The sequence below is a fragment of the Herpailurus yagouaroundi genome, unplaced genomic scaffold (assembly GCF_014898765.1).
Source record: "Herpailurus yagouaroundi ecotype Mexico unplaced genomic scaffold, PumYag 29, whole genome shotgun sequence".
In the NCBI taxonomy this organism is placed as follows: Eukaryota; Metazoa; Chordata; class Mammalia; order Carnivora; family Felidae; genus Herpailurus; species Herpailurus yagouaroundi.
In genome coordinates, this window is record NW_024412377.1 from 34269797 (window position 1) to 34341885 (window position 72089).

At 38.4% G+C, this 72089-nt stretch overlaps 2 protein-coding genes across 7 annotated transcripts; one reads left to right on the forward strand and one right to left on the reverse strand.

The window, feature by feature from the left end:
- Window positions 1-9687: 9687 nt before the first annotated feature.
- CCDC152 (coiled-coil domain containing 152) lies at window positions 9688-40587 on the forward strand. 5 transcript variants are annotated; one of them, XM_040496331.1, is made up of 8 exons: window positions 9688-9946; window positions 10414-12105; window positions 14288-14393; window positions 20971-21039; window positions 33081-33145; window positions 34987-35089; window positions 37299-37426; window positions 39337-39650. In XM_040496331.1, the coding sequence occupies exons 2-8, from the start codon at window positions 12019-12021 to the stop codon at window positions 39460-39462; spliced, it is 684 nt and encodes a 227-aa protein (XP_040352265.1). In that variant the 5' UTR covers window positions 9688-9946; window positions 10414-12018; the 3' UTR covers window positions 39463-39650. The 5 variants fall into 5 exon arrangements, with proteins under 5 accessions (XP_040352265.1, XP_040352283.1, XP_040352291.1 ...); XM_040496349.1 differs by having other exon boundaries at window positions 12012-12105; XM_040496357.1 differs by having other exon boundaries at window positions 12017-12105.
- Window positions 40428-51238, reverse strand: SELENOP (selenoprotein P). Of its 2 annotated transcripts, none has more exons than XM_040496307.1 (5): window positions 51113-51238; window positions 47870-48085; window positions 47403-47615; window positions 45758-45875; window positions 40428-41906 (listed from the first exon to the last, which is right to left on the reverse strand). In XM_040496307.1, exons 2-5 carry the CDS (start codon window positions 48070-48072, stop codon window positions 41265-41267), a joined length of 1176 nt encoding a protein of 391 aa, XP_040352241.1. In that variant the 5' UTR covers window positions 48073-48085; window positions 51113-51238; the 3' UTR covers window positions 40428-41264. The 2 variants fall into 2 exon arrangements, with proteins under 2 accessions (XP_040352241.1, XP_040352252.1); XM_040496318.1 differs by having other exon boundaries at window positions 41283-41906.
- Window positions 51239-72089: the final 20851 nt, after the last annotated feature.

Below are 72089 nucleotides of genomic sequence, written 5' to 3' on the forward strand. Positions count from 1 at the left end.
AATTCCCTGGAATTTCTTGGGGAGTCTACCTCTAAAGGCCTAGAAGTATAGTATTGACCCAGCCTCATAGTTTTCATAACACTGACAGAAGACAAGTCCTATGACACTGTTAAATTAATTAAACAAGGAGGTCATTGGACTGAAGAGGCTCAAATGCCATGAGTTTTACGTCAGCAAACCAGAATCTAAGCCTGTAAATGCCTCAAGGTTATGAAATCAAAACCTAAGGACAACCAATCACAAACAGCCAATTGGGCTTTAAGCTATATTCCATCAATAATTTCCTTGCTTGGCTTCCACCTTTTCTCTATAAACAAATCTCTCCCCAGCTCCCGTTTTCAGAGGCCTCCTGACCACTTCTGGTTTGGAGGTGCCCAGTGGAATCAATTTTTGCTCAGATAAACTCTTGAAATTTTTAATATGCTTCGGTTAATTTTGTAACACGGCCAAAGTAACCTCGCGTTCATTGATCGCCTAAGGTCGCGCACACAGGACAAAGACATATCCCAATGAGATGTATTTCTGAAGGTTTCTCAAATGGGCTCAACTGAAAGATGACATTTAATAGTCTTCTGTTCTATTTCTCTGCCATTCTCTGACTAGCATTTCTAATGAGTCTAAAAGAATGGGCTATTTCCGTTTAGATCAGTTTCAGAAATATAATTCAGTGATTTGTAGATGACTGTTACAGTGAATTTGTTGTAATTGTTGAACAAGAATTAGCTAAAAAAAATTAAGCAAACAGGAATTTGGGCAATTAAGGAGACACAGATTCAGGTCAAAACCTGAATCCATATCCAAGTTAGACAACGAGGGTGCAGGATTATAAAGGCAAAAGATTACAAGTGTGGTTCTTAATCAGGTCCCTGACGCAAAACAGGGATAGAAAGTAAGCGAGCCAAGGATTGCTTGAGTTAATACGCAGATGAGGGATTGAGACTCGTCAATCACTTTGACGCCTTTCAAACTGAAGACCGTAAATGATACAGGTGTCCTGGTGAAGAGAGAGTTAAACCCAGGCTGAAGGTTTGCAGCAGGCAAAAAGTTCATGGTTCCTCCAATGAGGACATGCATAAATTCCCCCAACCTTACAGCTTCCGACCTGACCTCATTTTAAAAGAGACTCTCTTAGCTAGGCTTGCTTATTCCATTTTGAAATCTCCTTTTACATAATAAATAAGGTAACTTAGCTAGAGTCAGAAAATCCATTCTTGAACTGTTAATATTGTCGAGGTGGAAAAATTCTCCCTTCTACTCTTCAAGGTTATGTGGTCTGGTCTAAGAGTTAAACTGACATGAGACAGATTAACAGGAGAAGAAAATTTATTTAAATTATGTTCAAACATACAGGAGCCCTGCAAAAGGCAGCCAGACAATTGAGGATTATATACCTTCTGGAACTAAAGAAAGGGCTAGGGGTCCGGAGCTTCAAAGTGGGGGGAAGGCAATTTATGGGAAAGTGAAAAGAGGAAAATGTTTGTTCAACAAGGATTGCCCTACTGGGTAGATAAGTCTCTCAGATGAAATTATCTCTGGTAATAGCTCTCTTCCTGGTACAGGTCCCCTTTCTAATGTAAAATTACCCTTAGAAAAGGGCAACTTCTACTCTGTTGTCACAGCTTCTCCTGTGTCTGCTGTTTCCCAAAGTAATCAGCTCAATATGATCCTCATGCCAAAGAGCACTATGCATAGCATAATGCCTTACTTTATTAAAACTTTTATCAGAACTTTTTAGTAGACATCTGTCTCAGCTATATTCTAATTATTTGGCCTTATTTAAAAGGAGTTTATTGGACAATAGCTGTTTGCTTTTGCTCAATAATTTCAAAAGTTATAATGAACTAAATCTCTAAAGATGAGGTTGCAAATGGTAGAAGTCAAAAGATAAATCTCTTGGTTTGTTATTATCTTACTCCATAGGATGGAGGCCCCCCTACACTTGCCCCCAGACAGGAATTTTACTGACTTGTTATTCCTCTGGTACTCCCTATATCCAATAATGCATCAGCATTTATGATGATCTAAGTTACAAAATATCTAAGCCCTAACTATCCACTCTCTGATCTCCAAACACCCATTCCATCACCAGGATTTAACCCCTACATATCCCTTGAATTTTCTCTTTTAAAAGTTCAGACTTTTGGGGTGCCTGGGTGGCGCAGTCAGTTAAGCGTCCGACTTCAGCCAGGTCACGATCTCGCGGTCCGCGAGTTCGAGCCCCGCGTCGGGCTCTGCGCTGATGGCTCAGAGCCTGGAACCTGTTTCCGATTCTGTGTCTCCCTCTCTCTCTGCCCCTCCCCCGTTCATGCTCTGTCTCTCTCTGTCCCAAAAAAAAAAAAAAAAAAAAAAAAAAAAGTTGAAAAAAAAAATTAAAAAAAAATAAAAATAAAAAAAAGTTCAGACTTTTATTGTCTGATTTCCCAAATTTCTCTTCCATAAGCTCTGGTCTCACCAGAACTGTCTTTCTAAAATATAGATGGGATCATGCCAATCCTTTGGTTAAAATATGTTGATGAGCTCCCACTATGATAGGGAAAGATAGGATAAAATAGACAGAGAGGGAAAGGTTAGGGCCTGAGGTCCCTGGGTGGGGAAAAACACATATTTTTGGAACACTGCTGGGAGCATCTGACCACAGCAAAGCCCCTTGGGCTTAAGTTTCCTCTTAAGAATGTAACAGACACCCACTACTCTCCCTGGGGTTCCCCTCAGGAATTTGACAATCAAAATACCTAACTACAGAAAGTAAACCATGAAACCTATGTTATACGAGGGAGGGACAGTAGTATGACCAGTCAGACTCCTCACACAATGGAGTCGAGACAATCAGAAAGGGACAACCCAGCACCTAGAGTTGTCCAGCCAGTAAGGGTAGGACCTGAGAAGGAATGAGGGGAAGGGGGGGGGGGGGGTTGACCAGAACCTTACGAAATAAGGACCCTCTCCTATAGTCATGGGTATTCACCTTTGAATACCCTCTCTATAAAGAGAGCTTTCATACTACTTACTTTCTTATTCTCTAATAAACTTTTGTCTGCTGCTCATTTTGTGTCCACCTCTTCATTCTCCAAAATGGTGAGACCATGAATCTCAGGTATTGAGGTAAAAAAAAAAAAAATCCTGCAACACCACGGCCATCAAGGTTAAGTTTATGCTCCTTAGCCTCATCTTTAAGACTCATCACAAACTTGGCCTGCAGCACCAGCCTTCTGTAGGCACTTCTAACTCCTATCTCAATCTAGAGCCAATCCTTAAAACTCTGAGCTTTCGCTTTGGCCTGAAGATGTTGATGGCCTGTGTGGATTCTATTTTTAATGAAACGACTTAGTGACCTTAACCTTGCCTTGTGTCCTGTATCCCCCTGACTCCACCAAATCTGACCTACTGAAAGAGCAGTGTTTCCTCCCCCCGATCATAACAAAGAAACTTTGGGAATAAACAAATACACCTGTAACCTTTTGAATAGCTCACTGACACCATAGTTTCTGAGGTCACTTTAAAGAATTCTTTGCACTGGTTCACGGCTATAAAACAGTGACTGTTAGCGATAACGCACACGAGGGAACCTAGGAGGAGCCTGCATTCCTGGCAGGGGGTTATGCAATGCTTCGAGGCGTCAACAGAGGGAGCTGTATCCCTCCTCCTCTGCATCCCAAACATTCTCTGCCCACCCGCCGCACACAGACAAGTCCTAAACATCTAAGCAAAAAATATATAAATAACAGAGGAACTCGAAAAAAGTAAAAAGGGGCGCCTGGGTGGCTCAGTCGGTTGGGCATCCGACTTCAGCTCGGGTCATGATCTCGAAGTTTGTGAGTTCAAGCCCCACATAGGGATCTGTGCTGCCAGCTCGGAGCCTGGAGCCTGCTTCAGATTCTGTGCCTCATTCTCTCTCTGCCCCTCCCCCACTTGTGCTCTGTCTATCAAAAATAAATGAATTAAAAAAATTTTTTTAAAGAAAAAAGGAAAAAGCTGTGGGATGAGAGTGCAGGAGTCAAAGGCAGGGCCAGCTGCACGGATGTGTGACCAGTGTAGTAGCACAGAGCCGAGCCTCATGTATAGAAGGGCCTATTCCTGGTTTCATGTTCTGCTCTTCTGTCGCAAAATTCTTAATATTATTTTAACAGGAGCCGCACGCTTTCATTTCGCACAAGGCCCCACAAATTTTGTAGCCAGTTCTGGTCAAAAGATTTGAAGCCTGGCACTTTCAGCCACACTAAGCCTTTCCTAGGGAAATCTTTGATGTGTTGGATTTTCTTCATTAAGGTTTTTTTTTTAATTTTTTTAAATCCAAGTCCAGCCATAAAGTCTTTCGATTTAAAATTGGTTAGAAGACATTCTGCCAGTGTTTGTTTCATTTTACCACTTGCTAACCCTGGGCATCTGATTTTCTCTGATTCTTTCAGTAAGCAAGAGGATCCAGGTGGAATCTAATTATCTTCATTTGTTTCCTGTGTGCCTATTTTCACTTTCTTCTTCCTGTTTTTGGCAATATTATTTTCCAGTATTTACAACAGCTGTGATGGAATCAGCTTCACTGTTGGGAGCTGGTTTTGAGTGTTTGGCCTAAAGATCCAGGGGGAGAGGTTGGCACTTTCAGCCCAACCACTTAGAGGTGCCTAATCCTTCAGCTGAGCCCGTGAGGTGACTGTAACTTAGATTTCTGTGGTAATTCAGGTTCCTGGAGCCGAAATTAGTCTTGTTGGTTCTCAGCAGTATTTTATTTCCCATTGTTGTTTTGTTTGTTCCCGTCCAAGGCTTTGAGAGAGTTCAAAGTACTTTGGCAAATAAACAACATTGCTCCTGATGGAGACCCAACTGCAAGGGGAAATCACCCAGGGGGCCCCAGAGTAGCTGATGAAGGTGTTGAAGAGACAGGTTATCACTTCTTTCTGTTTGACCCAGATTCTCTCTTTAAAATCCTAACATAAATCCTTTAGGGATTACTAGGTCAACTTAAATGGAACTGGAAATTGCCTTTTAACAGCAACATCAATTAAGAAATGGACATGAAGTCTTCATAATGCATGCCATGGAGCTGGGGAGACATTACACTAAGCAATTTGAGAATCATGCTAGCATATGAAGCCCATGGATAAATTGTTTCGTAGGAGTTGTAAATGATATTTCAAGTACGATTTATCTCCGTAAATCTCTTCAAACTATGCACACAATTGGTGTACAGTTGTTATTGATGCTTCTTGGTAAAGATGGGAGATAATAAACAAATCACAGAATCCCATCACCCTATAACCTAGCAAGATAAACAAAAAATAGATGAAACCATAAAAAAGTTCAACAACAAGAACCAGACAACCCCATATCATACATTTAAAAAGATGACAGCCTTAGGTGCCAGTTAAGCGACTGACTCTTGATTTTGGCTCAGGTCATGATCTCCCAGTGAGATTGAACCTCACGGTGAGACTGAGCCCCACGTCCGGCTGTGCACTCACAGCACAGAGCCTGCTTAGGACTCTCTCTCTCTCCCTCTCTCTCTCTGCCCCTCCCCTGCTCACACATTCTCTCAAAATATATAAATACACATTTTTTAAAAAGATGACAGCAAAGAGAGTAACACAGGCAGGTTAGTGAGGGCTCCTCTACCCACTGTCACCCCTTACAAACATTACTGTTGAGTCAGAAAAGTCCCAAGACTTCCATTTATGCCTCCTAACTATGTAGAGAAGTAGACTAAACAAATACTTCCTTATAATGGGGAAGGGTGGAGTGGAGAAGTAGAAAATCTCCCAGGTGAAATGGACGGAGGGAAAAACTTGGGCTGAGTCTCGGCTGGAACACAGGCTTCAGACCTCCATGAGCAGCCTAAGAAACAATCGGTGACATGAAGATATTATCCCATGCAGTAGAATAAGCTCTTATTACAAGGTAAATTCCATTAGTGAAGATTGAACACAGCCGCAGAGGAGATTGCTAAGCCCATTTTTCAACAAAGGCTGCAAACAGCTTTATCAAAGTTGTTCCACAATCAAAATACTGGAAAGTGGTTAGAACTCAATTCCCAGTCTTCAACTATAAGTCAGAGACAAGATAGATTAATGAATGAACTTAACATGAAATAGGACATTTATATTTGATTGTATAATGGATATTACTAGAAATTGCATCCCTTCAATCTCCATCAAGCTGAAAGCCTCTCTCTTACCTGGTCGTGAGATTCAAAGAGTGAAAAGTGCCTGTTGAGGAAGGTCATCAAAAAGATGTGACTGCCAGTTGACCTATGAGCTGGACCTGGGCACTCAGAGGCTCTTCATCCCTTCTGCTGTCCTTGAAATGTGCATTCCACTTGCCTTTCCCACTTCTAGAGGCTCCCGGGCCTTGAGATAGTGATGTGGTGTTAAGAACCACCTGCATAGTATACATGACTGAACCTAGTTACAGCCTCTATGTAAACTTATGGTTTGACAGGTGGGTTTGGGGATCCATTCACCTTGCTGCCACCCAAGACAAACCTCATAAGTTCCCTTCGTTTATTAAAACTGCCACCTATCTATCTGGAGTGGCAAGTCTCTTGCTTTGGTCTCTTCCTGCCCTCACAGTAAGGGGGGACTGGTTTCAGATTAGACCAGTGAAGCTTCCTGGAAGGTTACCAACCAACAGTGCCCTAAAACTCAGGAGGACAAGAACCAATTCCCTTGTAAGTAGTGCCATGAAGAATTCCCATAGGAGATCTAGAGGCCACTAAAACAGATTAGTGAAAAGTAAGAATAAGAAAATCGATCAGGGAAAGTGAGCATTAAGAAGAAACTGAGGGGTACCTGGGTGGCTTAGTCGGTTAAGCATCAGACTTCAGCTCAGGGCACGATCTCATGGTTCGTGAGTTTGATCCCTGTATCAGGCTCTGTACTGACAGTGAAGAGCCTGCTTGATTCTCTCTCCCTCTCTCTCTGCCCCACCCTCAACAGTGCTTTCTTTTTCTCTCTCAAAATAAATAAATAAACTTAAAAAGGAGGAGAAGAAGAAGAAGAAGAAGAAGAAGAAGAAGAAGAAGAAGAAGAAAAAGAGGAGGAAGTCTCCTCAGACTTTCCTTGATCACTATATCTAAAGCTGCTCCCATTCACTTTTTGAGTCAATATCCTGGATTTGTATTTCTTTCTTTGCTCTTATTTCAGTTTTTATTTATCAGTTGTTTACTTATTTATTATGTATTTCTCTCTCAAAACTGTAAGCCTTCTGAGGTCCAGGACCATGTCTGATTTATTCATTCCTATTCTTATAGATCCCAGAACAGGTTTGGTGCCCAGCAAGTATTTCTTGATTGAACAGATGGGTAATTGCTCATGGTCTTAAAAAGGCAATCCTATGAGATGTGAGGTCCAAATTAAGATAGCACCTTACTTGTCTTTCTCTCCATAGTGCCTAAACACTCAGTAGCTGATACCTTGCAAGGACTTAACAAATATTTTTGAATGAATTAATAACTGAAGCTGTTTGTAACCTAAAAAAAAAAAATCGACGTATCACTCATCTTAAGATCATTATATGAATTAATCAGTAGCCTCTGATTTTTTTGCAGTTGGGTAGGCTCATATGTTTATTTTCTATATCATGGTATTTTTTTTTAATTTTTTTTTCAACGTTTTTATTTATTTTTGGGACAGAGAGAGACAGAGCATGAACGGGGGAGGGGCAGAGAGACAGGGAGACACAGAATCGGAAACAGGCTCCAGGCTCTGAGCCATCAGCCCAGAGCCTGACGCGGGGCTCGAACTCACGGACCGCGAGATCGTGACCTGGCTGAAGTCGGACGTTTAACCGACTGCGCCACCCAGGCGCCCCTATCATGGTATTTTTTAATGGACTTGCACATTACTTTCTTTATACTCCCTTTGTTAATATGGCACAATAATATAATTTATTCCTCTTAGGTTTTTCAGGCAGTTTCTGAGCAAATACTCAATGAATCCTTTCTGTTTCTCAATTGGATGAGACTTGATGAATAAAACTGTGAATACAACTGTGAAAGGCATTCCCTTTTTAAAAATGAAATCATGGGAAGTTTATATAGTTTCTCATTGACAGAGATATTTTGAACTCACTAGACTCTTTGGGAAAAAAAAACTAGTATCTATGAACTGGAAGAGAAGCTTATGACTCATTTCAAACTAGAAAAATCAAGCTAAATTTTTCTGATTTATTTCTGGTGTGTTGGTTCATTTCTATTTATTCTCATTAGCTAGGCACTATGGAGAAATATATATATAAAATAGAGATTCTTCCCCCAAGGAGCTGATCAAACAGCAGGAAAAAAATTCCAACAGCCCTAACAAAGGCCAGCCTGGTCCGAAGTGTATAATAGGAGCATAGAGTAAGGGAAGGCATATCACAACTGATCGATATGATCAGTGAATGCCTTATGGAGAAGGTAGCATCTCAGGTGGGTCTTAAAATGGGCTTATTTCAATAACCATTATGATATGGGTTACATGGAACATTTTATATGTGCTAATTGGATAGAACCAGCAATTCAAAAGGCCATTTTTAATATCCCTATGTGTTGTTACATCAAGGAAAGCTTATTGGGTAGCCAGAAGTTTAAAAATTAAACATAAGGGGTGCCTAGGCAGCTCAGTCGGTTAAGCATCCAACTTTGGCTCAGGACATGATCTCATGATTTGTGGATTCGAGCCCCATGTCAGGCTCTCTGCTGTCAGCGTGGAGCCTGCTTCAGATCCTCTGCATCCCCTCTCTCTGTCCCTCCCCAGTTTGCGTATTCTCTCTCACTCTCAAAAAACAGATAAACTTTAATAAATAAATAAATAAAAATTAAACAAAAATGCACACAGACATATATGCATAAATAATATACACAAATTTTGTGAAATTAATGAGCTCAAGAACATGAAAAAAACATTTTTCAAAATATTTGATAAGACCAGTTTAAAATCCTAAAATTTTAGCTTTTTTTATCTAGTCCACTTCTCTTATTTTAAAATTAGGGGGGCAAAAAAAAGTCTTGGGAAGATGAATCAACCTTCCCAGCTGACTAACGGCAGAGAGGGCTCCACCCTACATTTCCCACTTTGACCAGATTATCTTGCCATCATGCTCTACTACCTTCCCAATAATCAAGTATGAATTATCCTATTACAGTATACATGTATTTGCTGGCCACATCTTGGATTTCATAGAAAACAAAATTCATAAAAAATATCTCTCTTCTCCCACTCAAAAAAAAAAAAAAAAAAAAAAAAGTAGGCCAGAGTTGGCAGTGGATACAGTTTCAAACTGTTATTGACCAAAATTCTAATCCTTTAGTCATCACAACAGGCCTATGAAGTAGGCATCATTATCAATGTCAATTTTACAAATAAAGAAGCCGAGGCTGGTATACTTGAAAACTTGCCCGGGATCACCCAGTTGGGATATAAAAGAGTTGGGGGCTTGAATTCATGCGGAGGGAGCCTAAGCCTTTACCATTAGTTACCAAAACCGTTTTGTAGATGGGAGATCATCTCCATCAGCTGACTCTGGACTGCACAGACTGATTATATTCATGCTTTCATCTCCATCACCTAGCACAGTCTCTTCGTACATTATAAGCCTATTTCATAAGTTACTCAAATAAATATGGATTATTAATTCAATGATGCTGACTCACTGCTCCAAACGTAAAACCAATGTGATTTATTCTTTGGTTAGGGAAATAATTAGGAATCTGGCAGGCACTGGATGTTGGGTCATGTCCCAGAAACCAGAAAAAAATATCTAAGAAGCACCAGATGCTGAGGCGAGCAAAGGCCAAGGAGGAAGGGACCACCGGAGGTGGAAAACTGGCGGCCCAGGTCGGGGCCGGGAGAAGGGCGGGCCTATTGTTGGGGGAACTTGCTTCCGGGGAGGGGACAGCAGTGCGGGGCGGACCAGCACCCGGAAGTGGTGACGCGGGAGACTGTGGGGAACTGTGAGGATCTGTGAGCGGCGTCAGGTACGCTCCAGGCTTTTTGTCCCCGGGTTCGAAATTCCCACTTTAGCCTTGGAAATTCTTTTCTTCACACCTCCTCACGTCTCCTAAGCCATCCACTCCCGTCAGGCCTGGTGCGCCGAGTCCTGCAGTAGAGTTGGGTCCCTCTGGTCCCCGGCACGCGGGGGGAGGGAGCGGGAGCCCCGGGCCTCGGGACCGAGCGTGCGTTCACCGAGCGCAGCAGGGAGGGGAGAGGAGGAGCCCCACCCCCACCCCCAGTCTGTCCTCGGGCCCCGCACGGGCCCCGCCGAACCGGGGAGGGGGAGAGACGGAGCTGAGGCCCAGATGCTGGTTGGCATAAGAGCCAGGGAGAAAACGGCGCTGTCACCCACCTGAGGGGGGTGGTTGCTGCTGGGCCGGAAGGTCACAAGTCAGTGCCTGCTTCTCACCGATGAACTTGACCGGCACTGAATCACCAGCTTGTTTCCTAGTTTCACGGGCAAGAAGGCCACAGCCACTGAAGAGATGTTGATGGAGGAAATTGGGGGGTACCGTGAAGACACCTAGAAATGGATTGGATGGCTTTTCAGCCTGTGTGACAAACTCCTACACCGGGCGGAACGGCATGCGATAACAGCCAGTGGAGTATTAGCGATGGTTTTAAAAAGAAAAACACTCCCAGAGTCTCATTAGAACAGAGGCGTTTGGGAGGAAAATCAAGCTGAAATTAAAATGAATTTAATTCAAGAGCTGGGATCTGAGAACTGTAGTAAAACCTTTTTATTTAAAATATTAGGAACTAAAAAGAAAAATGTTGGGGGGGGGAAACGGGGGAAAGTTTTGCATTAACTACCTCAGATTATCCTATAGTTCTATTAAAGAGTAACAGTTATCAAATACTGATGATTGTTAAGCTTTACCCCAAAAAAGAATTTTGCTGTATTTATTATGGGGTGCTAATTACAATTATTTTCCTGCCTTAAAGATCAAGTTATAATTTTTAAAGGGATTTTTATATAGTTTTACTTGAATAATAATTCAGTAAGCTGAAAATGCACAGCTAAAATTCTTTCATTTAAAAACCACTAATAGTTGTCAGATGTCATATATTTGATTTAACGTCCAATCAAAAAGAGGAAGGAAACGAGATTTGTGAAGTAACAAATTGTCAAAGCAATGTCTGTTGTGTTGTACTTCATTTGAAACAATAATATGACCCGTAAAATTACTTTAGGAATTTTATTTACCTTTTACTTTGGACTAGTTTCCATTACCACTTTCACATACCAGGCATTGGCATATGCTCTTTCCTTAATCCAGAATGCCTAAATTTCAAATTTGTATTTTCTCCTTGCACTTTGCTTGTGAAAAGTCTAAAGTGTCTCATATTTTTAGATTGTATTAATCCTAATTCTTCTAAACACTCTCCCATCCCCAAGTGTAAATGCTAGCCGTTTTGTGAAAGTCCATTTCTTCATCCTAACTGGATGAGTGTACCTCTGGCATAATGTAGAATTTCTTATGATTGGTTCCATAGGACTAAAACTAAAACTCATTCTTTGCAGTTAGCTGGTTATACCCAAAGGAATTTGAGGGGCAGGGGGACACAATTCAGTCCATGGCAATAAGCACACTACCAGGAAATACAGCAAAAAATACTCATAGCATGATAGTTATGAAATATTTTAAACACCGTACATTGAGAATACCTATATTTAAAAGTCACACATCAGATTTAGCAGTACACCAGATTTTGAGTCCTGTCATACTGATGGCAGGAAGATGAGTTGAACAATGGAATAGTTTTTTGTGTAACAGGGACAAATAATTTCTACATATGCACATAACATTGCACTAATTTTAGATTTGTTTAGAGAAAACTTGGGTGGCATGCAGAAGAATGGAGAAGCCTTAATGCTTTTGACTATTATTAATAATGTGTATAGCAAAAATTTTCCACATGCTGTGGAGCTCAAGTAGGTGCTCTATGCGTGGAGTATAGAAACGTTAGTATTTGACTTATTGTCACTATTGTACAGGTTTTGTTTACTTCTTCATCTATTTTTTAACCCTATTTACTCTTTACTAGTTTAGACATGAGTCAAAGCAGCGAAGGATGTATGAAAAAGATTAGCGGTGTGAATCTTGACAAGCTTATAAGTGATTTCTCACAGATAGAAAAGGTATGTAAAGATATAAAACAGTTGTAGTAGAAAAACTATATATAGTATAAAAGCATATAGTATAAAATTTATAGTATAAAAGGGAAATAGATTTTGCCAGTGGAAGAATTCGGGAAGCAAAGAAAAATGTACCAAAAAATAAGCAAAGTAAAGACAATGGAAATATATTTTTGCTAAGTCCTTTCTCATTTTTAAAATCCATATTTAAAATATATTTCATTTTGGATCATTTGTACTAATACATCAAAATGTTTCTGGGACAAGGAAATAGTTGATATACTTTGGCTAAAGTTAAAAGGAAAATACATACTTAAATGTTCAAAATGTCCATAAACTCAGGAATGGTTTAATAAGAATTGAAATAAAATAAACTCAATCCTCAGTCTCTTACCATTATGACTAACTCTAATTTTTTTTTTTTTTACTCTTTTCCTCTGCTGTTCCTTTTTCCTTCTCTGTTGCCTAAAAACAGATGTATTTGAAGTTCCTCTCCCCAAATCTAGACAAATTACATGATAGACCAAACCCACAAGTATATATTGGGTTTTTTTCCCCCTTGTCTGCCTTGGAGAGGAGTAAGAATAGTTGTTGAGAAGATATAGGTGAATAAATGAAAGATTTGGGGAGTGGATTTTTGAAGCAAGGGTGGGAAAGAGAATAATGCCTACCTCTATTTTCTCTCTTTATCATTCTTCTCTATTCCTTCTTTTCCTCTGCACAGTCTGGTATGTCCATAATAAAGGAATTTTCATGACAATGGGTATTTTGAGATAGCATTATGAGCTTTTTTTTAAGTAGGCTTCACACCCCTGCAGACCCCAATGCAGGACTTGAACTCATGATCCAGAGATCAAGACCTGAGCTGGGGTCAAGAGTCAGACATTTAACTGACTGAGCCACCCAGGTGCCCCACGTTATGAACTTCTTTAAACAATGAACTTGAGTTTTCTTAACCAAGTGATTCTTACTAAAACAAGAGAGAATAGAGAAAGAAAGAAGAAGCACTGTTCGTGGGAGAGGAATTGGTGCAAAATTTTTGGAGATTATTTAGAAATATCTGTCATATCCTTAAATATTTTAAATAAGAAATATTGATTTTTTGATGTGATAAAGTATTGTGATTGTATTTTTAAGAATCTTACCTGTTAGAGATACGTATAGATGGTGATATTTGTGGATGAAATAATATAATGTCAGGGAGTTGCTTTAAGATAAATTCAGAGGCAGAGAGAATGGGGAAGTGGGTAGAGATATAGATGATACAATGAATTGAGGATTTTTGAAGCTGTCTGAAGGGTATATGTCAGCTATTACACTGTACACAAAGATACCAAAAAGGTATGTTGAAGGTTTATTCATTATTTGTAATAGCAAAAAAAAAGTGAAAACAACACAAATTATCCTCAGTAAGGGGACTAGTTAAATAAATTACAGTATATTCATAAGTGAAACTCAATGCAGGTCTTAAAAAGAACGAAGTAGACCTAAATGTGCTTGTATGGACATCATCTCCAAGATAATAGTTCTAAGTGGAACATCCAAGGTGCAGAACAGAGTATAATATGATCCTTTCCTATAGTTGTATAGTTAATCATAAAATATTTTGGAAATATGTATAAGGAATTGTTAACCATAGGACTGAGGGTTGAATAGTTGGAAAGAAGGGGATTCCAAGTTAGCTCATATTCTTACTTTTCATAACTTTTTATAACTGTTAGTCTGTTTTAATTTTTTGCCATGTTACTTTTAAAATTAGATAAATGATGGGACGCCTGGGTGGCGCAGTCGGTTAAGCGTCCGACTTCAGCCAGGTCACGATCTCGCGGTCCGTTGAGTTCGAGCCCCGCGTCAGGCTCTGGGCTGATGGCTCGGAGCCTGGAGTCTGCTTCTGATTCTGTGTCTCCGTCTCTCTCTGCCCCTCCCCCGTTCATGCTCTGTCTCTGTCTGTCCCAAAAATAAAAAAATAAATAAATAAACTTTAAAAAAATAAAAAATAAAAAATAAATAAAATTAGATAAATGAGGAAGTTGGCTTACATAAAACATATGCCAGACTTAATTATTAGACTTTCAGGTATTAAGTGGTTTGTATTTTCGTTAGTCTTCATATCATTAGGTAAAAAAAAATAAAATAAAAATAGCGACATTCCTTGCTTTGGTAATATATATTGTTTCTTCTACAGAAAATGATAGAAACCAGTGGAAAGAATAATATACTGGATATGCAGTTGGAAAAAACTAACTATTTGTTAAAAGTAACGCAAACAAAGGAGGTTTCAATTAAAAAAGGTTAGTTCTTTACTGCCTGAAGAAATACAAAATCTCATAAGGGTATTTTTTGGTACCACAACAATTAATATTATACCATACATTTGTAAAATATTTTAAATTCACATAGAACTTTCCGAGCTATCATTTCATTTTATCTTTTATAGCCCTGATACATAGGATTGGTATTACTAAGCCACCTCAATAATGAAGAAACATAGGATGAGAAAAATTAAATAATCTGTTGGAGACCACTAAACCAAGAAATGGCAAGTCCAAGCCTTCAAAACCATGGGAAAAAATAACAGTTGAATTCCTGTCTCACAATTACACCAAAAGAAATTTCAGATGGGTCAAAAATTTTAGTGCCAAAAATGGGCTGTTCTAGTCCAAAGCTCTCCCCTTACTTCTGGGACAACCAGGCCATGTGTGCCTCTCAGCTCCCAGCAACCAATTGTCCTCCCGGCTGTGTCCCTGGTCTTGGTCCATCCTTTGCAGGCCCACTAGCCTGCAGGGAACCTGAAAACCCAGGCTCTTTGCAGGGCAAGGTGCTGCTCTTTGAGAATGCCAACTTGCTTTGAGGCACAGTGGTCTGGGATTACACCCAGGTAAGTGAGCTTCAGCTGCACCTGCAGCCCTCAAGGCCCAGTAGTGCTTGGCTTCACTGTGCAACCAGTTCAGGGTATCTGGAGAACTCAAGAGAGCCAGAATTCCCTCATGTTCACATGGAACTATGAGAAGTTCCTGGTATGCCCCCAACAGTCTGTGCCTGACATTGAAGCCCTGCTGTACTGGAGCCCATCTGTGCCTTGGGTGCCCTTTGTACCACTGCTGGCAGGGCCGGGTGGTCACAGTGCTGTCCTCTGGGGAGGTTTCATCCATGATGGAGTTTTCTCTAAATTTTCGTGGAGGAATGCTTGATGTTTAGGAATGTTCCCCAGGATAGTTGCTGATCCTGTTCATCCCAACACCCTTTTCCCAGACCAACACTCCTCACTAATAAAGTGCCCTGTGTCAGGAGGGAAAGGAGAGAAAGCCATATGTATGTGCCCTTGACGTGGTGTGATGAAAATGGCACTTCACCTCTATGATCTTCCTCCTAAAGACCCATAACCCCATCTAACCATGAGATAAGCGTCAGACAAATCCCCAAAAAGGGCTTTTCCACAAAATACCTGACCAGCACTCTGCAAAACTGTCAAGGTCATCAAACACAAGAAAACGCTGAGAAACTAGCACAGCCAAGAGGACATTAAGAAGACATGATGAGTAAATGCAATATGGTATTGTGGATGGGATCCTAGAACAGAAAAAACATAAGGTAAAAACTAAGAAAATCTGAATAAAGTATAGATCTTAGTTAATAATAATGCATCAACATTGGTTCATTAATTGTAACAAACATCTCATACTAATGTTAGGTATTAATAACAGGGGAAACTGGGTGTAGGATATTTGGCAACTCTAATACCTTCCTGATTTTTCTGTACATCTAAAACTATGCCAACAAATAAAGTTAATTAAAGGTGAAAAAAATGAAACCACCCCAAAAAATAGAATAGAATATGGGTTTTTGTGGGGGTTTTTGTGTGTTTGTTTTTTAGTACGGAGAAGGCCTTTCCGCGTGTGACATCCATCAGTAGGCTTCTGGTTAAATTATGGCAGCTGATAAAAAGTAGTTCTATATGATACAGAATAATCTCCAAGATACCATAAATGAAAACAACAGTGTTCACAACCATCTATCATTTTTATAAAAATATCTTTGTACACACAGAAAACCCTCTCCCTGATACATTTGTATATCTCTGGAAAGATAAACAGCCTCAGTATCCTGGTAACAGTGCTTGCTTTGGGGGAAGGGAAACTGGTTAGTCTAGAGGCTGAAACTGGAGAGATAATCATTTTTTACTATACTAGTATTTCGTGTGTATTTATCATTTGAAAAAATAATTAAATACTTTTTTAAAATCCAGCTCTACTTATTCTAAATCTAATGGCCTTTTTACTGGATAATACGCAGCAGAAGTAAAAGAACTAGTAGGAATAAGTTTGTAGAGTCAAGTGTGTACCAACTGACCTAGAGAGGAATAGCAAACTACATATATGATTCGATTTGTTCAACAATAAAGAATGAGGTCATGACATTATATTTTCTACATTGGATACCAGATAAAGAATTTCTGTGCCAGTTGAAGATGATAATGTTAGTATTAATGGCCAAGTACTTTTCATACATAATTGTATTCAACATTTCCAAGTGCTTTGTGAAATAGATATTAATGTTCAAATTGCTAGTTAATGGCAGAGCCTAAATTGAGCTCAAAACCACCATTTATTTACTAAATTATACAGTATTAAGAAGTAGCTTAGGGGCACCTGGATGGCTCAGTCGGTTGAGCCGTCAACTTTGGCTCAGGTCATGATCTCGTAGTTTGTGAGTTCGAGCCCCACGTCAGGCTCTGTGCTGACAGCTTGGAGCCTGGAGCCTGCTTCGAATTCTGTGTCTCCCTCTCTCTGCCCCTCCCCTGCTCATGCTCTGTCTCTCTAAAATAAATAAATGTTAAAAAAAATTTTTTTTAAAGAAGTAGCTTAATATTCTGAGCTCTAGCTTTTAAGAAGCATTGGATAGGATAGTATTCATTCTAAAATCCAACAGAAATGATAATGTGGATAAAGGTTTGCAAAGAAAATTAAAAGCCATTATTCTAAAATAAGGAATGGTATTCTACCTTATGAACAATTTTTTTATTGAGCCATTTTCCTTTGGGAAAAAAAAAAGTGTTGAGACAGCCACCTTGTGTTCATATTTTGAAAATACACATTTTTTAAAAAATTCAGTATACTTTCAGTTTCAGGGCTCTGTTTTCAATTTGCTGATTACAGTTGACCCTTGAACAACACGAGTTTGAACTGCATGAATTCACTTACATGTGCATGTTTTTTTTGATAAAGACAGTACAATACTATAAATGTGTTTGCTCTTCCTTGTGATTTTCCTAATAACATTTTCTTTTCTCTAGCTTACTTTATTATAGGAATATAGGCTATAATACATAAAACACAAAATATGTGTTAATGACTTCATGTTATCAGTAAGGTTCTGGCCAATAGTAGGCTATTAGTAGTTAAGTTTTGGAACTTTTTTTTTGTTTAAAGTAAACTCTACATTCAATGTGAGGCTCGAACTCACAATCCCAAGATCAAGAGTCACATGCTCTACCAACTGAGTCAGCCAGATGCCCCAGTAATTCACTTTTTGAAGTCAAACGTCACACTCAGATTTTTTTTTCAATTTTTTTAATGTTTATTCATTTTTGAGAAACAGAGAGAGACAGAATGCGAACAGGGGAGGGGCAGAGAGAGAGGGAGACATAGAATCTGAAGCAGTCTCCAGGCTCTGAGCTGTCAGCACAGAGCCCCACGCGGGGCTCGAACTCACAAACCGCGAGATTATGACCTGAGCCGAAATTGGACATTTAACCGACTGAGCCATCCAAGCACATCCACACTCAGATTTTCAACTGCACAGGAATCAGCACCTCTAAACACCCATGTTGTTCAAGAGTCAACTGTACTGAAATAGCTTCAGCTATCTATTTATTCCTCTAAAAGGCACAAAGAGAAGTGATGGCAGAGTCTATGTCTCCTTAATTTTTTTAAGATTTTATTTTTAAGTAAGCTCTACACCCAATGTGGGGCTCAAACTCACAACCTTAAGATCAAGAGTCGCACACTCCACCGACTGTGCCAGCTACGTGCCCCCTTAATTTTTTAATTATAGCAGCTAACACAGTAACATATATGAAGTAGGCAATGTCAAGTGTGATTTAACCATCAATCTATTACTAGGAAATAGTAAAAGAGAAAAAATGGAGGATGGTGGGAACTTTGAGTGGGTGGTGGGAGGTGGTAGAGGGGGTACAAGGAAGAGTGAAAAACCACAACAGAAGAACCTTATATCTGCATAAAGCTTTTAACTTCTGCAAAGTACTTTCATTTCTATTAGCATAGTTGAAGAAAGTACTGGAGACTGAGTGTAGGACCTCTAACCGAAAGGCAAAATTTTGCTTTTTCCCTTCACAGTATGGGTTCTTTCCTTTAGTCAATAAATAGAAATACTATTGAATACCTATGAAATAGCCACCATATTAGAAGCAATAAATATCAAAATTGATAAGATATGATCTTTACCTGAAAGAGTTCACCATCTAGTAGGAGGAACCACAAATAAATGAAATGTGATAAAAGGAGAAAAGAGATATATACAAATTGTTGAGAGACAGAGGAGAGAAATAACAACAATAACAATATTGAACATTTGTGAGTAAATTTAGAGAGTACTATTTTCTCATTTGGTTGTCAGATTAGTCTTATATATGAGAATAGTCTTATATGTGAAGGAGGATAGGTATTACCCATACTTTTATTTTGCATATGGAGAATCTAAAGCTCAAAAAGCTTGTCCAGGGTGTCATAGCTAGAGAGTGGAGAGGAAACTCTATTCTATTTCCTTGGACTCCAAGTTTCATGGTTTCATCACTATATCCTATAATTCCCCAGGAGGTATTAAATAGCAGATTAAGAGCAGGATTTGAAATGAGAAAAACATATGCTCAAGTCCATACCTTCCACTTATTAACTCTAAAATCCTGGGCAAGTAACCAAACCTCTATGGATGACCATCTCTTTGTAAAATCAGGATAATACCAACTTCTCAGTATCATTTTGAAAACTAATTGGGGTAATGTTTATAATGCACTTAGTGTAATACCTGGCAGAGTAAACAATCAATGGTATTATTATACACAGGTAACTTTTTATTAGATGCAAATATGGTATTTAATATTTAACCATCAAAACAGATGCCCAACTAGAATGGAAGTTAGTATGTCATACCAGTGCATACTGGCTGAATATTGGTCTTGGGCCTCTAAAACCTAATGAAAGAGAATAAGGCGCAATATTTATTAGTTGTTAAGTCAACTACATAAAGGTGAAATTGTCCTATTGAAAAAAAAAGGTGAAATTTTCCTTAAACTTTAGGAGTTTTAATATTTGAAAAATATTGTTATTCTTTTATGAAGCCTTCATCACTGTATATTTAGCTAGTATAATTGTAAACTTAAACTAGTGCAACCTGTTCTCCCTAACCTTATAGTAAAAATGTGATAGCAATAACGATCAGAGTCTCTGATTCTGTTCTTGTCCTCTTTCCAGGGCGTCCAACCTACTCATATTACTCTAAAGGACCGCTCCTGGACTGGTCTTTGTGGTAGTAAAGTAGCTAAATCACAGACGTGTTGTTGGACTGCTGGGGTTCAAGCTGTAGCTCTACCACTTACTAAGTAGTGGTAATTAGTGGCAATTCACTAAACTTCTATGTGTCAGCTTCCTCATATTTAAATGAGACAAATACTAGGACCTACCTCATAGGGTTAAGAGGGCTAAATTATTCAATATTTGCAAAGCACTTAGAATAGCAATATAATATATATTATTTTCAGACAGTTTTTCCACTTACCCCTTTCTTGCTTCAGTTTACTATTATATTACCTGTCTATCAATCAATCAATCAATCAGCAAATATTTATGGAGTGCCTGCTATGGATCACAACTGCTCTAGAGAAATGGTGAACAAAACAAAATAGTCCCTGATCTCCTACAGCTTACAGCCAAGTGGACTGCTTGAAATTACAGAAGTGTCCATGTCTGTTGCTACCCATAAAAGGTTTAGCTTTTTCTAGTTATAACCAGCTTATATTCACATGTCAGGGTATGAATGCTTGCAATGAACACTCCATCTCCCATTGTGGCAGAAGTCATTAGTACCAAAGTTGCTAATTCCTTGTAACTCAGCACATTGAGTTTTTACCTCTTTGCCCCGGGACTTAGGCATGAGTACTAAGAGGACAGGTTGGAGGACAGTGAGGAAGAAAAACATTATCTTCTCCCAAATGACACCTCACCAACTCTGGCTCTCGATCTTAACAAAATTTAGGGTACCTTGACTCTCTTTCCTTGAGATGTTCTTTCATGGAAAACTCACATGGATACACCACACATAGTTCCCCAGGCATGTCCAAGTATGCCTTAACTTTAGGGTAGATATTGCTAAAGCACATGGGGTAGGGAATCCCTACTATACTAAATTTATTGTGGTGTGGAAAACTCATTACTAAATCCCAGAATGCATTTGGTTTAAAGGGTAATTAAAAACTACTTATTATATTATTTACTTTGAGATACCTGGCTGCTCCATAAAGATCTCATAATTGTCAGGGCGCCTGGGTGGCTCGGTCGGTTGGGTGTCCGACTTCGGCTCAGGTCATGATCTTACGGTTGGTGAGTTTGAGCCCAGCGTCAGGCTCTGTACTGACAACTCAGAGCCTAGAGCCTGCTTCAGATTCTGTGTCTCCCTCTCTCTCTTTGCCCCTCCCCTGCTCATGCGCTCGCTCTCTCTCTCTCTCTCTCCTCTCAAAAATAAACATTTTTAGAAATCTCATATTGTCAATTATTTTAAGTCTTTCAACTTTGAGAGAATATTTCCAAAATGAAAGAGAATAATTTTCAAATAAATGTGTCTTTCATATTTTAGAATGTTCTGCTCTTCATAATATGATAAAAGGGCTACAGCAGACCATTGAACATCAACATAATTTGAAAGGTAAGTTAGAAAAAAATCTTTGAAAATATGATATATTTGAGTGCCTTTAAAAATAGAGTTTTTACATCACTGACAGTAAGTTTCTTTTAATCTGGTCTTGTTAAACTCATCAGCTAATGCCAAGACTTCTCATTACAAAATAATACGTTCCTAAATTGTTATGAAATAAGAAATACCATGCTGAACAGAATAATTCAGTCATATTCTGACAGGAACATCAGAGGATGTTTTATAATCAGTTATAATAATTCTCTTTATTATTTTCAAAAGTTTAGAAATATATTTGTCTTCAGAAGTACTCTTGGTTTTTCATGATCCTGTGTTCAGTTTTGAAGGGTAGGTATTTCATAGTAGTTACATGATGAATATACTATTCAAACAGCAGTGATAGTTCATTATTTAGTGTTTTATCAGAGACTAAAGGTATGTTTGTGTAAATGAAGCCAGTATATTCAGCTTATTTTATTTTTACTAGTCATGCTAACCCAATAGGCCTATTCATTGACAAAACAGATGAAGCAACCAAGTGTTTGTCCTGAGTTAGCTACAGTGCAGTGTTACTGGGATTTTCCTTTCATATAGGAGACTAGATGAAAATCCCTAGTTCAGAGTCTCTTCCAACATAAAACTCTCATCAAACAAGAATGTTTTTACCTTAGTCTTCTATTGTTATCATAAAGTACTTTTTATATGTAGGTGAAGTATGATAATGATCTTACACACCATTTATTTGCTGTGGCATGTTACTCCTTATTGTCTTTATAATGTTCTGGTATTTATCTTTAAGAATTACTATTCTTCCTTTTCTCCCCATTGTTTTACCTTAAAATATCTCCTCAAGGGTTGATGAAACAAATATAGAAATTGTATTAAAAGACTTTACACTTACATTGTCAAGCAGCATCTGCAGTACAGAAAGGATTCAGCTCTTCTGGAGAGCAAAAGAGTAATATAGAGAACTACACCTTCTCCAGTGCCTTTTCTTTTCTGTGTTTTTACTGTTTGTTTATTTTGAGAGAGAGTGCGAGCAGGGTGGGGACAGAAAGAGGGAGAGAGAGAATCCCAAGCAGGGTCCAATACAGGGCTCCATCCCACAAATGATGAGATCATGACCTGAGCCGAAATCAAGTCGGATACCTAACTGACTGAGCCACCCAGGTGCCTCTCCAATGCCTTTTCTTTTGGCTTAGTCCTGCAGACTTCTGATTCCCTTATGTCCAATAGATGTTCCTTTTTCTTGACTCTAGCTGTCTGCTCACTTTTTTTCAGGGTTTGATCCCCATCCCACACCTGGTCTGGGCTTTCATTTTCCCATCTCAATGCTAATGGTTCAGAACAACTTTTCCCTTCTCTGTGACTAAATACAACACCCAGCTGCATTTAAAAAATTGTGAATGTTCATAATCCTTACAGTCCTCTTATTCTAGGATTCAAATGGTACTTTGATTGAACTCTTCCTAGGATTTTGTTCAAATAAAACATCTACCAGAAATTAAAGTTACTTTGAAGTCTCAGAAAGTTAATGTTTAACATATTCATTACTGAATTATAATTAATTTTTTGTACAAAAGATATTAAATATTGACCAATGGTCAAGAATACAATATTTTCATAGTCATAATATCCTGTCTTTGAAGTAATGTGTGTTTGGAGTTTAGAGTATGGACATGGGTCCTTAGTAGAGTAACTCATCACAGTATATCAAATGATAGGGATTTTTCCTATATCATATTACTATATATTATATACTGGTTTAGGAGAACCCCTATAATACATTGTATTAAAGATAGTTATATTATGCCATCTAACTTATGGTTAGTTACTACCAGGGCAAAGAAAACAAGATTCAGAGATTTTTGTCCATTAGAGGAGAATTCAGGAATTTAATTTAGAAATTCAAACACGTTGGCAGGGTGTCATATGAAGAAAAGAGGGAGACACATGAAATCAACTGCAAACACAGAGCACCTTCAAAATCAGTAGAATTCAAACTCATTTTTTCCAATTATCTCTAAATGATTTCTTGCAATTTCGTATTGCTTTTTTTTCCCTGTTTGAACTGAACTTGAATAATTTGAATTTATTTCGGCCCTTAGACTCTATCAGGGTAGGTTTCCAGGAAGACATCATTATGCATAGTACAACTTTACAAAATTGTAGTAAGCAGAGTGATTTAATCAGAATTGATCACTGACAAGAATGTTTTAAAAAGGACAATAGCACATAGTTGAGTGCTATTTTGTAAAAGAATTATCTGAGAAAGTAAACTAATCAATGACAAGTTACTCCTAAAGAAAAAAGTATTGCTCAAATTAAAAGTAGTTTGAAAAATGTAGAAAAACTTCTTTCAACATGCAGTAATTTGAGATGTTAGCTTCTAGTACATCCTTGGGAAAATGCTATATGTATATAAGTATATTCTGTATGGAGAAATGATCTGCTATGAGAATATACTTCAGAATCTTCATTATTTAAAACTTGCCTCCTTCCAAAAGAGATTTGCTAATGGCACGTTAAAAGGAAGCTAAAGAGCAAAACATATAAACAAGGCCAACTACATAATTTGCAGGGCCCCATGCCAAATGAAAATGTGGGGCCTAATGTGCAAAAGGCAGGAAAAAAGTAACATTAGAAGTTCTAAAATATAGAGCTTTTTTTCTTTCTTCTGTGGTCTCTCTCAACTTGACAGGGTTTTGTATTTGCTGTTAATGTTGCTGTAAGTAAAAAAGAATGAAAAATTTTAATTAGGAACATAAATGTTACCATTCATCTTTATATTGTGCAAATGAATTTTAAATCCAAAGACGTGAGCATTTAACTCCTATGCAGAATCACGAAAGTACATAATTAATACTTCCTAGCTTGCACATGCATATTTGTTTCATTCTTACTAGAATAGTGTAAATGCTACGCAAAACTACCTAAACCATTTATTATTCATTTTACTTCTTTTTTTTTTAATTTTATTTATTTTTGAGAGAGAGAGAGAGAGAGAGAGAGAGAGAGAGAGAGAAACAGAGGATCCAGGCAGGCTCCACGCTGATAGCAGCAAGCCAGGACGCAGAGCTCAAACTCACAAACCTGTGAAATCATGACCTGACCTGAACTCAAACTTTCAACCAACTGAACCACCCAAAAGCCCCTCATTTTACTTCTTGATACCTGCCCTTGCTACCAATACTCTCTACCTACACTTACTAAAGATGGGCTAAAAGGAAAAGGAACTGTGAATTTTCCTATCCTTCTCTTTCCTTTTATGTCTTCATTTTTAGCATAATTATTGGGTTAATAGAGGGAAATAACAGAATTAAGAAAGGACATGGTAGAGTTCCTTGGTCATTCATATTTCTTAGAATGCTACTGCTTTCTTTCTGCATTTGAAGCGAGTTCTAGTGAAAAAGAAAATGAGGCCCCTTGCTTACTTAGTTGCAGATGGAACATGTTTACCTTGTACTTGTATTTTTGAGTCTTGCTGAACTCCCAAGTATCATGAGTCCACCAGAATTCTGTGTTCATGGGGCATTGCAAGTGCCGTGTATGAATGTAGTGGCAAGAAGCAGTAGACACAGATGTTGCTCTTATCTTCTCTGCTCACATGCATGCTCCATTGTCCCACTGGAATTTACTTAAAAATATAAGTTCGAAGACAAAAAGAACTTCAAGACGTTAATGGCAGAATGTTAAAGCAAGCGTTGCACCCTTCCGAGTGCAGGGCCCAACACGGACACACAGATTGCACACTCATAATGCTGGCCCTGCCTGTAATGAATAGGAAGAGAGTTAGGAAAATACTTGGATCAGAAACCTCACTTAAGGAGTAGGTGCTTCAGTATTGCACAAAAGTTAGCTCTAAATTTTCTAGAAACCAAGGCAAAACAAAATAAGAAAAAAAAAATGGTTATATAACTATAAATTTCCCATTTAAAATAAAATAAAATAAAAACATTCAGTTAGTTAAAAGACAAAAACTTTCCCGGGATCTGAGTAAATGCCACTGGAGGACAATCTTAATTTAGGTCAACATAGCATTTCTTTTAAATTTTTTGTAATGTTTATTTTATTTTTGAGAAAGGCAGAGTATGAGCAGAGGAGGCACAGAAAGAGAGAGGGATACACAGAATCTGACACAGGCTCCAGGCTCTGAGCTGTCAGCACAGAGCCCAACGCGGGGCTCGAATCTGTGAACCACGAGATCATGGTCTGAGCCGAAGTCAGACACCTAACCGACTGACCCACCCAGGCGCCCCTAGATCAACATAGCCTTTATTCAGGCAACCAATCAAGTAAGAACTTTGAATGTAAAAATGTCTAGTTCATTATGGAATGAAATTATTAGAAAGCTAAGCAATCTAATCATAAATGATATTTTAAAAACTGGCTGTAAGTGAACAATGAGTATAAAGACAATGTACACTTAAGGACTTCCTCCCAGTTCAGTACTAAAGGAGAATAGCTAATTTTAGAAAAATATACTGCAAAATTATTAGAGTCCAAGAGAATAAGTTGAATTTTGGCTGGGCCAGAGAAGGATTACTTGCCAAATATAAGGACCAGGTGGACTCTACACTGATACAAAATACTATTTGAATTTACAGATACTCTAGCCAGAGCATCAAGAGCCTTACCACCTGAAGAAGTAGCCAGAGTAGGAACCTGTGTCTGAAAATCTAATGTAGAATCTGGTAGGATGACGAAAAAGTAATGGCGCCAACAATAATCCTATGTTGTTTGTATTACAAATGAAAGGCAACATAGAGCCAACTGAAGTGTAACATAAAGTATTAAGGAAGGTTTGTTATTTCTTCGTAGGTGGCTTTAGTTCACAGATAAGTTATATGGTTCTATTTAGCATTTAGCATAATTATAGATGTGCCAAAACCAGATAACATGCAAACAGTATAACGTTTGGATGGGTTGATCAGTTATTCTGGCAGAGGGAAGACTTATCATCATTAAAATGTCAGTTTCCTGAAGTTAATATACACATTTAATGCCATTTTAAGTAAAATTCTAAGTGGGGGTTGGAGGAGATTGTATAAAATAATCTTGAAGCTATTTGATGGAAAAAACAAATAAACAAGAGAACTGTAAAAAACTAAGAAGAATGAAGAGAAAAGGGAGTTTTATTACCAGATAACAACATGCCCTGAAGCTGTTGTAATGAAATCATTATGGTATTGGCATAAAAATGGAAAAATACATCCACAGAAAAAATAGAGAACTGGATTCTAGAAACAGGCCTCAGTATTTTTTAATGTAATAGATGACACAAGAAATATGTCAATTTATTGGGAAAAGAATGGCATCTTAACATATGGTACTGGCACAACTAACTTTCCATCTGGAAGAAAAGAAAGTTGGACTCTTTTCTACCACATTAAAAATAAATTCCAGATGGAGAAAAGACTTCAGTATGAAAAAGAACAATAAAAACTTAAAAGAAAAGTCAGGATATATCATCAGCTGTATCCAGGATGCAACCTAGAGCTAGCTGCAGGGTGTCTTCTTGACCAATCTGGAAACTTCAGATACTATATAAAGAAAAAAAGACCTAACAGACTTTTTTAACAACAACACAACAAAAGTACCACACAACAGCAACAACAACAACAAAACTTTGCATGTTATTTTGTCATGCAAAAGTGAAAAAAAAAACAAGTAATTTATTTCAAAAAGTGTTTTCAAATGCAAATGTAGTTTATATCTACAATCTACAAAGAGCTCTCCATATACAAAGAGATCTACAAATTGACCAGCAGGGATAAATAGAAGTTTTTAAATGAACAAAAGATATGAATAAAATTATGGAAATGTGTATGTGTATACATACATGTGATCCAGAGTTTAATAAGTTCAAGGGAAAAACTGAGAAGGAAACACAATTACGCCAGGGGTGTGGGGTGAGGGGTGAGGAAAAAGGAGAAAAAAAAAAGGGAGAGAAAGAAAGCAGAAAGAAAATGAAAGAGAGAGAAGGGAAGAGTGTCCTAAGGGTAGCTCAGCATCCATGATATGACCCTATGTATATAAAATTATAAAAATGTATTTACATATATGCATAAAAAAATTACAGATTTGAAGGAACATCAATTTTTAGGAAACAAATTTTTTGCAAAGTAATGTATGTAGTACAATTTTATATTGGTAAAAATAAATAAAACCAGTACAAATGTGTGATATGTTTATATATGATTATATAAGCTGGAAGAAAAGTAGGAAAGAAATACAGACCATGCTGCTAACATTGATAACTTTGGTGAGGTAAGTGGAAGGGAAGGTGTGTAGAGATGATTAGCTTCCCCTTACAGATGCTTCACTTGCTAAGACAACCATGTATACTTTTATAAATTAGAAAACATCGGGGTCACCTGAGTGGCCCAGTCAGTTAAGTGTCTGACTTTGGCTTAGGTCACGTTCTTGTGGTTTGTGAGTTTGAGCTCCACGTCAGGCCCTGTGCTGACAGCTCAGAGCCTGCTTCGAATTCTGTGTCTCTCTCTCTCTGCCCTCCCCGACTTGTGCTGTCTCCCTCTCTCTCTGTCCCCCTCTCTCTCAGAAATAAATATTAAAAAACTTTTGAAAAAAGAAAGCATCAAATACCTTTTCTTTCATCTTTCAGTGATGGATGCTTCAGCATTTCCAATAGGTACAAGAGGTATTAGTTGCCTAGTTAGCACAATGTTTTTTTTTTTTACACAGTTCCCAGCCCTTAATTATTGTGACAAAAACAAAACAAAACAAAACAAAACAAAACAAAAACAAAAAAAACAGAAAATCTTAAACTTGAAAATCATACAAAACTGAATGAATGATACTGGAAAGTATAACTCCTTTATTATAGAGTTCAAAATCCTCCAAAATCTCCAGTTTCCTAATTCTAGAATACATATATTCTATTAACAAGTCACATTTCATCTTGGAAACTTTCAGGTTACATGGTTATTAATGTACTGTGTCCCTATGGTTTGAAAATCCCATTAGAATGGGAGTGAGTGGGAGAAACATATCTGAAGTATTTGTTCTAAAGGCAGTAGTATATTTTATAAGTAAGTATTTTAGTTGGAAATATTTTCAAATTATTGGTGCTTTTCATTCAAGGAAATATCAATTTTCCAGCAAAATTTTTATAAACTAAAGCCACCATTCAGATTAAGCTCTTCATTTTAAAATATGACCCTTTAAAATATAACACTTTCTTATCTGTCTGATTACAGCCTTTGAAAGCAAACTGATTTTAGATTTCTACTCTCACTGTAATGTTGTGATTTAATGGATATTTATGCTACTCATCATCTTCCCCTGTAAACATAGTTCTGGATTTTCTCTTTCTGCTCCAAATACTTCTATTCTCCTAATAACCAGGACTCTAAAAGTTTGCAGTTACTATGTACTCTTCCTCTCCAACAATATCAATTTTACATATTCATAACCTCTTACCCATGCTTCTGCGACAGTTTCATATGTAGACTCCATTTCCAAAGTTCCTCTTAACAGTACTATATTGCAAGACAAGCCTTCCTAAAGCATTGTTCATATAACATCTAAAATCTTTAGGGGTGCCTGGGTGGCTCAGTCAGTTAAGCATCTGACTTCGGCTCAGGTCATGATCTCACAGTTTGTGAGTTGGAGCTCCACATTGGGCTCGCTGCTGTCAACATGGAGCCTGCTTTGGATCCTCTGTCCCCCTCTCTCTCTGCCCCTCTCCTGCTCACTCTCTTTTTTTTTTTTCTCTCTCTCTGTCAAAAAAATAAACATTAAAAAAATCTTTAATGGGGCTCCTGGGTGACTCAGTCAGGTAAGCGTCCAACTTCGGCTCAGGTCATGATCTCGCAGTCCATGGGTTCGAGCCCCGCGTCGTGCTCTGTGCTGACAGCTCAGAGCCTGGAGCCTGTTTCAGATTCTGTGTCTCCCTCTCTCTCTGACCCTCCCCCATTCGTGCTCTGTCTCTCTCTGTCTCAAAAATAAACGTTAAAAAAAATTTTTTTTTAATCTTTAATGATTCATTATTGCTGTGACTAGTTATTGATTATGTTATGTTAAGATTGTAGGAGGAAAAGTGTAATAGGATGTTGAGTGGGACTTGTGCTATTAACCTGAAATTACTAACTAGACCACAAGATTTAAAAATAGATATTTCTAAGCTAAATATTTCCGTATTCTAAAGAGAGCTGCTAATATGTTACCAAAAGTTAGGGTGAACCTAGACTCTCTATTATATTAACCCAACTAAAAGGCAAAAAAAATCACACAATTTGCAGAGACAGAGCAGAATCAAACATGGCAGAGATGTTGGAACTATCAGACTGGGAATTTCAAAACTGCTATGATTACTATGTTAAGGACTGTAAGGGATCAAGTAGATAACATGTAAGAGCAAATTGGCAATGTAAGCAGAGAGATGAAATCCTAAGAAAGAAGCAAAAAGGAATGCTAGAGATCAAAAACTCCATAACAGAAAGGAAAAATGCTTTGGGAGGCCTATACACTACAACAAAGTAGAATTTATCTTAAGTATACAAGACTGAGTCAACATTCAAAGCTTCATTAATTTAATCCAGAACACCAACAGATTGAAAAGATGATCATATTAGTAGATGCAGAAAAAGTATTTGACAAAATCCAGCACCCATTCATGATTGAAAATAAAACATCTCAGTAAACTAGGAGTAGAGGGAATGTACTCAACTTGATTTAAAAAGAAAATCTATAAAAGCCTACAACTAACACCATATTTCATGGTGAGAAATTAGAGACTTCCCACTAAGATCAGGAATAAGGCAAGGATATTCCTCTCTCACCACTCCTTTTCAGCATTGTACTAGAAGTTCTAGTACAATAAGACAGTAAGACAAGACAATAAGACAAGAAAAAGAAATAAAAGGTATGCAGATTCAGAAGTAAGAAATAAAACTGTCCTTGTTCATAGATGACATGACTGTCTAGGTAGAAAATTCAGAAGATTTGGGAGGAAAATTACTTGTAATTAATAAGCAATTATAGCGAGGTTGCATGCATTATACAAATTAATACATAAAAGTCAACTGTTTTCCTATATAACAGCAATGAACAAGTGAAATTTGAGAGTAAAAACACAATAACCTCCAAAATTCAATATTTAACTATATGTATAACAAAATATGTTCTAGATCTATATAAGGAAAACTACAAAACTCTGATGAAGTAAATCAAAAAGAACTAAATAAATGAAGAAATAGTCCATGTTTATGGATAGGAAGACCCAATATTGTCAAGATGTCAGTTCTTCCCAACTTGATCTATAAATTCAGTGTGATCCCAATCAAAATCCTAGCATGTTTTTTTGTCTATATTGACAGACAAACTGATTCTAAACAATACAAAGCTATAATTACTGTTATCCAAGTCTAGTGTCTCATTCATCCTTGTCACTGGTCCCCAGTAGTCCCTGAACTTAAGCCCCGGCCTCTATTTCACACTGGTTTTGAATTACAAGTCTTGATGCCAAGTCTACTCCTGGCCTATATTTTAGCTTTGAGCCTTTTATGTCTGGCTTAGGTACAGAGTCTGGCTCTGTTTCAAACCCTCATCACACACTATATCAGGATGGACTCTTTCCTGATCTAATCTAGAGATTACCAAGGTGAGTATAGAAAACTCAAGCACTGCTCCTTCTTAATCATCCCAAGTCAGAAGATAGCTTTGGTTATATACAAAAGATGTCAATTATGGTAGGTCTGAAACAATATGGCAAATTAACGATGCAAAACCATATTTTAATATGTTTCTCTTTTTTTCTTATTTACATTTTACATGAAAAGACATTAAGTAAATATAACAATGCTCTCAATAATGTTGCTGTAAGATAAAACCTTCCTCCCTTTATAGCTTATATATCTAGCTTAGAATATTACTTATCTTCTCTTTTGGCAGTGGTTTTATTTCCATTACCCATCCTGTAATACCAACTATAGTAATTTTCAAATATGGATCAATCCAACCATACACCTGCTTTACTTACAAGGCTGCAATTACTGAAGACTAATGGTAAAAAAAAAACAAACAAAACAAAACATACATTGCAGACCTATGTTAATTTATGAATCTCAGTTTCAATTATACCTTTAATTTATCCTGACTTTTCAAACTTTGCAATCTTCTAGCCCCCAACTTTAAACCTGTTCTTTTCTTTCAACTTACTTTACTTTCTATTTCACAGAAAAAGTGAAAGCTGTCAGACATAAATTATCTCATTTCTTACCACCTAGTACCTCTTCTTCCCACTATACCTCTTCCAAATATATACATACCTGGACATATCCTTACTACCTTCCTCTTTAGCTTAAAAAAAAGAGAGAGAGAAAATCCTTCTTCCTATCCAAAGTTAATTCCTCCACTTGGGTTTAACTCTTGTCTCTCTTCTGGGGTATTGCATCTTCAATTGTCCCTTCTTTTCTGTCTTTCATTTATTTCTACTGTCCATTCCTCTCAGCATTTAAACAACTCACATCTTTCCCATATTTTAAATAAACAAGAAAATAAAGTTTCCTTAACTTTAGGTTGATTCCCTCCAAATGCCCTCACTCTTTCCTTTTACAATCAAACCTCAAGGGAATGGTCTGGTGTACTCACTCTATCCATTGCCTTACCTTTGCCTAGTCTTCAACTTACAACAATTGAGCATTTCCCAAAGTTTTCAGATTCAAAGTTCTTTTACTTGATCTTCTTACTGCTTTTATTGCTACTTATTATGATCCCTTTAACCTCTCTTTTCTCAGTACCACTCTCTCCTGCATCTCTGGACACTTCTCAGCCTCCTTTACAGAATACTCTCCTTTGGCCACCTCTAAATATTTCTCAGCCTACCAGAAATGTTTTCTGGATATCTCAAGCAATCAAATTTAGCAGGTAAAAATCTATAGTCTTCATTTCACTCCTAAAAGTCTTCCTCTTCTAATCTTTCCCAAACTGATGAATATTTTTTTCTTTTTTTTTTTTTTTAATTTTGCTTTGTTTTTTGAGAGAGAGGGATGGGGCGCAAGTGAGTGAGAGGCTCACCTGAAGTGGGTCTCCGGTTTTACCAGAGCTTGAACTCACTGGATATGGGACTCAACTCATGAACCTTGAGGTCGTGTTCTGAACCAAAGTCAGATGTTTAACAACTGAGCCCACCCAGGCACCCAAACATTTTTCAATTACCCAAACCAGAAACCTAGAAAGCAAAAGTTCCCCTTTCCTTTTTGCCTCTGCTATCCAGTCAGTCATAAGTCTCCTGGTAATCTTACCATCTAAATAATTATCTTCATTTTCTTTTATGTCCTGCTGCCACTGACCTAATTGAGGCTCCTGTTATTTCTTACTTGATCTATTTTTACTGATACCCATTCATCTAGGGTCAAAACCTGCCCATTCGTCATCTACACTGCCAGATCATTTTTTCAACATGTAACTAATCATTTCCCTTCACTGTTCAAAGTTCTTTGACTGTAACCTATAAGATAAAATTTAAAGCCATTCATATGCAATATGTCCATCTCCTATTAGGATATGGCTTCAACCTATGTAGCACATCCTCCTCAGAGTTTACATTCCAACAATACTGTATTTGAATTGTAACTTGCCCAAATGTGCTATAGTCACTCAAGCCCAAAGTCTTCTGTGCAGTTTTATGTATGTGAAATGCGTTCCTGCCACCTGGGGTAACCCTTATCATGGAAGTCTTAGTGCAAATGGTTTCTCTTCTGTAAATCCTTTCCTGACTTCAGGCTGAATAAGACTTTTTTTCCACAAGTCCCCATGGTATTTCAGACACACTGCCATTCCAGAGCAATTATCATAGCATATCATAACCACTTACACATCTGTTTTACCGTTTGGCCGTAAGTTCTTTGAAGAGCAATAATTTTGTTTGTTTCAATATTTCCAGCGCCATGCATGCAACCTCGTGTGTAGAAGATGCTGTATGTATGTGTTGAATGCATATATGAAAGGAAACTCAAAATGTTAAATGTATTCCCATGTTAGTTAAAATGTTTTGTGTATTAGGATGCCCTCTGGTTATTTTTACACAGGTGAAAATGAACAACTAAAAAGAAATGCTGATCTTATGAGAGAAAAGCTGAAGTCTCATGAACAAGTGAGTTTATGTATTTTTGTATTCAATCAAATTCCTGTAGAGCATTTGTCTTCTCAAATTAGAAAAAAAGGAGGGTGGTTTTCATTAATAAGGACAGCCAAAATTTGGAAAGGAAATATATATATGTGTATGTGTGTGCCAGAATTTTTAATGAATAAAATTTCTTAAAGAAATAACAGTTTTAAGGACTCTAGTCTCTTTGCAGACTATAACGCACTAAGGTATCACTTATATTACTTTGTCTTCCCACCAAAAAGAGATACAACTATTTTGCTACATATTTTTAAATTATGTTAATAAAACTTTTACTATAGAGTATACTCTGTTCTATTAATTAGCACTTTTAAACTTTTTACCATAAAATAAATGAGTCTTGATCTTTCTGATTTAAGTAACCTTTTGCAATTTTATTGCATCATCCAAACGAAGGGAAGACTTTATGTGGATAACCAATTATTTCTCTCCCCAGGGCTACCATACCCTCTGCTACTTTTTCTTTTCTCCTATAGGAACAGCATACGGCAGCAATTATAGAACAAATAACACAGTGCTTAGAACATAAAAAGTGCTCAGTAAATGTCAGCTCCCACCACCCTTTGGGAGGCTTATTATCATAATTTTTTTCTCCTTTCCCAAGAGCCAACATGTCAAACCTTGGCAGACCTAAGATTTCCAAAACTCAAACTGGATCTGTATCAAGCTTAGAACTTCAAGTTGAAGGATCATTTCCATATTCAATCTGGTTCCTCACTTGAGTTAATTTAAATATGTGTGGAATATATCCCACCCTTTATTTTTCCTTTCCTTTATCCCTTTCCTTTCTTCTTTCCCATTCTTTCCATACCTTTCCTATAAAGCTCAATGATAGATGGTACAGTTAGGGTATCATTGGGGCAGAGAAAAGGGGGAGAAATTTTTACCTTCTTTCTCTTCTAAAATGTCAAGCCATAGAATATTGCTTAGCCTAAGATACTATAGGAATTGGAGACATCATGATGAGTAAAAATAAAGTCCCTGCTTTTATGATGTTTAGAAGCTTTTCTTGAACCTCTTGCCTTCATTAATGTACCTTTCTTAGTATCCTATTTTATTTTTATTCTTGCTGCTTTCCTTTTCTCCTGCCTACATCTTAGGACTGTAAGTGGTTTATGTAGGAACATCCCTCTGGAAAAATTGTAAATTTTATCTTTGGGGGCTTTCTCTTCCAACACCTCTCTGAATGCGACTGTCCACATTAACACAATGATCATTTCTATGCTGCAGCAACCTAAGAAACTAATCTCAGGCACTTGTCAAGCACTTCTCAACTCCCAAATTCATTCTTCTCTAGCCTCCTCCTCATAACACTAACCTTTACCATGGGTAGTGCTTAACTTCCTTCTGGGAATTAGGGCTGTTTATATAATTTTCAGAAACAGAACATCAGGTCACATTCAAAGGAGTCATCCTATGTTAGGTTAAGCTTGCCAGCTATCGAACAGAATGTACTATTAGCTCTAAAGTATAACTTTGGCTTTAATTGACATGTTTTAATGCTATCATGGCATTTATTTATACAGTTACCAAAATACTTTGAGATTATATGATATGTTAAACACTGGTGATGAGTATTCAGGAAGCAAAGATAAGAATACATTGTCTCTGGATGGGCTGTATCTACTTGGACCAGAAATTGTTCCTTCTCAAAGCTGATTATTCAAGCGATAAACAATATCTTTCCTCTCTAGATATGGTTAAATATTAACAATTAATATAAAGTATGAGAATTTCACCTTTCTAATTAGTGGAAAGTTGTGTACATATATTTAAACTGAAGAATTAATATGTATTTTAATCTTTAGGAATATAAGAATAATATTGCCAAACTTATGAGTGAAATGAAAATCAAAGAGGAGGGACATAAAATAGAAATAAGGAAACTTTATCAGGATATGCAGGAAAAAAGTAAGTTTTTATTTTTGACCTACTGAATTCTAAGACATCATAAAATAATTTAAATGCATGTATAAACTTTTTTCAGTAATTGCCCGTATTCTTGAATGAACATTGCCTTGATGCATTTTAATTTGGGTTTTGTACCTTTCAATTTATTTATGTGATATAAATTACAACATTTCTAAGCTGGATTTATGGTTTTTGTACTTAACATTATTTAATATGAAGCAGCTAATGTCCTTATATAAAAATTAATGTGAAATGTATAATACCTTTAATATTTATATACTTGGCATATAGGATATAATTTCAATAATAAAATTTCTTCCTTTATTAAAGCAGGTCTCATGATCTTATGCTGAGAGTTATATGGTTTCATAAAAGTAATAAAAACTTTTCCAAATGAGCCCATACTTATGTACAACATATGTAAAAATTTGCTGAAAATGAATGTCAGAATATAAACCTACATCTACAAAACTGCTAGAAGAAAGCATAGAAGATAATCTTTGTGAACTTGAGTTAGCTACAACTCCTTGGAAAGAATTAAAAAGCACAAACAATGAAGGAAAACATTCTAACTTGAACTTTATCAAAGTTACTAACTTTTGTCCTTCAGCACTGTTAAGTACAAGGCCCTGATCCTGAAGACTGAATATGGCTAAAGTTCACTGGAGAGGATGGAAAAAAAAGAGTCTCTCAGTAGAAAGAAAATAGAAGCCAAGACGTAGAGAGGGGAAGACATAGCACATTCTAGGGAATAATAGTCTATTTCTTACCTCTTCTTTGCACCACACAGAAAGGTTAGCAAGAAAAAAGCCAGCAGCCATGGCTAGGGCTGGATTCTTTGACCCCTTGAATCTTAGGATAAAAAAAAAAAGGGAGGGATTAAAGGTTTCTGAGAAAGTGATGCCCATACTTAGAGGTATGCTTTAGGAAGACTAACCTGGCAACAGTGTATAGGGTGTAGAGACTTGTGATTAAGAGCCTGGACATAGAGTCCAACTGAGGCAAAAATGAGGCTTGAAACTAAGTAAGTAGTGGATTAATCATGGATGGAGACCCCTTATTTGTGGGGCTTGTGGATGAGTTGACTCCTTCTTTTCCCCCTGAAGTCAGAAATGTCCTTGAGACTCCCATACTGGATAATATGGTATCACTAGTAGGAATAGGAAAGATAAGAGCAGAGGAAATTTGATGAAGCATAGAGACATGGTGTGAACATGACAGAGGCCCAATCACGTGGAACAGAGTATAGCGGGGGGTTGATGTAGCTCTAGAATCATCCAGTAATTTGGGACCCCCTGTACCTAGGAACCCAGGCCTTGTGTCCCTGTTTAACCACTAAGTCTCCTATTTATTGTCTCTCATATATATATATACATATATATATAATATTATATGTATTATATATTATTAATATGTTATATTAATAATTAATTATTAATTTTATTATTACTATATTATTTATATATTATATAATTATATATAATTCATGTTTTTTTTAATTTTTTAAATGTTTGTTTATTTTTGAGAGAGAGCACGAGCAGGGGAGAAGCAGAGAGAGGGAGACACAGAATCTGAAGCAGGCTCCAAGCTCTGAGCTGTCAGCACAGAGCCTGATGCAGAGCTCGAACTCACAAACTGCAAGATCATGACCCAAGTCAAAGTCGGACACTTAACTGATTGAGCCACCCAGACACCCCTATATATAATTCATGTTTAAGAATACAAATCAGTGAGGGGCGCCTGGGTGGCGCAGTCGGTTAAGCGTCTGACTTCAGCCAGGTCACGATCTCACTGTCTGTGAGTTCGAGCCCCGCGTCAGGCTCTGGGCTGATGGCTCGGAGCCTGGAGCCTGTTTCCGATTCTGTGTCTCCCTCTCTCTCTGCCCCTCCCCTGTTCATGCTCTGTCTCTCTCTGTCTCAAAAATAAATAAACGTTGAAAAAAAAAATTAAAAAAAAAAAAAAAGAATACAAATCAGCATATTTGTTCAGAAGCAGTTAATGGGTGATCTTTGTGTTTCAAGCATTTTGTAGGGGCTTATTCAAAATATATAAAACCTACCCTGCATATAAAGTTTCTAAAATATGTTTACTTATTACCAAAATGTACTTGCTTATGGATTGTTTAAAATGCTATGAAATACAAGCTTATAAAATGTTTGAAATGTTAAGATGAATTAACTAGTTATTTATTTATTTTCGTTTTCTTCAGTTGAGTCAAATGAAGAAAAGCATAAAGAACTGATAGAGAAAAAGGAGGTGGAAATTTCAGAGTTAAATGCAAAGTTAAAAACTCAGGAAAAGGAAAAACAAAGTGAAATAATCAAATTACAGCTCGAGGTAAGTGTTTAAGGGTCTGCTAAATTTGAAGATGCATCCCTTAAGTCTAGATTGAATTTTGGTTATTTTTCATCACAGTGAGATAAACTTCAGGTATAGAAACAACCCCGACACACTCATTCTCCGTCACGTGCAGTTCTCAAACACCAGACCACGCTAGCTACGCTATCTTGCAGCACTTGGCTGGAAGGTGGGATTCTTCAGTCGTTCAAAAGGTCCTGGTTTCCAGAGAGGGTACTGTTTACTCTGAGACTGGAGATCGATAATTCAAGGATTACCCACACTTTGTAGCTGAGTCTATGCAAGCTTCATAGGACTACCATTCCAGCAGTGGGGAGAGTGTATCTAATCGTTAACATTTTTCTCTCCTCAGCAGAAATTGTGGAACCCTGGTAAACCAATAGAAATTCCTTCAACTTTTATTAAAAAGAGGCAGGTTGCTCCCTAATAAATGTGTGGACAATACATATCAGAAGGGCAGACAAACTAGATGTTTAAAAAAATGTTAAAGGTGTTGTATGGAAACCAATTTGACAATAAATTGTATTTAAAAAATAATAATAATAAAAATAAATTTAAAAAATAAATAAATGTTAAAGGGACCTTACATAGGGCATCTCAAAGGCTGCAGTTCTAGTTCTAGGCTCTAAAGCCTTTTCAGTAGGTTGTTTAACCAGATGTCAGAATCTCAGAGACATTGATGTTTTGACAATATATTTGTTCTTTAAAATTTTTTTCTAGATTCTACCCATCTCCATTTCCATCATTCTTCCATTGCTTTTCCCCAGTCTGACTCCCACCTTACTTTATGTTGTCAGAATTCCCCAGTTTAGTTATTAAAGATAACTTACTATTCACGTTCATGGATGTTTGGTATCTCTGGGGTGTTTGGTGAGGTTCAGTGTTGAAATCTGTATAATCTTTGAGCAAAAGGGAACTGATGTTGACTTGAGAGGCATTTTGCTGCTGCTACTGTCTCTGGTCAAGTGTGCCCACAACCCACAGAGAGGTCTGGATAGCCAACTGAGAAACAATAAGCCATGTTTCAGGTTCTACCATCAACTTCTAATCCATTGATTGCAAATGTGCATTTTGTTTGCCATCTGTGCCCTGTCTCTGGTGGAGCCCAAATCTGTGGTTTACACTGATGCACACAACTCTTTTTGTTCCTTGTCTTCATTGTAGCTATCCATTTTCCTCCTCAAACCAGAACACAATCTCACAGAGTTTGTTTTTAGACCACAGAGAGGCTACACTGAACTCAACCCAAAGGGAAGAATTATAATGAACGATTTTGCAAAAAATATATGTATATATGACCTGTAAGAATGACTTATGAGAATTTTTTAAACCTGATTCATTTAATGTCAAAAGAGTTCAGACTGAATCAACAAAATTATATCCAGATTCTATCACTTAGTCTCAAAGTTTTTACAGTAGAGTATATGAGTTTTTATCCCATGACTGTTGACTATACTACATTTCTTTACAAAAGGATACTCACAGTAATGTGAAAATATTTTTATCCATCTTTAACTAGATTCTCAACCCTAGTTATCTAGATTCTTTGCCTTGCATGATAGAATCATCTATCATCTATCTTTTTAATGTCTTAAAAAGATAATGCTGACTCCATCCCAGAATCTCTAAGGTAGTGCCCAGGTATTTGGTACTTTTAAAAAGCTCCCCAGGAAATTTTAACATGGAGCAAGGTTAATCTTGTTTGGGTGTTCCTTGCTCTTTCTTAAAAACTGTTTCTTAAAGAAAAACTTCTCTATATTGTATTGTACAGAGAATATACTTAAATTAGAGATTACATGTTAAAAGATATAATGGATTATACTTATATTTATAGAAGCAATTGTTTAACTAGAATGTTCTCAATGACTTTCTTTTTAAACTTGATTCAGTTTGATGCCAAACTAGCAAGAGTTCAAACTAAATCAAAATCCTATGCAGATTCTACTGTTTTGCCACAGAGTATCTACAGAAGGGTATGTGAGATTTTTTTCCATAGCCATTGTGTAAGAAAATAAATGTTCTCAGTGTGTTTCTATAAAAGCTATCTAGTATTTACTAACAATATACTTAACAGTTTTTCTTAAAATATATCACACAACCAGAAAGATACTAGGTCTTGAATAATATTTAAAAGTCACTTTCAATTTAAAATAGTAAATCTTAGGGGTGCCCGGGTGGCTCAGTCAGTTAAGTGTCCAACTTCAGCTCAGGTCATGATCTCGTAGTTCACGAGTATGAGCCTCTCTCTCCTCCTCTCTCCCTCTCTCTCTCAAAAATAAATAAAACTTTAAAAAATTTAAAGACATAGTAAAGCTTAGCAGTAAATTAAAACGTTAGAGAAGTCCTCTGATCTTTGGTCATGTAAGGAATTCCATGATCTGTTCTGAACTAAGGCTGACCTACTATTCTGAAGTTATTTAGGCACTTAGGTAATATATTTTTTTTATTGTTCAACTCCTACTTTATGATTCAGAACTTCAAGCTATATACAAAAAAGAGAATAAACTAAAACAAATGGTGCTAAAACGTGTTTTAATATCCTTATTCCAGTTGTACTCCATAAGCCTCATAAAAATAAAATCATAAACCTTTCAAAACAAGCTTTTTTAATCTACTTAAACCAGAAATGTAGTTTTTGTTGTTTTATTGCTTCTTGTATTTAATCTTACTATTTCTGAATTGCAATAACAAATGTTTTGCTGCTTTATTTAGAAGCTTCAACATCTTCAAGAAGAAAAAAACAAGGAGATTGCAGTTCTTCGTAATACCATTCGCAGTTTAGAGCAACGTCTCTCTGTTGACAAAGATTCTCAACTTAAACCTTTTGACAAAGGTTCTTGCCCTAAGCGTAGAAGGTTTTGAGTATGACAGTAAATTCATTAGTTGCTACTTAATTTCTTTAAAAGCAGTTGAAAATGCCACTTCTGTCATTAATATAACATACTACCTAAATAATAACAGTGAAAAAAAGATCGCTTTAAACATTTTAAATTGAGTTTATTTAAACAAATACACATTTGGCCAACTGTGTGTACCACATTCTTGCTTAATAGTATTAACCATAGAGGAGTTCAGGTTTATAGCACGTAGTTTACCTATTGAACCATCATTGACTATGGAAATACTTTCTAAGCAATCAAGAGACAGACAACATTCATTTACCTTCTCCATTACATCTTTCAAGACAGACTATCTCAAATTTTAAACAGTATGATATAATGCTAGATAAAGAAAATAAGAGTTTCATTCATATGTGATAATAAAAATCAAGACTATGACTCTTAGACATACAAAGTATAAATGGATATTTAAAATGTAGTCACAGCAAAATATTCCTGTGTCAGTATTTCTGGAACCTGAAAGAATTATAAAGGCAGTTCTTTATAAGATTTAATCAGTTAAAAATGTAAGATTAAAAAGACAAGTATTTTTTTGAGAAATAAGTAAAGAAAAAAATGGAAAACATGTCTTTGTTGTTCTTTCTCCATTCTAAATTGCTAACTATCCAACAGAAACCCCTAGGTCATAGTTTATGTCTCTGTTCTCATTAATACAAGTAGAATGCTGGAAAAAGAAAAAGAAAAACATATTAACCAAGTGCTGCAATCACCTTTATAATAAAATAATAAAAATTTGGTTTAAGTCAAAATTTCTTTGACTTAAATTTTAAAATTTGGGAGCCAATATAATAGATTTCCCCGTGTTTTGTACAAATCCAATTCTTAGTTTTAGATCATTGTTAATTAGGTAGCATATAAAAATGCTGGAAAAGAAATTGTCTAGACTGACTTGGGGAGTAAAATCCTATTTAAAATATTTAGTATGAAGGTCATTTTCACATTTTGGCCTTATTTTCTCAGCTTCAATTGGTGCTGGCCTCTGTGGGCTTGGGCTGCTGAATTGCGTGTCAGGCAGCAGGAGGTAAACGTCACTGTCAAGATTCAATGACGTTCTCCTCCGCCCAGAGTCCCTGTCAGCTACATAAAGAGGGGAGGTTTTCTTTACATTGTCAGGTGATTGCAGACCCTGTTTTTTCAAATATCAGATGTCGTCAGTGTCAGCATCAGCTGCTAGGAGCCAACTCTGAATCTTTGGGCAATTTGCAGTGTAATTGATTTATACATCCCTTTCGTCAGAGCTTCTTTGGTGGGACAGAAAGTTGTAAACTTTCACTGCCTGCTGGCATATCTCAGTCCTCTGGATGGCCCTGTCTTTGGTGGTCCTTGTGCTTGTGGTGGTTATGAGGGACTTGAGAAGGGGGGTGCCCAGGGACATCTGGTGTTTCTGGTTGCTGGTTCTCTGCAAGTTCACCATTCCCATGATGCTGATGCCCATGCTCATGATTATGATGGTGATGATGGTGGTGATGGTCGTGGTGGTGATGTGGCTGTGGAGCCTCAGTTGTATTTCCCACGGTAGCTGAAGATACAGTTTTACAGAAGTCCTCATCTTCCGGTGTCTAGAACAAATTTATGAATCATTTTCAACAAATTTGTAGATTTAGGAGCTGTGCACAAAAAATTATTTGTAAAGCTAACATATATAAAATTCAAAGTAATTAGGATTAAACTGGCTTTGTTTTTCTAGCATCATGTTAATGAGATAAAATTTTGATGTTTCAACACCCAGACTTTTTATTAAAATTTGGTTCCAATCATACATAATTATAAAGTTCTTCTTGTGCAAAGTTTGCATTTAATCAGAGAATCCTCAAGCATCTTCCAAAGGAATTAACATTAATGTTTTGCAAATAGATAAAACAAAGCACAAGACAATTAAAATTCAGCAGTTCAGGGGCGCCTGGGTGGCTCAGTCCGTTAAGCGGCCGACTTCGGCTCAGGTCATGATCTCACAGTCCGTGAGTTCGAGCCCCGCGTCGGGCTCTGTGCTGACAGCTCAGAGCCTGAAGCCTGTTTCAGATTCTGTGTCTCCCTCTCTCTGACCCTCCCCTGTTCATGCTCTGTCTCTCCCTGTCTCAAAAATAAATGAAAATGTTTAAAAAAAATTTTTTTTAATAAATAAATAAATAAATAAAATTCAGTAGTTCGCCTAAGCTTCTATACTGGTTAAATCAATAGCAGAATTCAAATTTTCCTTTTCTTATCAAGAGCGTTTCCCTGATTTTTAAGAACCCTGAAGAAGAATTTAAGAGATACAGAAGGCTTAAAAAGAAAGCCAAACCACTATATTTACATCTGCAGAATCAAAACTAAATAAACTGGTTAAAAGAACTTACATCGATTGCAGTAAAGTCAAACAAATATCAAATCCTAAAAGCAGCTGAACTACATGGATACTTCTAATATTATATTCATACTTAATGTTCTATTCTGAAGCAAACTAATTTCTGCTAATTCAAAAATGCCAATAAACTCTGCTGAAAATCAGTTTTTCACGCCTCAGCTTATGCCAGGAAATGTTTTGAACTTCACCATTCACCAGTCTTGTTATTGTGTCCCTACTGTTGAGCTGGCAGCTGCCAAGTAGCAAATTACCGCCCATCTTCCATTGGGCATACAATCCCATTCTGCCTCAATCTAGTTAATTTGCTGCCAAGTCTTTATTGTCTTGTGTGCCTACGAATATAAGCTCAAAGCTTATAGATATCCCAATATCATATGAAACTTTTACCCTAAAGTGATTTATAAATTTAGTGAGTCTTTTTCATCTCTCAAACTGATTTTCTAAGTGGTATGGTTCCGTGTTTTGAAAGGTTAAAAATTCCATGGATTTTTGCATACAACTATTAAGTGGTACAGTTTTTGGTTATTTCTGAATTACTTTTGAGAATTTCATGCTATTTTTTAGGCTTTTCTTCAAATTCCTATTAATTAACATACAGTGTAATATTAGTTTCAGGTGTACACTATAGTGATTCAACACTTCTGCACATCATCTGATGCTCATGACAAGTGCACTCCTCAATCCCCATCACCTATTTACCCTAGTCCCCTTGCCCGCCTCCCCTCCCGCAACCCTCAGTTTGTTGTCTGTAATTAAGAATCTGTTTTTTGGTTTGCCTCTCTTTTTTATCCCTGTGAGTTCATTTGTTTTTTTCTTAAATTTCACATATGAGTGAAATCATATGGCATTTGTCTTTCTCGGACTTATTTCACTTAGCATAATACTCTTTAGCTCTATCCACATCCATAGCAAATGGCAAGATCTCATTATTTTTTATGGCTGAGTAATATTCCATTGTATATGCACCACATCTTCATCCATTCACCAATCAGCGGACACTTGGGCCGTTCCCATAATTTGGCTATTGCGTACAATGCTGCTATAAACATCAGGGTGCACGTATCCTCTTGAATTAGTACTAATACTAGTACTACCTAGTAGCACAATTGCTGGGTCATAGGGTAGTTCTAGCTTTAACTTTCCGAGGAACTTCCATACTGTTTTCCAGAGTGGCCGCACCAGTTTGCCTTCCCACCAACAGTATAAGATGGTTCCCCTTTGTTCACATCTTCACCAAGACCTGTTATTTCTTGTGTTGTTGATTTTAGCCCTTCTGACAGGTGTGAGGTGACATCTCATTGTAGTTTTGGTTTGTGTGTCCCTGATGATGAGTGATGCTGAGCATCTTTTCATGTGTCCGTTGACTATCTGTATGTCTTCTTTGGAAAAGTGTCTATTCATGTCTTCTGCCAATTTTTTAATTGAATTATTCTTTTTTTTTTTTTTTTGGTGATGAGTTTTAGACGTCCTTTATATATTTTGAATACTAACCCTTTATCGGATATGTCATTTGCAACTATTTTCTCCCATTCCACAGGATGCCTTTTAGTTTTGTCGCCTGTTTCCTTTTGAGTATTTAATGTTATTTGATTAAAAGCTTATAAACAACTTGACAAATGTTTAAAATATACTATGTAATGTTCTAAATGTTCAAAAGTTGACAGTAGCGGTCTCATTAGTTTCTGAAACGGATTACTAGGTTTTATTGATCCTACAAGGTATTTTTTTCACATTTTAATATCTTTAAAATCAGAATGCATCCTATTATTGATGGTGTTGTAATAACAGTGTCCTACCTTAGCTGACAGCATTTTTAAAATAGTACATAAAATAATGTGTCCTACAATTGATGGCATCTAGGATACTATGAAAAAGGAAAACTCCAATTTGATTTGGCACATCAGATATATATGGTATATCCTATTTACAAGAGGTTCATAAATTTTAAGCATGTTATTGGACTGTTTCTGCCTTTGTTTCAATATAACAGGGTATATTTATAACTATTAGGCATTTGCAAAAATGCAAAATAGTCCCAGAATATGAGGAATCAATATAACTAGCATTTATTACATACTTAGTAGAAGTCAGACATTGAGTTAATACTTTATTTGCATTACTTCAGTCTCCCCATCTTTAGAAAGAGTAGACGAAGCTTCATAGGATTATAATGAAGATTAAAATGTGAAAAATTATGTAAGTAGAGTAATTAACCTGTTGTGCTCCACAACAACTAAATTAATTAATTAATTAATTCATTACAAATCGAGATGGCTTCTTTACAACTGGAAAAATCTGAAGGATGTATAGCTCTCAAATAAAATTCAGAACTATTTTTAAACCTGAGTTCAAATTTTGCCAATTTTCCCTATTAAGGAAACATTGTTTGTAATTGTTTTCCTTTTCAATATGGGGAGGGGGGAGTCTAGTTAATATAAATTAAAATCAATTCCTTGAGTATCTTTTTATAAACAATACTTAAATGTAGAGCTTCTCATAAAAAGGAGGAAATATTCTCATGGTTGTTAGGAGAAAAATATCAGTAACAAGTAGAAAACTTATTCCACTGTGAAATAAATGCAGTAATTCTGACTGCAGAGTGGGCAGTGTAAGGGCTTCATGGGAAAGCTGCAGTCTTAGGTCTTTGATATCGTAACTATCTGGGCCTCAATTCCATTTCAGGTAATGCCGTGAATAAGCTTTGCCATCACTATGCTCTCGTGTGAACACATTCAGGGTACTACAATAATATTTTATGTTAGCTGAATTCTTTAGGCATTTTGAACACACCCAACATCATTCGGTGGTATTTGAAATATGCCATCTATGTTGGTTTTTGTTTTATAAACTCCTTCTAGATAAAAGCAGCAATACGGATCTGGAAAAAATGTCTTACAGTGTATGCTACATAATAGGAAGTAATTATAAAAATCACTGTTGTTTATTTTTAGTATACCAATAGAAACATTGCTTAGCTAATTGGTCATGAAATATTAACTTATTTAGAGAACGCTTAAAAGACTTTCTCTTTTCTCCCAGGAGAAATAATTGAGAAAAATAAAATACCATGAGAGAGCAGTTTCCACATTTCTTTTCACAGTAAGCGATCTTAATGGCTTCTTCTACATATGGGAAAGTTAGGAAGGAGTAAGGCAAACCAAGATGGTATACAAGACGGCCACATCTAAAAAAAAAGGGCAAACATTACATTTATCATTACATATCATTACAATATTTTCTGTATCATGATCATACTCAAGCAGTTTGGGATAGGTGCTATTGGTTTAATGGTCTTATAACTAAGACCCATTCACACCTCCAATAAACTTCCTTGAATGGGGTCTCACATGAGCTCCCTGGCACCACATACCAGGTTAGGTCAGAGCAAGACTACCAGGAGTCTCATACCAGCGTTTTGAAATCTTCTAGATATGCCACTATAAATGATATCAAAATACATAGTCAAGTCACTGTGACTTGGCCGAATACAATTTGGTATAGACTTATAAATTCTATGAATGCACAAACCACTACCTTACCATAAATCAGGCTCTGCAAATCACATGAGGTTTTCATAACTGCTATGGCAGCACAAATTCCACACAACAAAAAATTATAGTATCCTCAAGTCTTGGCCAATAGCCATTTAAAAATATGTCTGATTGGGGCACCTGGGTGGCTCAGTCGGTTAAACATCCGACTTTGGCCAGGTTATGATCTCGCGGTTCGTGAGTTCAAGCCCCACGTCAGGCTCTGTGCTGATGGCTCAGAGCCTGGAGCCTGTTTCAGATTCTGTGTCTCCCTCTCTCTCTGACCCTCCCCCATTCATGCTCTGTCTCTCTCTGTCTCAAAAATAAATAAACGTTAAAAAAAATTTTTTAAATAAAAATAAAAAATAAAAATAAAAATGTCTGATGCAACAAAAATTTCAGCATAATGAAAGAAATGGAATTATAATACTCAGCATTCTCAGAAATAGTGGAGTTGAAATGTCCTTCTTTCCCACATTTTTCCCAGGATATATAATATTATGTGACTATCAAAGAGCTACATTTTGCAACTGTCTAAATTAGAAATCTGCAGTCCTAAAAGAGTATGTAATATTAAAAATATTTAGAGTAAGATGAAGTAGGGCTTAGGTCTAAGCAGAGTATGCCTCACCATTTCTGAAGAGTCAAAAGAAAACAGCACCAACTAAAAATGTTGGTAATATCAAATAATGTAAGCATGGAGGTTCCCTTAAGATACAAATGTTTTATTCATTCATGGAATCAAAAGCAGATTCATGCAGATTAGATCTAAATGATTAACACTTTATAGTTCAGAAATTCAGGTGTGTACCCTTTAAATTATTAATCAGATTAAAGATAAAAAAGTGGTCTGCAAAGTGTAGTTATTCTGCAAATTCTCAGGTTTGAATTGTACTTGATACACAAATTGATTCTTTTATTGAGGCAGAATGCTAATTTATTGGGGGGGGGGGGGGAATTAGAGTCAATTTTCTGTATTTCCCTACTAGAATGGTGAGTTCTTTTGCACAAAAGAAAGTCAGTTTGTGAGATAAAACATTAAAACCATTTTAATAGCTCACTCTGAGTACTTGGTAATAAAACAAAAGAAGATGTCTTATTTTAAATCACTATTAAATTAAATGCTAAGAAGGCATCTTTTAATTTGGGGTGTGTGTGTGCATGTGTGTGTGTATACACACCTGTCATATACGAAGAAGTCATCTTTCTTCCCATTTAAGAGAGTCCAGACATCTGTTTCGTTTTCTTCTTGTTGATAAACAGGAATATGTTCTGAAACCTTATTTTTAAGATGCATGTATTTTAATCGAGAAGAGAGTCCTTGATGATTAACAACAACATACGAGATGTTCAAATATCCTGCTTGCTCCAGTTTTACTCTCAGGTCTTCCAATCTAAAATATTTGGGAAAAATACAAAAAAAAAAAAAAAAGGAAAAATCTCATTGAATTTATTAGTGACTTTTCTCTCCTCACTCTTTTTTTACATGAAACTCTCTTACTTTTTTTTTACTTACTCATATCTCTTCTTTATAAAATGTGATTTAATAAATACATCTTTTCCATTTCTATTTTATTTTATGTATGTATGTATTATGTATTTAATAGCTTTCCCCTTGAGAAATCCTAGACCACTGAAACCAGCTCACCTGGATGCCTGCAGGATGCACAGGTATCAGCTGGCTTGAAGAAGAGCAACCACGGTCACGGAACCACTTGAGTTTAGCATTGGATTTTGATCCCTTATGCTCCAGGCTGGAGGCTGCTTACAAAAAGAGCTTTGTCCCTGGCTCTCTGTTCTTCCCCATGGGAGAAGACAGAGAGCCAGGGCAAGCCCCAGGCTTTTCCACATTGCTGGGGTTGTCCTGTAAAAGAGGAAACCTTGCTGTCATCTTCACAGGTGACTTCACAGTCATAGCCAGGAATTTCTAGAAATACAGCCAGTACAGTCCCCCTTTCTATCACTATCTAGCCCATTGATTCTATCCCAGTGTTGCTGGGCTCATTCATCATGTTGGGCCTTCCTGCACCAAATCTTCCCAAAAGGAGTAAAAAATCAGCCAGAGGCAAGGGAGTTGTCAAAGCACCTCTTAACTATCTGACCTGACAAGATACTTTAGTAAGCATGCTATGGAAATCTGCCTGAACAGGCAGCCCAGTATTTCTCTAGGAGAATATACATGTTTAGAAAAATTTTGAGACTGTGCCCTCTATAACCCAATAACATTCTGCAGACGTGATTTTGTTTTTATTTAAAATGCACCAAGTTCTGATTGCTGCTTTCTGTCCTCCACCAATCTAAGAAAGGAAAGGGTAAGTAGAGGATTCTGCACAGAAATGAAAAGAGCCAGCATGGAAAGAGAACCCCGGAAGAAAGAGGAGGCTGTAAGGGCAGTTTACCAACATGAAGGTGGCCCATATGGGGCCCTTAGTTCTTCATGTTCAAGCCTTCTGTATTTATAATTCTCTTGGGTCCGGCTCCCTTTTGTTCTTCTTATTCTTTAAAGTCTAGCTGTATGTGAATATTAAAGGATTTGAATCTTTTCAGGTATAAAACTGCCTGCCAAAATGTTGCTACCACATCCAAGATAGATAGGAACCAAAGGAAAAAGCCTGACTGACCAAGGAGAAATGTCACAAATCACGACCCCTTCAACCATTTAAGACCCACTGCAATTCACACTCAGTCTATTTATTGGTTACCATTACTTTCAAGAAATTTCTGTGACTAGATGGCACGTTCTTGGTTAAGTACCTCTAAGTAGAAAAGTTAAATATCTGACTAGAAATATTCCCCAGACTAGGGCTAACTCTCAGCAGGGAGGTACACATGAAACAGGTGAACTATAGGCAGGTAGTGAAAACAAGGAACACATTCAGCAGAGAAGAGCAGAAAGAGAAAAACCCAGGAACAGGCTTATTCTGATGTAAGAATCTGTGGAGAGAGATCAGGGCAACATTCCAGAACTAGGAAGTTGACACATTTTCAGGCACTGATCTGGGATAAGAAAGTAAAGGTACTTTGGGGGGGGGGGGGGGGCGGGGGAGGAGGGAGCTAATGATAGCTGCTAGTAGGCAGCTAATGATAAGTTAGAGTGAGCCCAGAATTAAGATGGGTGTAGAAAGGTTAGAATCAGATTGATTTGGGATCTGGTGCACTGATTAAGTATAGAATTTTTAAAACTTGATTATCTTTCATATCATTTAATATCACAAAATCCAAGAGCCTAACTTAAAGAGAGACATAAATCAAATGATTAAGGCCATCCCAACTATTCTAATGTTTTTTAAAATTCTAATATTTAAAAAAAGAGAGGATATACCTGGACTAAATCTAGGGAATTTCTTTAGGATAGTATTTATACTGGTGACACAATTATCCTTATTATGGCTACTGCTCATTGAGCATTTAAAGAACTCTATGCAGGTGGTGCTAAGCAGTTGTTGTTTTTTTTTTTATCATGTCAGTTAATCCTTACAACTATATGACCATTACCCACCTTTTGCAGCTGAAGAAACATGGCCAAGAGAGTTTAGGCATCTTGCCCAAGTCCACACAGATATTAAGTCACCAAAGAAACTAGATTCAAACCAGTTCTGCTAAATCCAAAACATGACCTCTTAGCTATGAGGTAGATCACCTTTAATAACTATAGTAGCCAGGGTTTTGTTTGTTTATGCCCTGGGATGGCAAGGAGAACATCAAAATAATTCAATTCAATCTGTTTGGTTTTTTACTAGGATGGAGCGATTTCCCCTACTTTCTAGAATAGAATTTCAGTAACTATAGAAGCTTCAGCATAAATTCAGCGCTTGGTTTCCTCACTTTGCCATACCCTTTCACTTTTGTATACCCTTTCTAGTAGCTAAGTAGCGAATATAAATGAAAAGGCTTTTTCCCTTATTCCTTTCATTTAGTTTTTTTGATGAAAAAAGACATAAAGGGTAGTGGGTTACAGTGTTCACACTTGCAAATTTTCCTCTTCTGTTATATTCAATAGGCCGTTCAACTTTGTCTTAAGATCATTTTTTTTGCATAATAAACATTTGACTATAGTTATATCTATCTATAAATAACTAAATAGGATTTATTAGAAGCTGTTGAAAGTATTTGTAAATTTCACTAATCTCACCACTTTTCAATCACAGAACTAGATTTCTGGCCACATACAGACTAACATTTGTTTAAAACTCCCCCATTAAAAGGCAGAATATGCAGAAACTTTCTCCCTTAACTTCAAACTGGCATCTGAAGGTCCTTCCTCATTCACCTAAAAGTACCCACTCACCTTGTAAACTGCAAAACTTTGCACTTAATCACAGGCCACCTGATTTGACATGGGTTTGAACTCTTTTAAGGGCAACCACTTCTGCCCAGTGGACCCAACCTGCTCTCCCTGCCGCCAGGGATTTTTTTTGTTTGTTTGTTTGTTTGTTTGTTTCCTGAAACTCCTCACAGTATCCCTGGACGTTTCTACAGCACTGTAGAATGGCCGTATTTCAGTCTCTGCTCTTCAAACCCACGGGCTGATTTCTCCTTAGAGTTCTCACTCTGCATTGCAGTGGGAGACATTTAAGCTTAAACAAGCAAAACTGCCTCTATAACATCACAACTCTTTGCAGAGTAACTGATTTTTCCAGCCTCCTCTGCTCCCATCTCTATCCTCCCGGGGCACAAGACAGGGCAGAAGTCAGCAAAGGGCTGCGGACCTCCACCCACCACACCCAAGTCCAGACCCTTTTGTTCTTTCTTTTGTATTATTTTTATCTCTTTACCCATCTCTCTTTTTTAAAAAATCTATTCTAAGGACAGAAACATTTTATCAGACTCAAAATCAAATTATTTACCAGACTCTAAAAGAAATACTGGAGAACACAAAGTTCCTACTTACACAACCCCTTCGGATCAGCCTGCTTCCTTTCTCTTTGCTCAGCTCGCAGCTCCACAGCCAGAAGCCCTGATATTTATAGTCCTGTTGTTTACCTCTCTCCCGGGCTGTAGTCCAAAGTTCACTGCCCCCCTCTGGCTGTGACCTTGCAAGCAGAGCAAACCCCTGAACTGGGTGTTACAATCAACTTAAAGAAAGCAGCAAGTGCTGCCAGGCATAAAATGGGGGGAAACTTTTTTGTGATTATTGATTTATTCCCTATCCTTTTTAGTCACCCCAGTATCTAGGATTTAATGGTACAGTCGGGGCGGGAGGAAGGACTAAGGGTAAAAGGGCCTCCAAGTAATGTTCTTTTTCAAACTATAATAGGGAAAAACATTTGCTGAGCCAGCAAGTTAAGCTGCTGCTTTAAAAAAAAAAAAAAAAAAAAATCTGTTTTTTCCTTCTGCTCTGTTGTGGCCAGGTTAGCCTAACCCAGACTGTGTGAGCTTTGTTACAAAAGTCACCTGCTTTTTCAAATCTTTCCCTCTCCTGCTGTTACAGAGTTGCTTGGATTATTTTAGTATGTTTAAAACTTGGATCTGTGTGGGATCTCACAGGATCTCTGCTCTCTTCTTTTTCATTTAAGGAAAGGAACAAGAAACTAAGCCTCCTAGCAGAGGGAAACCAAGCCTCAGTTTATTGTAACAGATGTTGTACTCCCTGTAAGACCTGTGGATCCCACAGAAGCATTTAAGAATTGAATGGGAAATATTTACAAATATAAGTACCATACAGATAAAAAATTTTAGTGGTAAAAGTTGAGCATGGAAAAGGATATAGAAAGTTCACATTTTTCACAAATTAAATGGAAAGTTCTTACTCTTTCAGAAGGGGGTAAACGCTTTCCAATAACTGCTACACGTGAGCACACCATGGGGTATAAGGTAAGGAGCAACGTCAAATGTCATCCCTGGGTAGCCCTGGTTTTCAAGTAAGCCTTGCTTATACTATTAATGTATTTTTCCCAAACAAACCCCTATTGATTGTTGTGTACTGAGTACTATTGTACCACACAGGGTGAATACAAAGAGGCTCAGATATCAGCCTTCCCACAAAGAAATTTATCAAATCAGAAGCTTGATTTTGAAAGCCAAACTGTTTACTCAAACTAAGCAGTAGTACTATTTTGGGTCCCAGATCCCTTTGAGAAATGCCTAGTTTTTCCAGGGAATAAAAATGCAAATATACAGACTTATTTTTTTGAAAGACTTTTGTCAAAAATCTTTGTTTAAAGCCGATTGTCCCCCCTGTACCTCATTTCCCTGACAGATTATTTGAGTAGTCATCTTGGGTCGGTCTGCAGCAGGAAATTTTACCAGCCCCTCCCTCCTTTACAAGTGGCTTAGCAGCTGCCTCCTGCTCCAAAAGGATTCCCTCCAGATGTGCCTCTAGCTACACAGCAAAGTACCCAGGATTGTGAGTGCAAGTCAGCGTGTGTCTAAAACCCCAGATGGCAAAAGGAGAAGACTGGGGGTGGGGGGCGGGGATGTTTGCAGGGAACCAATCCATCCTTAAGAGCCTCAGCCTCTTCTGTGCAAAGCAAACTGGGACCAGTCAGCATTGTTAAGAGAACAGAATTTTGGGGACCATGGGTGGCTGTCAGTTAAGTGTCCAACTCTTCGTGTCAACTCAGGTCGTGATCTCATCAAGCCCTGCGTGGGCTCTGCACTGACCGTGCAGAGCCTGCTTGGGATCCTGTCTCTCAAACTCTCTCTCAAAATAGATAAACAAACTTTAAAAAGAAAAAGAAAACAGAATTTTCAAACAAACCTTTCTGTGATGTTAAATTACATTAAATCAAATGAAATTAAACATTTAATTAGGTGCTTACGCAAGGCACAATGCTAAGTTCCCATGCAATGCTACTAAGTTCTCTTATACTCAAGGATCTCAAAATCTAATAGGGTAGACATACAAGCAAACAGAAAAAAACAAAAACAAAACAAAACCGTAAAGTATGACAATGCCCTAATGGCTGCATGCGCAAGGTTCTGTCGGAAACTTGGAAATGAAAAAAGCAGCATTAAACCCAGCCTACAGATAGGCCAGCATGCTAGATTAGTACACTTCAAGCAAGTTCAACAGGCCCTTTTTATTTTACCCTCTACTTCAGAGCACCCAGCAGACCTGGCCACAGCACCGTCTAGAAAGTTTTTTTGTTCCAATTTGTATGCGTGATTAAAATCTGACCATTTGCTCCAGCCACCAGCACACAATCGAACATTAAGTTCATCGACTGCATTCTATCAAGTTCAACTTTATCCTAATGATCTCTCTGCATACTATCTCATTCTTCCCCATCCTTATTATTTGGCCCCAGAATGTTGATGCATTTATTTAGGTCCAAGTTTTAAGAAGCATGCTCACCCTTTTATTGGTAGTAGGTAGTTTCCATGGAGAATAGGACCCTACGAATCTGAGTCCAATATACACTTAAAAGAGAGAAGAGCTATGAGCTGTGACTCTATAAATGAGTTTATTAGCTACAGCAGGTGATAATACAGCATGGATCCATTAGCATTTGTAAAACACTGATGTCTCAATATATGAGAAAGTGAAAGTATTATTGCTACATGAAGAGCCTATGTAAAGCACTAACCCCCTTAGCTTGAGTGTTAGGTGGGGGTTTTACATGCAAAGGGAAATATCTTGGGAAATAGCACCAATTGACCTGTATGATTCTTCCTTTCCCTTGCATTTACTAAAAGGTCCTTTCCCTTGCATATACTAGAAGGTGCTTTAGACTTCACCCTATGCATTGTTCCAAATCTAATATTGTTTGAGCATCCATGTTGAAAGATAAGCCACTGATATGGAAGGGATGCTTAGGAAAACTCAAGATGTTTTCAAAGTAGATAAATAAGAACAGTAGTCAGAGGAAGGCATGGAAACAGCAGCTTTGATTAGATAAGGACTAATTTGATCCTTTGCGATTCATGAGACTGAGATCTGCTTTGATGGGAGCTTTTCTTCAAGCTCACAAGTTTACAGATCTGAGAACTGTTTGCTGTATCAAACATAAATGCAGGTATGGAGGTAACTATATGGTGACAAATTTCACGTGGGACTGAGCACATCCAAAGGTAACAAACAAGAGACACATTTTGCTTGAAATAGGATGCTATTAATTAAAACAAACAAACTTGTCAAAGCCAGAGCTGATGCCCACAGCTCCTCACGGGACACGGTGTTGGCACAAACATGCAAGAAGCATGTAGGGGCACCAGATGGCCCCCAAGTGACATAATCCCCTGAATTAAGGAAACACCACATTCATAGAGTATGACGTTTGTGTTTTGACCAATGAAAAACCAGCTATGTATTTAAGTATTATTAACGCATTTGCTAATTGGTAGAAGAATTTTTAGTTTTTTTTAAAGCATAGTTGTTGGGGGGGTTGGGGGGAACAATGAGGTTAGTATTCATGATTTTTAAAACATTTGTTGTTTGAAAAATAGGGAATAATATATTAGCTAATTTTTTAAAGTATTTAACATGGAATTTTAACATTATTGTGACCTATTAAGAATCACATACTCTGAAAAATCAATGTTCTATTCACTTTAGCTTATCTTTAAAAATATCAGTAGTGTTTCTCATTAGGTTTTTTTTAAGCCTTGAAGAAGTATTTTTGTGTTTTTAGAGAGGTGTCCACCTAACTATAGCTGCACTGGGGCTCTAACACACACAGCTGTTGAGCTTAGAGAAGCACTAAGGAGATTCTTGAGTCAACTGCAGCCACACTAGACAGAGATCATGTGGGAAAGTGGTGTTCTGATTCACACCATCTGCCCTGTACTATAGGTAGGTATGCCCCCAGTCCTCAGGGAAGAAAAAGCACACTGATATCGTAGTTAACCAGCACTCCAACTAAATGTGTGGCTTTGATCAAGGACTTCTTCTGTGAGTCTATTAACTTTTAGAAAACTGTTTTTATAAAAAGAATATTCTTGCCAAGAATATTCTTGCAAAGAATATTCTTGCAAATCTGGCAATTATTTTTCATTATAATAATATTGATCAGGGCACCCAGCTGGCTCATTCAGTGGAACATGTGACTCTTGATCTTAGGGTTGTGAGTTCGAGCCCCACGTTGCGTGTAGAGATTACTTAAAAATAAAAAATCTTAAAAAAATAATATTGATCAGCCCTTATACGATTGTCTAGATTGGTGTCTGGAGTAAATTTTATGGAATTTCTTCCTAAGTGTGCGATCTAGTTTTCCCAAAATCTGAAATTAAATGCAACTCTGGGTCTTATTCTTATATTTTCTCATAATTGACGCTTAACCTTTATAATTTTCCCACTAGCCCAGCAGATGAGAGTTCTTGAACGTAGGGCTGACTGGACTATCTTCAACTCAAAGCTTCAGGAAACACTAAAGTCGAAGGAGCCTATAAAGATAAAATCTTGAGTCAGAAGCTGAGGTTTGTAAGGGCTCTAATAGGTCAACAAACTAAGGGGAGCTAGTGTCAGTGCTCAAAAAATCAGGTATGGAACTAGGAAAAAGGAGCAGAGAGAAAAAAAATCAGGGAGTTTGGAATCAAAAGAGTAATCTGGAAGCCATGGCTGGACAGACACCTGTACAGGCAATGTTGACAGTACTTGGCTCTTACATACTTGATAAGGCAATATGACAAGGACCAGAGACGGGTGTCCCAGACAAGCACTAGGAACATGCCACATTTTCTCATGGCCCTTGGGGCTTCTGAATCACAACAGTAGAGATTCACTGGGCAGCTTGATAAATTACTGATTCACAATAAATATTTGCTGAAGGGATGTGTAAATTAATGGTGAATTTTTCCCTGAGACGTATGAACTAAGTCTGAATTCTGGAATTATGAGATTCCATTGAAATCCCTGTGAAATCCTTTGTAGCCCAAAGAGCATTCAAACATAATGAAGTAAATCATTTCCTTCATTCTTATCCAGAATATTTGCCATGATCAGAGCTGCAGTATTCCCAGTAAAACTCAAGTGAATATTCATTTTTCACATCCCAGATTAAAAAGAAAGACCCAAAACATAGTTGTATTTGATGAATTCCTTTCCAAAACTAACAATGCCTTAGACTGACTATCAAAAACCATTTATACCCACTTTCCTTAAAACCTGGAGAGCTTTTGGGGCACCTGGGTGGGTCAGTCAGTTAAGCATCCAACTCTTCGTTTTGGCTCAGGTCATCATCTCACAGTTCATGGGTTTGAGCCCCACATCAGGCTCTGCACTGACAGCACAGAGCCTTCTTGGGATTCTGTCTCCCTCTCTCTCTTCCCTTCCCCCATTTGCTCTTTATCTCTCTCTCAAAATAAATAAAAATCAACTTAAAAAAAAAAACTTGGAGAGCTGTCTCCAAGAGCATGTCTAACATGCTATCCAGTTTGCAAAGAAGCCAGGTTCATATAGGAGAACCACACCTCTCATCTCAGTTAAATGGATATTTCAAGACAACATACATTAATTTATGGTGGTCTTAATTTGCCACTTTCCATTTTACATATGTTTGTACTACCAAAAAGTCTCCTAGGACTTGTGTTTGATGATTTCTCAAATCTAAAGAGTTTCTGATAAAATTTTAAAGCAGATCTCATGAATTTTCTGACAGAATAACTAAGTATAATAATATCAGACCAGGTGGGTTTATATAGTGTTCATTAAAAATACTTCAACTTTTCAAAAAAGGAAATGCGGTCTTAATTTATATCCTAAAAGGGTGAAAAAGTATATACTGGGTATAAATAAACATAGTCATTTTCTACTTACTGTTTCACAGCTATTTTTTTTCAATGTCTATTAATTTATTTTGAGAGAAAGAAAGGCAGAAACTGAGAGGGAGGGAGAGAAGCCCGAGCAGGCTCCATGCTTAGCACCGAGCCCCATACAGGCCTTGATCCCACGGCTGTGAGATCATGACCTGAGGCAAAATCAGGAGTTAGATACCTCACAGACTGAGCCACCCAAGCACCCCCACAGCTATTTTTAATTTAATAATTTATCATGGACATCTTTTCAAACCGTAGACATCTTTCTACGTCAATGTGTATAGCATTACCTCATTCTTTTAAAAAAAATTGCACAAAATTTCATTCTATGAACGAATGACCATATTTATACAATATATGCACTTGTGAATGACGTATAATTTCTGCCTGAAGTAAAATTGTTGATCAAAGGAGTGCATCTTTCCAATTTGATCGTTATTACCAAATTGCACCGCAAAGTGTATCAAATTATACTCCCACCTAAAAGTACATGGTAGTACTTGCTTCCACCATCAAATTGTTGTGTAATTTGAGCTTATTTCATCATTTGTAAGTTTACCGACGATTAGTTTGCCAGAGCTGCCGTAACAAAGTACCATACGTTGGGTGGCTCAGACGATAGAAATTTATTTCCTCACAATTCTAGAAACCAGGAGTCCAAAATCAGGGCGTCAGCAGAGTTGATTTCATTCGGAAGCCTCTCTCCTTGGTTTGTATGGCTATTTTCTCTCTGTCTTCGTACAGTCTTCCTCCTTGTGTACCTACGTCCTAATCGCTTCTTGAGAGGACACCAGTCATGATGAATTAGCGCCCATCTGAATGACATCATTTTACCTTAACTACTTCTTCAAAGGCCCTGTGTCCATATATAGTCACATTCTGAGGTACTAGGAATGAGGATTCCAACATATGAATTTGGGAGAATACAATTCAGACCATAGTATTAGCCATCTGTAGGTCCTCTTCTGTGAAATGCCAGTACATGCCAGCTGGCTATTTTACTATTAATCAGGTCACCTTTTCAAATTTATTACCAAGATTATTTGTATATTGAGGAAATTATACTTTCACTTCGTGCTTTTCTTTGCTGGTTTACGGATCAACTTATGTAAGTGTATCTTTTAAATTCTGGCTTATTAACAGTATAAGTCTAGGTGCAGAAGGGATTTTACTCTTCTTATGCCCTTAAAATACCAAACAGAAGCCCGGCACCCCAGTTTTTCTTGGAGTTTTAAGACTAGGGTTTGCTACAACACAGTTTCAGTGTAATGCTGGTAGCATGGAGACATCTTAGCAACAAAATATGTAGAGCCAGCACCCAAATTTAGCTCTAGGCTCTCCTCTATTTTCTTCTTATTAACCCTTCCAGTAGTTGGTGCAAGCAGCCATGAAAATAGTTCTTCTAAAAAGAAATAAAGAAAACAGCAGCCTGTGGAAGCAGCTATCTTTTTAGGCAGGTAGATAATCATCTATATGGTTTAGTTTGAGAGGCACAAAACTACTTCCTCTGTACCTTAAGTCCTCCTAGGAGCATTGTCCTTGACTCCAGAAAGCGCTGGGATATAGCAAATGGTTAGTTGAGAAAGAAGGCTACCGTTAGCACAGTAACAGTGCTGCAACAAGGCCACGGGCTTAAGGAAATGAGGCCAGGAGGGTCTGATAATGCAACTTAGAGCTTAGAACTGTAGAGAACATAAATAGTCACATTGTCATCATCACCCATTGTTTCTCATGTACTTATTGGGTGATATTGTTCACCAATGAGACACATGGTCCCTGAGCCTGCAGAAATCCTCACGTGAAGAAGGGAAGAAATTAGGTAGAGAATATTCCTTCTGGAGAACAGGAAACAAATAAGGGATACACCACTCCAGTTCTTCCTGGAAACTGGAACTTTATCACCCTGTGCTTCAGTTTTCTAACTTGTATAACAGTATGCTTTTTCAAAAAAATTTGTTTATTTCTGAGAGAGAGAGACAGAGCATGAGTGGGGCAGGGGCAGAGAGAGAGGGAGACACAGAATCTGAAGCAGGCTCCGGGCTCCCAGCTGTCAGCACAGAGCCTGATGTGGGGCTTGAACTCATGAACCACGAGATCATGACCTGAAGTCAGGCGCTTAAGCAACAAATATGTGAGCAGAGACCCATGTTAAATAAAAAGACTTCTCTACATTGGGAAGGAAGGGGAGGAAGGCAGGAGCAGATCAGAAGGATAAAGGGACCTGTTAGCTATTTGAAACACTATTGGCAATTTATCAGTAATTTACAACTAAAGCAACTAATATACTCTATTTCCCTTTTGAAACAGGCCGTGTAAATAGACATCCATTTCAGTCCTAAGATATTCTGTGGTTATGTAACTAAAAAATATAAACATTCAAACAAAGCAACCAATAGAAGAATATATACTTTCTCTGATTAGAAAATTAATGGGAAAATGGCAAAGTATTTGTCCCTTTTCGAAAAATGACCCCAAGATAACTATTAAAGCAAGTTTTGACCTTTTGGTGCATAGTTTAATCCTGAATGCGTATTTGTGCAGGATTATCTAACCATTAAAGCACACATTCTAACCTTTACAAGAAGCAAAAGAAAAAAAAAATCTAACCTTTACAAGAAATTCACTGAGACCAGAGTGAAAATAAACAGAAGACATGCACATGAAAAAGACTGGGAAGATATACTCAGAATGACCAGTGGTTCTCCTTTAGTATAAGGGTAACTTCATTCTTCTTTGCTCTCAGTTGGTTTTTCTAAACAGTTCACAGTAATGGTTATCATTTCTTATGTGCCGGTCATGATCCTAAGTCTTTTATAGGTCACAGCTCGTTTAATCCTCACACCTGAAGCGATGAGATGGTGAGTAGCTTCCACCAGATTTGGTTCTAGAAAGTAGAAGAGCTGAGATCAAATTCAGCAGTTCCAGAGTTGGAGAGTTCAACTGCTGTAATAAATGTGAATTTACTTCTCATCGTAAATGTATGTGTGCGTGTAAATACGTGTGTGTGTGTGTGTGTGTGTGTGTACAGTCGACCCTTGAACAACATGGGTTTGAACTTCATGGATCCACTTATTTGCAGATTTTTAAAATAAATACAGTACTGCAAATGCATTTTCTCTTCCTTACAATCTTAACAACATTTTCTTTTCTCTAGCTTTCTTTATTGTAGGAATACAGTATATAATACATATGACATACAAAATATGTGTTAATCAACTATGTTACTGAGAAGGCTTCTGGTCAACAGTAGGCTGTGAGTAGTTATGTTTTTGAGGGGAGTCAAAAGTTATACATGGGTTTTCAATTGCACAGGGGGTTGGCATCCCAAACTCCACATTGTTCAAGAATCATCTGTACATCTGGTTTCATTTAAGGCTAGGCACATGTGTGCTGAGGCTTGGTACATTTAAATAAATGCGTGACACCTAAAGTTGAATTCCATTCTCTCGATTGTTAGAGAAATGTCATTATAACTATTTCCCAAACTACCTTAACTGCTAGGCTTTTTCAACTGAAGAAAGAATAAACATGTGGGAGGAGGAAGAAGGTTCTGCAAAGCCTCTCCTACTGTTTGGTTGGCAGCCAACTCAGAACAGCATGCTCTCAGATTAACTACTTAGAGCCTAAAATTCAGATGATTTCAGATGAGCATGCTGTACAATTATAAAAGACGTAAACTTGAAGTCCTCAAACCCCGTGCAGGAAACAGTTCTGAAACCTCTCTCTGAGGCTCTGCTTAAACACTGCCAGTGTGGATAATTCCCACTCTGGGTGGTCGTGTGCAGGCTTGCTGAGTCTCCCGTCTCATAAATAATGTCTCCTGACATGACCCTGAAGTCGTACGGTACAAGCGCCATCTCAGGAGCTACACAGAAAGGCATATGCACTCAACCTGATATGGTTGGTCCTTCTACAGAAAGAGCCCCCTCCTTATGAATTCTGCCTTTCTCTTTGTGTCCTCACTCCAGTTACTCTGTGAGATAACTAAGGTAAAGCTAATATTTGAAAGCAGTAAGTCCCGATGGAAAACATCTGGTGTCATCACATCCTATCGAAAGTTAAGTGTTCGACTCTGGAGGCTGACAGTAACGTTCCAAAGGTGCTCAAGTGTACAAATATTGCTATGAAACCAACCAGGCTTTATGCATGTCATATCCAGGGGTCCAGTTCTTCACCTCTCTGACCCCAAACCATCAGACCCAGACCCTGACCTCCAGCTCTGGGGGAGCTGGAATCATCTGTTCTCCAGAACAGACCTGGACCACACCTCTGCTGCTGCTCCAGAGTCCCCCAAGTTCAGTGTTGAATGTGCCATGAACTGTGGGTTTGGGCTCTGCTCACATCTAGCAGCTCCTGATAAACTGACCCTGGTCATACTTGCTGACTTGGCTTTTCGCCTTCTGGACAAGGCTTTCGCTTCTTGCCAGCACTCACCTATGTATTTTATCATTATTTCAATCTCAGGACTGACAATTCTCATGACCCTGAAGACCTAACCAAGCAGATGGAATGAGCCCAAACCACTCGTTCCAGCCTATCTCCTACCACGCCTTGGGGTAGCTCCCCTGTTCCAGCCTTAGGGCCTCACTCACACATGGCACCCCTCTGCACCTTTGTCAACACCGTCCCCCTTGCCCCAGAGTGCCTTTCCCTCCGCTCTCCAGTTCAGACCCTAGCACGGGGTTAAAAGTTCAGGCTCCGGAATCAGATTGCTTATGCGTGTGTCCAGCTTTTCTACTTATTAACTATATGACCCTGGGCAAGTTACCTAACTCTTAATGCTTTCTAACTAACTTAATGCTTTCTTACCTAACTCATTAACTTAATGCTTTCTTACCTAACTCTTAATGCTTAATGTTTTCTTAAGTGTAAAATGAGAGGGGCAGTGCTCTCTGCAGAGGCCCTGCCAGCAGCCCATCCTACACCCACTCCCTTCCTTCTTCTCTGTACACAGCTCTCAAGTTTCTAAGCAGCTCTGTACTCAGGCTAAATAATAAAAACAAAAACACCTCCCTTCCTCAGCCAGTCCTGCAGCCGGGGTCTCTATGTGACACAGTCTGACCAATGGAACGGAGCAGAAGTCTGAAGTCTGCTGGGGAGGCCTAGGGAAGTTTTTCTTTCCATTGTTAGCACTTGTGGTTTTATTTATGTTTTTTAATGTTTATTTATTTCTGAGAGAGAGAGAGAGAGCAGGGGAGGGGCAGAGAGAGAGAGACAGAGAATCTTAAGCGGCTCTGCGCTGTCAGCACAGAGCCTTACATGGAGCTTAAACTCAAGAACCGTGAGATCATGACCTGAGCCAAAGTCAGATGCTCAACTGACTGAGCCACCCGGGTGCCCCAGCACTTGTGGTTTTATGTTTCTGCTGGGATGCCAATGTAACGCCCGAAGTGGATTGGTCAAGGACTTTATACCGAGAATAAAAAACCACACCCAAGCCGGTAGAGCAGGAAGTTAGAAGGAGCTGGAGCCTTGTGTTTTCTCAAGCACCTGCCTCAGCCCCAGACCGCCCGCTCTTGGCCTCCTTCTTATGTGAGGACAAGTAAGCTTCCCCTTCATTATGCTGACATAGTTGGGGTTCTGTTACCTAAGAGCTTTGCACAGTTGTTGCGAGGACTGAATAAGAAAATGCACGTATGCACCTAGTGCAATGCCTGGCTTCGTAAGTGTCATGAAGTGTTCACTGATTTTGCTATTTCAAACCCCAACTTAAGTCCCAGCGGCTCCAAAGCCCACCAGCCGGCATGAGACCTCCCTTCTCAAAGGACTCTCAAGCTTACGTTTTGCGCCATTCACTGAGCCTTAAGTCTCTCCCACTGCTGTAATTTTAGTATTGTGGTTGTTAAACTTGTATTTCCTAGCTCTGCAGGTAGATACTATGTTGTAGGGGGCACATGTGATAGTCCGAGCTCTCCCTGCAATGCTTAGCCCAGTTCTGCTCGGTGCTGCTCGGTGAATAATCAGTTGCTTGTTCAGAAACTTTGGAACCCCTGAAGCATTGGAAAAGTTGTTTCCTCACGTTTTTTGGTTGTACTTTGTGGCCAGATTCTTTAAAGCTAAGGAATTCTCTTGATGAATTGTACAGCTGATAGGTTTTTATGAAATTATCTAGGTAATAACCTTTCTTTTTATTTACCTTTTGGCTACTATAGAACCGATAATCAATGGTAACTTTTGAAAGGCTGCTAATTCATAGTAGCAATAAGTATGTCTACACATTGTCTTACTTATCAAGTGACACAATATTCTAACAAGCTCCCCTCACCTCAGGAATCGGACTATAAAAAGACCTAGGACTGGAGCAGAAAACCACTGTCCAGTGAACTCTTCGTACCCTGTCCTCTCCTTCACTTGCTAGAATGGCTTGCATGGCCCACGGTGGGAGGTTCCCACCCCCCCCCCACCCCGCTTCCCCATATCTTGCCCTATACATCTCTTCGATCTGGTTATTTCCAAGTTATATCCTCTCACCATAAATTGGTAATCTGGTAATTAAGTGTTTCTCTGAGTTCTGTGAGCCATTCTAGCCAGTTAATCAAACCCAAGAAGGGGGTCCTTGGAACCTCTGACCTACAGCCGGGTGGTGAGACATGCAGGTGATAACCTGGACATCTTACTGGGAGGGAAGGGAGTGTCGTGTGGGACCGAGCCCTTAACATGTGGAATCTAATGCCATCTTCATGTAGATAGTGGCAGAATTGAGTTAAATTGTAGGACACCCAGCTGGTCTCAGGGAATTGTTTGGTGGTGTGGGGGAAAGACACGCACATTGGAATTGGGTGTCAGAATGATACCCTATCATTTAAAAGCAGTATAAAAATAAAACATATGGCAAAAATCTCAAGATATCCCAGGAAGGGAAGATGTGGTGTTTGTTGTCTTGGTCACTGTTCCTAAGATGTGTTTTTTCTTTAATTCAACAAATATGTATTGAGTATCTAGATACTGATATTGCTGTGAGCACTAGCTGTATATTAGAGAGCAGAAAAGAAAAAGCAGAAGAATACTCAGCCCTACGCTTACGACACTGTAGTCTAACGGTAGAACGAATGTCAGCGAGTGCTAAGTAACAGCGAGTAGAAAACGGGAAAAGCAGCCGGTTCAAGAGTTGGTAAAAGCTCCCCTGATGAGATAACAACTGAGCTGCCACCCACGTGAGATGGAGGGGTTAATCAGATGAAGCTGGAGGAAGAGAGCAGAGCATGAGCAAAGACCTATAGTGAGAGGAAGCATGGCAGGCGGAAAGGACTGAATAAAGCCCGTGTGGCTGGAGCAGAGGGTAAGCGATGAAAAGGAGCCATGCACAGGGGCCAGACCATGCAGACCTGGTGGGAGTTTGTGTGCCACATGTCCGATTTGTATTCTCAAAGATCACTTTAGCGCACAGTGAGGAATGGGGTGGAAGGCAGCAAGAACGGCAGGTGGAGCCTAGATAGTCCAGAAAGGCTTCTCCAAAGGCCAATCTCTGTCTTTTCAACCATAAGCCCGCTTCTTGAAGGTTCCCAGGGGCTCAAAAGGAGCTCGGAGGGGCTATTTACACACCTGGCCAGAATAGTTCAGGGCTGGAAAAAGGACCAACTCAATCTAAAGAGCTGTTCTTTTTTTTTTTTTCTTAATTCAAAAAAAATTTTTATTTATTTATTTTGAGAGATCGATAGTGAGCTGGAGAGGGGCAGAGAGGGGGAGAGAGAGAATCCCAAGCAGGCTCCACACTGTCAGCACAGAGCCCAATGTGGGGCTTGAACCCACAAACCATGAGATCATGACCTGAGCCGAAATCAAGAGCTGGACGCTTAAGCAACTGAGTCACCCAGGTGCCCTCAATTTAAAGAGTTGGCCTAAGGTTGTAGCTAGACTCCTATCTACCCTCCTAGCTTTCAAATGAGACTCAAAACTCATGCCTTGTCAACTTGGTGACCGCAAATATATATTATATGTAGTTTGTTGTCCTGAGAAAAGGAAGTCAATTTTTCCCCCTCAGGTAATAGAATTTAGAGTCACTATGAAAAGTACAGATGTGACTGATAAGGAAGAGTCAAGAATCTTCAGAAGGTTCTGTGTTTTGGGCTGGGAAAGGAGGTTTCGGGTAGGGAAATTGTGAGTTGGCAAAACAGCTGGGGGGAAAGAAGAGGCATGACTGGTTTTCTGGCAGATTTTTAGCAGCTCCTGTCTTCCTGGGTTTCCACCAGCAGTGCCCAGACAGAGCCCCCCAGGCCTGGGGCCAGGTAAGCATGTATTTGGGTGAAAGTAAACAGAGCATTCCTCAGAGTTGAAGACTTCACGCGGAACCTTATTTGCATTTGCTCTGAGAAAAGCCTAGAGTTTTCTTGATCTCAGTCCAACGGCAAGGTTTTCTGGAAAATATGAGAAAACAAATTTATGCCAGGCAGCTAAAGGCCTGTAGGGAAGAAAAACAATATGTTTCTTTTTCTTTTTCTTTTTTAGTGAAGAAAGCTCAAGGAAGCAGACTTGCAATCAGCTTCTCCAGCATTCTGAGCCCTTGGAGCATGCACATTGGTCATTTTGTAGTTACACAAGAAATATCATTTAGTCCAATGCTGACACCATGAAAGCTGGGTCTACATAAGACGGTAAAAGTTGCTTAGCAACAATACTGACTGTATCCTTCTTTCCTTCCTTCCTTCTTTCCTTCCTTCCTTCCTGTATTTCTTTGCAAACAATCGAGCATCAATCAAGCCGCCACATTTGGCAGCATGTAGGAGATCACAGTGGTCTGTCCAGAGACTTTGACTTCACTAGGGTACCACCAGGCTAAATGTCTCATGAGCTCTAAGATCAGAGTCCCCAGGAGTGGAGGCCCTGACCTCAGCCTAAGCAATCAGGTGAGACTTGCCTCAGACCAGGTTCTCACTGTTCTTTGGAGAGATGGGTCTTCCTTGGGTCCAGGCAATCTTCCCATCCGGCAAACTCTGGCAAAAATGTGTTGAAGATCACAACAATGTGGATACACTTAACACTGTACCCTTAAAAATGGTTAAGATGGGGGGCGCCTGGGTGGCTTCGTCGGTTGAACGTCTAACTTCGACTCAGGTCAAGATCTCACGGTTCGTGATCCCATGGTTTGAGCCCGGCATCTGGCTTGCTGCTCTCAGCATGAGCCAGCTTTGGATCCTCTGAACCCTCCTCTCTCTGCCCCCTCCCACTCACACTCTCTCAAAAAAATAAACATTGAAAAAATATTAAAAATGGACAAGATGGTAGATTTTTTATAAGACTTTTTTTTTTTTTTTTTTTTTACCACAATAATGTGCCCAAGGCCACACAGGTAGTAAATGAGAGAGGTGGCTCCGAAGTCCCTGCGTCCCTGCTCTTACCCCCTACCCTGTACTATAATCCAGACTTCGGCTTACTCTTTCACCTCATCTTATTTTAATGCCTAGCACAGCTCATACCATAACTGGATTTTCTGGGTGCTTCTTTATCTCTGTATTTGTTTATTATCTGTCTCCCCCACTAAAATCGGGGATTTAGGCGGGGTGGCTTAAACAATAGGAATCTATTTTCCCACAGTTCTGGAAGCTAGAAGTCCATGATCAAGGTATCGGCAGGGTTGCCCGCCCAGCCTGTGGTACATTGTTGTGGAAGCCCTAGCAAACTAACACTAAAGTCTTTATCATTTCACAAACAGAATAAAGAGAATTTACTTAAAACTTTAAAAATCATTCTTTCATAGTAAATATATTTTCACTCATCTATAAACTGTTTGCAGCAGGTTACCCTGCTTTTTGAATGTTTGCCTTACACCTTTTCGCTTGTACAAAAAAGATTTACATTAGTACCTATTTCCGCTAACCAAAAGAAATCCAAAGAGGATTTTTGCTTTCACGAAAAAGGCAAAAAGTGACAATAGCGCACAGCATTGGTTTCGCAGTCTTCTAGAGGCAGCGAGAATGGCGCCACCCAACGCCTTCCCTGGGAATTACACTCAGCATCTCGGTATCAAGCCTTTACAGCTTTTGAGTAGGTCTGTGAGCGTCTGTGCTTTATCTTAATTTATTTTATCATCTTTAAGTAAGATATGTTTTGAAGTATTAGGAAAACCTAGAGGAGATTATTTTTGGGGTCTGGGAATGCTCGAAAATGTTTCCATATAAATTCATGGCAATTGCTTCTTCACTTTATGCCTTTTTTGACTATGGAAGATTTTACAACTTTACAACTCTTGGATAGTGGGGGAAGCCTATATTTGGTATGGGTTTCTTAAGGAATAACCTTCTGTTATCAGAAGGTGTTTTGAGAGAAATTAGAAATTAGAAAATATTAGAAAATAGAGAAATTAGAAAATAAACATAAGAGTAGAAAATACACATATGCAAAATGAAGAAAATAAAAATCACTCGTTATCCTTTACCAACTTATATTATGATGTAGCACCAATGATTTGTCTCAGCAGATATACACAGTGATGGTTCACAGTATTCTAATGGATCATGGATTTTCCCACATATTATCAATGTGACTTCAGCCAACTTTTACCAAGTCAGAACCTCTATGAGCTCATCTGTAACATGGGGATAATAAGAATGGCCTCTCTGGGCTTTTGTCAATTATATATTAATAGAGTGCTGGATATAAAGCACCTAAGTGCTGGTACATAGTAAGCAAACAATAAATATTCTGTGTCTTTTTACAAAGTCTGTATTTTACCAAAATGGGGTCATTCTGTCCACATTATTTTTGCAGTCTAGATCTTCTCATGTTTGTTAGAGTTTTATCTACCTATTAAGTTTCATTTCTGGATATATAAATGCCCCATACATAAGAATGGTTTTTTCTGGTCTCATGATGTTTTCATTGGAACAGGCTTCCTTTAGACCTCTTGGTATAGAATTCTGTGCCGTTCTAAGACTCTTGATCTTTTACAGGCTCCTTGTGTTTGAGAAAACTTCCAAAAGCACAGTTGGGGTCGAGAACTCATTCAAATCTGAGACACTTCCAGGAGGCAAAAACTAAACAGAACCGTTCCTGCTGATGCCACACTGTAGCTGCCAGATGCCTTGGTTAACTCATGGAAAGGAAAACAAAATGGAATCGTGAAATGAAATGCTTTAGAGACCACAAAATGGTGGTGGCTGAATGGACGTTTGCTCCTCTGCTGATTTTAGCAGTGGTTCTAAGGGTCAGCTGTGCCCCAAGCCCACACCTCTGACAGAGCCAGGCCGCCACAAGACAGAGCAGGCCTGTAGGAGGAGACTCCAGCTGTGGTGCCAAAGGTACCAGGAAGTTACCCCCTCGGTGCCCGTATCCTGGCTCTATCACCGAAAAGCAACCTCCTTCACCTGAAGTTCTGTCCACTGACCTTTCCTAAAATGCAAAAATTCATGAGAACATTTAAACCTCAAGTTCTTAGGATAAATGAGTTGCAGGTTCTTTCCAAAAGCGGGTTTTAACGGGGGCAGGGGAACAGCTTGAGAGAACGTGTGGCATGTGTGGGTAAGAAAGACATTGATTCCAAAGGGGAAGCTGGAAGTTAAGTCCTGTTTGCCTCCAAGGTAAACAGTCTAAGAACTTTGCAAGGACCAGTCTAAGCTCTGGGGGCAATGAGGTGGCATGATTGGTAGTCGAGTTCTCTTACAAATACCCTACAGAGGAAAAGACACATTCCACCTGGGCTTCAGGATCTCTCCCAGGACATGCTGACCAAGGTGGCTTCCATATAGAAAGTGGCACAGACCAAGGTGGCACTTTGTGGAAAGAACTTGGACTCTATAGAAAACACAAGGCTGTGAGCGCCCACCTGTCAACTGCAGTTCTTTTCTTCCAGTAACTCCATCACATCAAGTCAACTCAACAAATATATGCCAGGCATCCACTGTGAACAGGACACTGCATCACAGTAGATCTGCCCAATGAAGGCAGCGTCCTGCAGCTGGGAGCTCTCTCATGCAGCAGCTTCCAGCCAGCTTTGGAACTGGAGGCTGTGAGGAAGTGAGCAACAGGAAGACTGGCCAAGAAACCCTCACCCTCGCCCCCATACCCAAGGGTCAACTGCTGTGCCCCCCTGCACTGAAAGGGAAGGATCACCATGATACCACAGGCTGACCCAATAGGGATTTTCGGCCAGTCAGCTTTTTTAAACACAAAGAAAGGGGGTGCCTGGGTGGTTCAGTCTGTTAAGCATCCTACTCTTGATTTTGGCTCAGGTCATAATCTCATGGTTTGTGGGATGGAGCCCCGTGTCGGGCTCTGCGCTGACAGCTCAGAGCCTCTTGGGAGTCTCTCTTTCCCTCTCTCTCTGCCCCTCCCCTGCTTGTGCTCTCTCTCTCTCTCTCTCTCTCTCTCAAAATAAATAAATAAACATTTAAAAAATTAAAAAATAAAGACAAAGAAAGAATCTCTCTAAGGACAAACAATTTAACATGGATCTTTGAATAACAAATAACCCTAAGAAACAGATGTGACTGTTTATCTCATAAGAGACAGATTTTGTGGAATAATATGTTCAAGAATATGGATCCATGGCAAAATATTGCTGTAACTGATTACATACATTATAATTCATTTTTTCCTGCTTGTTTTTCTACCACAGTTTAGAAGCACAGAAAGATGTCAACATGAACTTTATGCTATGAAGGTGGCTCCAGTAGAACCCCTAAAATGACATAATTCCCAGAATATTGCTCATAAGCACAAAGCGATCACACTCATTTTTTTCAAGACGACTGAAGATATGAGTTCCTTTCTTCATATGAAAAATGTACTTTGCCCTGGCCAAATGGATCACAATGCCTCCTAAGACTATAGTCTCCTTCTAAAGGAATCTGCCACCTAGAGCCTTGTGCTCCAGACCATCTATCCCAATTCTGGATATACATCAGAATCGCTGGAGAGCTTTAAAAACATGTCACTATCTAAACCCCATTCCTGCAGATTCTAATTCTGAGATTCTAATTAATCTTGGGTGGGGTCTAATTTTTAATTTTTTTAAGTTAATTTTTTTAATTTTAGAGAGACAGAGATAGCACAAGTTGGGGAGGGACAGAGAGAGAGGGAGACACAAAATCCGAAGCAGGCTCCAGGCTCTGAGCTATCAACACAGAGCTTAACGTGGGGTTCGAACTCACAGACCTCGAGATCACAACCTGAGCTGAAGTAGGCTGCTTAACTGACTAAGCTACCCAGGTGCCCCGGATAGGGTCTAATTTTTAAAGCCACCATAGAAGATTCTGTTTTTCAGCCTGCACTGAGAACCCCTGTGCTAGACTATCCCACAAGCTGAACTGGCCAGGCTAAGTACAATCCCACACTTCCTCCCCCATATGTGATTGATTGGACCCATGTTGAACAGTTGGCCCAAGGACAGCCAATACCTAAGTTGGCCTGGGTCCTTTGAGGTGGCATGAGTTGGGATGGCGTTCCCCATATTTAAAGATTTTCTAGGAGAACTCATGGGATCTAGCACATAGCTAGACTCATGGCTAAGATTTATTACAATGACATAGTAAGGATACACCATCAGATCATAATGGGAAAAGACATAGGCCGAATCTAGAGAAATCCATGCACAGGCATCCTGTGCCCTCTCCTTCTGTGAGGGGTACACATAAACATGATACTTTCTCCAGCAATGAAAAGTGCAGTAACATGTGTATGGTGTTCCTGCCCAGAACAGCCCTTTAGAGACTCGGCGTCCAACATTTTTATTGGGGGCTGGTCACATCTGCATTCTGCTTATCATTTTCCAAATTCCAGACTCCCAGAAGGAAATAATATATTCAGCATGAATCATGTTGTTTATGCAAACAGTCTAGGCACAGAGGACCACTCTTATCAGTTATGAGAATAGTGGAAACACCCAGACACCAGCCGAGGGCCAACTTTGTGAACTGGCCTTCTAGACATAGCAGTCTTGGGCCTGCTGTATTAACTCATTTCTGCACATGGCCCAAAACAGAGGTGATAATTATTAGCTAGACTGATAAACTTTGACGACGGAATAGAATCTGGGAAACAAGAATAGCCTCAGACTGTTGATTTGGAGGGGAGAAATGACCAGGCACAAAGAGAAACAAAGATAAGGGCATAGTTGAGTCACATTGATGGTGATACTCTAGTGAAGAGAAGAAAGTCCAGTGCTGAGGGTTCAGCAAGATAACGCAGCTATTCAAGCTCTGTTCTTCTGCTACCCAAATGCTGTTCCTCTTTTCTCCCTGAAAACTATCAACCCAGCCTCCCCTTGTTTTTCATGGATTTTCTGTATCCCTTAGAGTCACTTTATAAGTTTATCCTTTCTACACGTGGATCATCCTCTCTATAAACCTTGATCACTCAGCCAGGGTAAGTCTTAATATCTTTTAACTAAAAGAGCTAAAAGCCCACTCATCACATGATGCTTACCCAGGACTACCTCACACATAGGCAGAGAAAGAGCAACCACCAACACCCAACCTCAAAAAGCAGGTGGGGGGGGGGGGAGGCATGTGGGCTCATCACCCAGAATAGGCTTCACAAAGCCACAACTGTCATTCTCGGAAACATGCTGCCTTCCACGTCAGATGGACTTTTGGCTGAATTCAGTAATACCTTTGCAGAAATTATTTGGAAGTTTTGGTCATAGAGACCATGAAGACTTGGTCTTCATAGTCCCAGAATCAAAACAACTGATTGAAAACTGTAGAAGAGATCCTAGTTTCTATGAACTTCTATCTATGTCTACGTATATCTTGGTTTCACTCACTTAATGGTTAGCTGGACATATCTATGGACTTCAAAATCTTTTTTTTAATATTTATGTTTGGGACAGCACAAGTGGGGGAGGGGCAGAGAGGGGGACTGAGGATTTGAAATGGGCTCTATGCCCACAGGCTGACAGCAGTAAGCCCAACGTAGGGCTCGGACTCACGAACGGAGAGATCATGACCTGAGCTAAAGTCAGATGCTCAACAGACTGAGTCACCCAGGTGCCCCAAAAATCTTTTTTTAAAGGAAGCTCTATACCCAAGGCGGGGCTCAAACTCATGACCCCCAGATCAAGAGTCACACACTCTACCAACAAGGCAGGCAGGCACCCCTCAAAATCTTCTTAAGCAAGGAAATAAACACCTAAATATTCAGTTCAGATGCTGTGAAATTTGGGCTTTTAGGTTGAAGGATTAAGTCCTCCCTGTATCCCAAGACTACTAGTTTCTTCCTCTCCATCCTGCAGCCCATCT

What these genes read in the sequence shown, in the direction of transcription:
- CCDC152 (XM_040496366.1), top strand. Translation starts at nt 12,019, where the DNA reads ATGAGTCAAAGCAGCGAAGGATGTATGAAAAAGATTAGCGGTGTGAAT. An exon ending in TCAGGATATGCAGGAAAAAA is followed by an intron (nt 35,090 to 37,298) that starts GTAAGTTTTTAT and finishes CGTTTTCTTCAG; the next exon opens with TTGAGTCAAATGAAGAAAAG. An exon ending in TAATCAAATTACAGCTCGAG is followed by an intron (nt 37,427 to 39,336) that starts GTAAGTGTTTAA and finishes AACTTGATTCAG; the next exon opens with TTTGATGCCAAACTAGCAAG.